Genomic DNA, 70,470 nt, shown 5'->3' with positions numbered 1-70,470 from the left:
CCACCCCTTCCCCTACCCCAGCAGGACGAGAGCTCGTCTTCCCCTGGCTTCCAACGTGGGGCCCGGCCCTGGGCCCCGATTGGGCACTGCCCCAGTCCAGAGCCAATCACAGTGGCCAGGGAGGTGGAACGCACCGATTGGCCAGGGCCAGGTCATGTGACCATGCTCCCCAGGAATCTCAAATATTACCAAGATTCCCTAACAAACCAATGAACAAAATTATCCAGTAAACGCAAACCGTACTTTTTAATGAGGCCAATGTCACAGAAAAAAAAAAAATGCTTCACAATGAACTGCTCAAGGAAGCTACTAAATAAACTTTCAGAAAAGTTAAGTCGTTTTTTTTTTTTTTTTTTCATAGGGTGACGGAGAGCTATACCTTTCCCATCTATGTGAATTTAGGTTTAAACTAGATTTCCCTTGGCTATTATATAAGACAAAAAACCCCACATCACCCCCTTTCACTCCCCCCACCCCCAAAAAGTGTTTTAGTCTATTGAGTTTTTGTGTCCTCAGTTGTGTCTGATTCACGGCAACTCACAAACTCTACACAGCCAGGCTCTTCCGTCCATGGAATTCAGGGCAATTTTTTTCTGTCACAGTAAATGCCCACCCTGGGTGATCCAAAGGCAAGGGCTCAGAGGCTCCTGAGAGAATAACTCCTTTCAGCTGAGCACAGAGCTGGCTCCTCACTGGGATGCCTGTGGCCTGGGGCTCCCAGAGGGGACAGCAGCACTCGCCCCACCGTGTGGTCACTGCTGCAAATGCAGGCTGCTCCTCACTCCCCCTTGACAGTGTCCCTGAGGGCAGAACAGTGTGAATCTACTCAAGGTGGAAATGCAAACTCCGATGCAACCAAACTTCCCACAACGTCTCCAAAACCCCTCAGGAACAGGGAATTGGAAACTGCAGGGCATGACATGAATGGAGATGGAGACTTGACACCTTACACCGAGTTCACTTCCAGTTATCCCTAGACAAAGTTTCCATGAAAACTTGTCACAAATCTAGAAGAACAATGAGCAGAAACCGGACACGTGCTTTGAGTCTTCACACACAAAACTAAAAGGCAGTCCACAAAACAACCCAGAGAATACAGTGGACTTTGCAAAATCAAAGATATCTACCGTGGGAAAGACCTCATTACAAAAGCAAAAGACAGGTCATACATCGCGAGACGAATGAGTGGAAACACAAAGCTTCTCAAGGACGTGTCTCCAAACAGACAAAGAACACCAACACAACAAGCCTGTGAAAACTAGGGAAAGGTCTGAAGGGACGCCAGACTGAGGAAGACACACACAGAGTATCCCGGATGATGTCCAGCACTGAGGGCCTGAAGAAACAACAGTCTAGTTGCACTCCCTCAGGCCTGTGTGACCCTGGATGAGGCCTCTGTTTCCCGGTGGCTCTGAGAGATGGACAGGGAGGAAGGGGAAGAGAAATCACTTGCACTTCTAATACTCACAGCAAAGTCTTCCAATGAGAAGGGAATTATCACCCCCACTGACAATGCCATTCACTGAAGTGATACCCACGAGTCCATCTAACCCAGAAGGGAAGGAAGGACCTGTTCTCACAAAACGGCGAGAGATGGAAGAAAGAAGATCAAGCCCACACCAATCACTGGAAAGAGAAGCTGTGCTCAGGGCTTGAAAGAATTCCTATTGGGAAAATGATGTCACAGCCCCACAAGGCAATCCACAGCTTCGATGCTATTCCTCCCAAAATGCCAATGCATGTTCGCACCGAACAAAGAATTGCAAAAGGGGTTACGGAAACAGAAAAGAGCCTAAATTGTCAATACAATCCGACGAAAAAGCCCCGATACGGACGTCCAAGGTTGTGTGAAAGGAAATTAGACGACCAAACTAGGATCCTCAGGAGAGTATCGGAGAAGGCGATGGCGACCCACTCCAGTACTCTTGCCTGGAAAATGCCCTGGACGGAGGAGCCTGGTAGGCTGCAGGCCATGGGGTTGCGCAGAGTCAGACACGACTGAAGTGACTTAGCCGCAGCGGCAGCAGCAGGACAGTATGCTATTGGGAATACAACAACACACACAGATCCAGATCGATGGAATAAAGTTGAGGGTCCAGAAACAAACCCCGGCATCCAAGGTCAACTCATCTCTGACACAGAAGGGGAGAATATCCAAATGGGAACAAGAAAGCCTCTTCAATCAATGTCCATGGGAAAACCAGACAGCTACATCTGAAGAACGCTATTGGTTTTGATCTCACACCACCTCAATATCGGGGAAAAACCTCACCCTAAAGACTGATGTCATGAGATAGCTAGAAAGAAGCGTAGGTCAAAGGCTCCTTAACATCAGAGTCTCCTTGCCATTTGCTGGGCGGAGGTAGAAATGGGTCTCTTCAAGTAAGGGAAAGAGGGAAACCAAGTACACCAATGGGTTTCCATCCAATGGAACCTCTTCACAACAGAGAAGCTAAGCATTCACAAATGCAAAAGATAGGAAACGGAACATGAGAGACTCCTTGCAAGTGGTGTATCTGAGAAGGGGTTCATATGGAAAGAGACGAAGAATGCACAGCACTCAGATTCCAAGAAACACCACCACCACCCTTGACCCTTCCCCCATGACCAACTCCGACCTAAAGCCTTTCTCTCCCTCTAACCTATCCCTAAAACATAACCCTCATCTAATCATATACATGTGCATTCCTAGCATCCATCCATCCACACACGAGAGAGAAAGAGGAAGACACAGACTGAATCGAGAAAGGAAAAGAGAGGGACACAGCCAGAGAGAGACACGGAACCAAAGAGAGGAAAGGAGTCGATGGTCCAGACTTTTCATCAATCTGTCTCGAAGGTAGAAGCAATGACAGCGCCCATCCACCCCAGAAGGGGGAAACGGACGGAAGGTTTGGAGAGGAAAAGACAAGAACGCAGGGAGCCATTAGAAGCTCAGCCACCCGCAGAAGCCGAGCTGGGACACTTGAACAGAATCTCAATGGAAACAGAGGACCAGAAAGTTGGCTACTCTTTTCTATCAGAGAGGGAGACCTTCGAGACTTCCTTTCGGTCCTCCAACTTGCATGCGGGGTCTCCAAACAGTCAGGAGGGGGAGTGCCTTTTCCTGGGTACCACGGCGCATCCAGGCCTCGTTCTGCCCCATTCTGTGCTGTGTCAGCCCTGGATGGAGTCTTTCTTTCTGAAGTCTCAGCGCACAAGCTCCACGTGATATCAGCCCCAGGTGGAAAGGCATGGAGCTGCTCGTAGGCCGACAGACCTAGGAAACAGATGGGAGAATGACCCCCACTCTGCAGATGGAGAGACCGGGGAAACCCTGAGGGGCATATGCTTGTCCAGGGCCACACCACTTATGAGAAGAAGGAGCCTGGTCTGAGAGCAGCGGGGTCCTCGGAGCTCAGGCCCTGGCTGCACCCAGGCCTCCCCAGGGCTGTGGGCTGGGCTGTGTGGCTGTCACTGTGCCTGCACATGGCCTAAGGGGGGTGGTCGAGCAGTCAGAAACCCAGAGATTCCCTTGCGAAGTTTTGGGGAAGGGACCTCAGCACGAACCCCAGGAAATGATGTCACCTGCCGGCAACAGAACCCAACAGAACCCGCAACCCGGGTATCCAGGCCTCCAGAGCGGAGAGGAGCCCCCAGCCAGATCACTTGCTGCCAGGATGTTCTGCTGTTTGCCCCTGCCCAGAGGCCGGGGCCTCAGGAGAGCTCACAGGCAGTGTGCGTGGGCACCCTGTCGACGTTGGCTCAGGGCACCCCCGAGAGGCCTCTGGCCCTTTGCCCGGAGAAACAGAAAGGTAACACGGGGAGCCCCAGGCGGGGCCAGGCCACCTCTCCCATGCCACCCGGAAACACCGGGTCCTTTGCCTGTGTGTGTGGATGCGGGTTTCTCGGGGTGTGTCTCCCTCAAGGAAGCCCAGGCGGATGTGGGGTCAGAAGCCTGCGGACAAGTTGTGTCCACACCCCAGGGGAGAGCAGGCTGGGTGGGATGGGGAGAGTGCGGGCAGCGCCGGCCGCCCAGGCTGACCTCACACCCTCAGGTGGGTCTCTTTCCTCCCGGGTGGGGATCTGAGCAGACACACGTCTCTGACCCTTCTGGGAAGAGAAGTTCGAGCAGGCAGAAGCAGCGGCTCCACTGGCCAGGCCCAGCTCGGAAAACTCCCAGCACGGCTGGCTGACGGTCACTGTCGTTGCAGAGCTTCCCACGTGATGAGGCCGAGGACGGGGACACCCCGTCCACCTCCCGGAGGGAGGGGTCGGAGCACCACCCCCCCGCCCGTGAGGCCCAGTGCAGGCTCCAGGTGAGCGTGCCCACGGAGGCATCAGCCCCACCGGGGGCGAAGCGGAGGCGGGGAAGGCCTGCTGCCGAGACACCGCCCAGGATACACCCGGCGGCCCAGTCTGAGGCTGCCACGGAGCTCAGCACACCCGGCTCCGACCCAGAGTCCCGAGAACCCTGGCCTCTGAGGCAGCAGGAGGACCTGGAGCCCAGCACGCCAGAGCACAGAGGTGAGGACGCTGGGGCTGGTGCATGGGAGTGTGTGGGGAGGGGGTGCTGAGCTACACACGGACGAGTCCCCGAAAGATGCTGCTGGGCCTGCAGCAAGCGCTGGCCTCACACCCCCACCCCCATCTTGCACACTTCAGTCCCAAAAGACATCCGACCCTGGGTATTCTTTGGGAATCTCTTGGAAGCTTTCTGTCCCGGGATACGCACATGCCAAGGCTGGCCTGTGGGCAAACTTTGCTTCTCCCCCAGCTCTAGCACTGGCCTCCAACTGGAACCAGGCTCTACTTCCCAGACCTGTCCCTACAGAGGTGGTGGCTCCAGGTGCAGGACCCAGGGATCCACCGAGGCCAGATGGAGAACCGAGACTTGTCCTCGCAGAGACACCAGGCCAGCTGGGTACTGGCCAGCACACCGGGCAGATCGGATCTCCGTGCCTGCAGGGCCCCCAGCCCCAGGCACTGATGTCCCACCCCCTCAGCCAGAACCTCCACCTCCACGTGCACCTGTACCTGCTCGGGCTTTGGCAGGAGAACCCGAGGCAGAGGAGGAGTCACCGCCTCGGCAGGGAGAGCCTGCCCTGGCTCCCGCGCAACACCCAGACGCCGACGATGACTCACTCGCCCCTGCAGGAAGAACGAGCCCCCGCTCTGGGCAGAGACCCAGAGCCCTTGCCGGAAACAGCACGTCCAGGGGAGCGGTCGGCTCTGCAGCCTCCATCCCTGTCTGCTCACCGTGGACGCCGGCAACTCGGTCTGCCCCCAGGGGACATGGAGTTCCTTTCCCCTGAACTGCTTTGCATTTGGTTTGTTTCCACCTTTCTGGTGATGTTTTATTTTGTGTATGGTTTCCTGTATTTCTCTTGGTTAAGTTGGGATTAGTAAACTTTTTCATCATTGTTGCAATTTGGGAACACTGTTGTGTAACTCTGGTGATACTGTGTTACCATCCCACTTTGTAGTTTCAGACCCGTTCGATCTTTATGCCCCACCCCCCAACAAAGCCTGGATTCAAGGCAAGCACGCCCTGTTCATCCCTCCCCCCGATCCTGAACACAATTTCATCTTTTCTTTCTGCATTCCTTCCTATATTCTTGGTGTCCCCAATCAATGACTCTCAGTGAAATGACTGAAGGAGTTTTTCTCGGACTCTCCACCTACTGTAAGACTCCATTGGAGAGTTCTCATTTGTATGTCATTTGAACTAGCCTTTGATAGCTGAAAGGACGGTGTACGTCCTTTCAAGATATCATGTGCCAAACGAAGCCCTTTTGGCAAATGCCATCATTATCTCCAGGCAGGCATTGCTGTTTGAAGGGTGACATCTCAGCCAGAAGGCAGAGGCTGAGCTCCTCTTGTTGCACCAGCTCCCAAAAGAAGCCAAGAAAGGGAGCTGGAACAACAAACCACCCCAACGCCCAGGAAAGCGTTCTTCACGACAGAAGGCTAGAAAATGACCCAACAACCTTGTGGCCCAGAACCCCTCTAAAAAATCACTGTTCCATAAAAAAGAGAAACACATGGGAAGTTCCAAGGAGAGGCAATGCCCATGGCCAGTGTACTTTAGAGACGGCCTGACCGCTCCGGGGAAGACACGCACCGACGGAACCCCTTGGGAAACAGCAGTGATAGTCCTCACCGTCGTAAGGGTTTCCTCTGGGGACAACCTGCCCTGGGCACCACATGAGGGAGCAGACCGGCTTCTCTTCCTCTGCCCCCACACCATTCACTCATGAAGGCAGCTCAGGTGTTCTCATGCCCTGCCTGCCTGCCTGCCTGCCTGGCTCATCCGTGAGCTGTGCCCACCTCCAGGGCAGGACTCCACCTTCTCCTCTCTGTGTACCGTGAATCTGCACACAGTGGGCTTTCAGAACCTTAGGAGACTTGAGCCATTCCCACTGGAGCCAGAACCCTCCCCAGGAAGGAAAACAGCTGTGGAGTCATTTTGGCCCCAGCACTGGTTCCCAAACCCTGGCGGCTCCTACAGCCTCTACGGTGTGAAGAGGGAGGTCCCTTTTGACAGAGCTTTCCGGCTGTCAGATCTAAGCTGTTGTTTCCCTGTCAGCTGTGTCTCTTCCGTTGCAGCCAGGTGGGCCACGCTGCTCCAAAGGAGCTCACAAGCTGAGTTGCAAGGGAGGTATTGAGAGGACAGGGATGGCTACAACGTGCTGCAAACTGAGTGAGGGTCCCCACAATCCTCAGCAAAGGTCTGTGGTGTGCAAGTGGGGAGTAGAGGGCCCCCAAGTTCCAAAGGAAGGGAGATACTCGGGAGCTGAAGCCCTTGGCTGCTGTGGTAGCAGCTGCAGATGGCAGCTCGTCCACAGTGCACTTCGAATGAGGTCATATGAGCGGGACTCTGGAAATGGCTCCGAAATCCAGAGAAAGGGGTCAGGGTATGTGGGAATCCGGCGGGGGTGGGGGGTGGATGAAGGAAGGTGTCCTTCCCCTCTCCAGTGCAATTTGGTTTGGTGAGTCTCAAAGCTACCAGATGGCACTTCCCAAGTCAGGCCCCCGCAGGAATCAGGGTGGGCTGCGTGCCTCGGCCCCTGCCACAGGGACAAGCCACACCACTGGCCTCCCTGAGCTCAAATGGCCGGATCTGGGGGTTCTGTCTGGGTGCACACCTCCTTGCTGTGGCCAAGTTCCCCCCTTCTCTGAGCACCAGCTTCATCCTTTCGAAGGAGGACATCGATTGCTACCTTGGCACGTTACTCTCTTCATCCTGTGAAGACTCATTAGGCTTATCCTACAATTACTAGCTGGCCCGAAGAGATATCTCCTGAATCCAGATTAAGCTGGAGTCTCCCAGGCTCATCTGGCATGTCTTCCCTGAAGTCTGCCAAAACCCACACCCTTGCATTTCCAGGGACTCCCCTTAGCCAGCTGGGCAGAAAACCCAGCATGCTTCAAACAAGCTGACAGACAAGCGGGAGAGGACTCACGGGCAGACGGCCTCCCTCAGGTCTCGGGTGGAGCTCTGGGACCACAGCAGCAACGGGCCATCCCAGCCCCTGGGCTCAGCAGCGCCCTCATTCTCAGGCCGGCGGCTCTGCCCTGAGGGGAGCAGGAAGGTCACCAACTGCCGCAGGCGGACCTCAAGCCCCTCCCACTGCTGGAGCCTGACCTCCCCCGGCCCCACCCCTTCCCCTACCCCAGCAGGACGAGAGCTCGTCTTCCCCTGGCTTCCAACGTGGGGCCCGGCCCTGGGCCCCGATTGGGCACTGCCCCAGTCCGGAGCCAATCACAGTGGCCAGGGAGGTGGAACGCACCGATTCGCCAGGTCCAGGTCATGTGACCATGCTCCGCAGGAAACTCAAATATTACCAAGATTCCCTAACAAACCAATGAACAAAATTATCCAGTAAACGCAAACCGTACTTTTTTGAGGCCAATGTCACAGAAAAAAAAAAAAATGCTTCACAATGAACTGCTCAAGGAAGCTACTAAATAAACTTTCAGAAAAGTTAAGTCGTTTTTTTTTTTTTTTTTAATAGGGTGACGGAGAGCTATACCTTTCCCATCTATGTGAATTTAGGTTTAAACTAGATTTCCCTTGGCTATTATATAAGACAAAAAACCCCACATCACCCCCTTTCACTCCCCCCACCCCCAAAAAGTGTTTTAGTCTATTGAGTTTTTGTGTCCTCAGTTGTGTCTGATTCACGGCAACTCACAAACTCTACACAGCCAGGCTCTTCCGTCCATGGAATTCAGGGCAATTTTTTTCTGTCACAGTAAATGCCCACCCTGGGTGATCCAAAGGCAAGGGCTCAGAGGCTCCTGAGAGAATAACTCCTTTCAGCTGAGCACAGAGCTGGCTCCTCACTGGGATGCCTGTGGCCTGGGGCTCCCAGAGGGGACAGCAGCACTCGCCCCACCGTGTGGTCACTGCTGCAAGTGCAGGCTGCTCCTCACTCCCCCTTGACAGTGTCCCTGAGGGCAGAACAGTGTGAATCTACTCAAGGTGGAAATGCAAACTCCGATGCAACCAAACTTCCCACAAGGTCTCCAAAACCACTCAGGAACAGGGAATTGGAAACTGCAGGGCATGACATGAATGGAGATGGAGACTTGACACCTTACACCGAGTTCACTTCCAGTTATCCCTAGACAAAATTTCCATGAAAACTTGTCACAAATCTAGAAGAACAATGAGCAGAAACCGGACACGTGCTTTGAGTCTTCACACACAAAACTAAAAGGCAGTCCACAAAACAACCCAGAGAATACAGTGGACTTTGCAAAATCAAAGATATCTACCGTGGGAAAGACCTCATTACAAAAGCAAAAGACAGGTCATACATCGCGAGACGAATGAGTGGAAACACAAAGCTTCTCAAGGACGTGTCTCCAAACAGACAAAGAACACCAACACAACAAGCCTGTGAAAACTAGGGAAAGGTCAGAAGGGACACCAGACTGAGGAAGACACACACAGAGTATCCCGGATGATGTCCAGCACTGAGGGCCTGAAGAAACAACAGTCTAGTTGCACTCCCTCAGGCCTGTGTGACCCTGGATGAGGCCTCTGTTTCCCGGTGGCTCTGAGAGATGGACAGGGAGGAAGGGGAAGAGAAATCACTTGCACTTCTAATACTCACAGCAAAGTCTTCCAATGAGAAGGGAATTATCACCCCCACTGACAATGCCATTCACTGAAGTGATACCCACGAGTCCATCTAACCCAGAAGGGAAGGAAGGACCTGTTCTCACAAAACGGCGAGAGATGGAAGAAAGAAGATCAAGCCCACACCAATCACTGGAAAGAGAAGCTGTGCTCAGGGCTTGAAAGAATTCCTATTGGGAAAATGATGTCACAGCCCCACAAGGCAATCCACAGCTTCGATGCTATTCCTCCCAAAATGCCAATGCATGTTCGCACCGAACAAAGAATTGCAAAAGGGGTTACGGAAACAGAAAAGAGCCTAAATTGTCAATACAATCCGACGAAAAAGCCCCGATACGGACGTCCAAGGTTGTGTGAAAGGAAATTAGACGACCAAACTAGGATCCTCAGGAGAGTATCGGAGAAGGCGATGGCGACCCACTCCAGTACTCTTGCCTGGAAAATGCCCTGGACGGAGGAGCCTGGTAGGCTGCAGGCCATGGGGTCGCGCAGAGTCAGACACGACTGAAGTGACTTAGCCGCAGCGGCAGCAGCAGGACAGTATGCTATTGGGAATACAACAACACACACAGATCCAGATCGATGGAATAAAGTTGAGGGTCCAGAAACAAACCCCGGCATCCAAGGTCAACTCATCTCTGACACAGAAGGGGAGAATATCCAAATGGGAACAAGAAAGCCTCTTCAATCAATGTCCATGGGAAAACCAGACAGCTACATCTGAAGAACGCTATTGGTTTTGATCTCACACCACCTCAATATCGGGGAAAAACCTCACCCTAAAGACTGATGTCATGAGATAGCTAGAAAGAAGCGTAGGTCAAAGGCTCCTTAACATCAGAGTCTCCTTGCCATTTGCTGGGCGGAGGTAGAAATGGGTCTCTTCAAGTAAGGGAAAGAGGGAAACCAAGTACACCAATGGGTTTCCATCCAATGGAACCTCTTCACAACAGAGAAGCTAAGCATTCACAAATGCAAAAGATAGGAAACGGAACATGAGAGACTCCTTGCAAGTGGTGTATCTGAGAAGGGGTTCATATGGAAAGAGACGAAGAATGCACAGCACTCAGATTCCAAGAAACACCACCACCACCCTTGACCCTTCCCCCATGACCAACTCCGACCTAAAGCCTTTCTCTCCCTCTAACCTATCCCTAAAACATAACCCTCATCTAATCATATACATGTGCATTCCTAGCATCCATCCATCCACACACGAGAGAGAAAGAGGAAGACACAGACTGAATCGAGAAAGGAAAAGAGAGGGACACAGCCAGAGAGAGACACGGAACCAAAGAGAGGAAAGGAGTCGATGGTCCAGACTTTTCATCAATCTGTCTCGAAGGTAGAAGCAATGACAGCGCCCATCCACCCCAGAAGGGGGAAACGGACGGAAGGTTTGGAGAGGAAAAGACAAGAACGCAGGGAGCCATTAGAAGCTCAGCCACCCGCAGAAGCCGAGCTGGGACACTTGAACAGAATCTCAATGGAAACAGAGGACCAGAAAGTTGGCTACTCTTTTCTATCAGAGAGGGAGACCTTCGAGTCTTCCTTTCGGTCCTCCAACTTGCATGCGGGGTCTCAAAACAGTCAGGAGGGGGAGTGCCTTTTCCTGGGTACCACGGTGCATCCAGGCCTCGTTCTGCCCCATTCTGTGCTGTGTCAGCCCTGGATGGAGTCTTTCTTTCTGAAGTCTCAGCGCACAAGCTCCACGTGATATCAGCCCCAGGTGGAAAGGCATGGAGCTGCTCGTAGGCCGACAGACCTAGGAAACAGATGGGAGAATGACCCCCACTCTGCAGATGGAGAGACCGGGGAAACCCTGAGGGGCATATGCTTGTCCAGGGCCACACCACTTATGAGAAGAAGGAGCCTGGTCTGAGAGCAGCGGGGTCCTCGGAGCTCAGGCCCTGGCTGCACCCAGGCCTCCCCAGGGCTGTGGGCTGGGCTGTGTGGCTGTCACTGTGCCTGCACATGGCCTAAGGGGGGTGGTCGAGCAGTCAGAAACCCAGAGATTCCCTTGCGAAGTTTTGGGGAAGGGACCTCAGCACGAACCCCAGGAAATGATGTCACCTGCCGGCAACAGAACCCAACAGAACCCGCAACCCGGGTATCCAGGCCTCCAGAGCGGAGAGGAGCCCCCAGCCAGATCACTTGCTGCCAGGATGTTCTGCTGTTTGCCCCTGCCCAGAGGCCGGGGCCTCAGGAGAGCTCACAGGCAGTGTGCGTGGGCACCCTGTCGACGTTGGCTCAGGGCACCCCCGAGAGGCCTCTGGCCCTTTGCCCGGAGAAACAGAAAGGTAACACGGGGAGCCCCAGGCGGGGCCAGGCCACCTGTCCCATGCCACCCGGAAACACCGGGTCCTTTGCCTGTGTGTGTGGATGCGGGTTTCTCGGGGTGTGTCTCCCTCAAGGAAGCCCAGGCGGATGTGGGGTCAGAAGCCTGCGGACAAGTTGTGTCCACACCCCAGGGGAGAGCAGGCTGGGTGGGATGGGGAGAGTGCGGGCAGCGCCGGCCGCCCAGGCTGACCTCACACCCTCAGGTGGGTCTCTTTCCTCCCGGGTGGGGATCTGAGCAGACACACGTCTCTGACCCTTCTGGGAAGAGAAGTTCGAGCAGGCAGAAGCAGCGGCTCCACTGGCCAGGCCCAGCTCGGAAAACTCCAAGCACGGCTGGCTGACGGTCACTGTCGTTGCAGAGCTTCCCACGTGATGAGGCCGAGGACGGGGACACCCCGTCCACCTCCCGGAGGGAGGGGTCGGAGCACCACCCCCCCGCCCGTGAGGCCCAGTGCAGGCTCCAGGTGAGCGTGCCCACGGAGGCATCAGCCCCACCGGGGGCGAAGCGGAGGCGGGGAAGGCCTGCTGCCGAGACACCGCCCAGGATACACCCGGCGGCCCAGTCTGAGGCTGCCACGGAGCTCAGCACACCCGGCTCCGACCCAGAGTCCCGAGAACCCCGGCCTCTGAGGCAGCAGGAGGACCTGGAGCCCAGCACGCCAGAGCACAGAGGTGAGGACGCTGGGGCTGGTGCACGGGAGTGTGTGGGGAGGGGGTGCTGAGCTACACACGGACGAGTCCCCGAAAGATGCTGCTGGGCCTGCAGCAAGCGCTGGCCTCACACCCCCACCCCCATCTTGCACACTTCAGTCCCAAAAGACATCCGACCCTGGGTATTCTTTGGGAATCTCTTGGAAGCTTTCTGTCCCGGGATACGCACATGCCAAGGCTGGCCTGTGGGCAAACTTTGCTTCTCCCCCAGCTCTAGCACTGGCCTCCAACTGGAACCAGGCTCTACTTCCCAGACCTGTCCCTACAGAGGTGGTGGCTCCAGGTGCAGGACCCAGGGATCCACCGAGGCCAGATGGAGAACCGAGACTTGCCCTCGCAGAGACACCAGGCCAGCTGGGTACTGGCCAGCACACCGGGCAGATCGGATCTCCGTGCCTGCAGGGCCCCCAGCCCCAGGCACTGATGTCCCACCCCCTCAGCCAGAACCTCCACCTCCACGTGCACCTGTACCTGCTCGGGCTTTGGCAGGAGAACCCGAGGCAGAGGAGGAGTCACCGCCTCGGCAGGGAGAGCCTGCCCTGGCTCCCGCGCAACACCCAGACGCCGACGATGACTCACTCGCCCCTGCAGGAAGAACGAGCCCCCGCTCTGGGCAGAGACCCAGAGCCCTTGCCGGAAACACCACGTCCAGGGGAGCGGTCGGCTCTGCAGCCTCCATCCCTGTCTGCTCACCGTGGACGCCGGCAACTCGGTCTGCCCCCAGGGGACATGGAGTTCCTTTCCCCTGAACTGCTTTGCATTTGGTTTGTTTCCACCTTTCTGGTGATGTTTTATTTTGTGTATGGTTTCCTGTATTTCTCTTGGTTAAGTTGGGATTAGTAAACTTTTTCATCATTGTTGCAATTTGGGAACACTGTTGTGTAACTCTGGTGATACTGTGTTACCATCCCACTTTGTAGTTTCAGACCCGTTCGATCTTTATGCCCCACCCCCCAACAAAGCCTGGATTCAAGGCAAGCACGCCCTGTTCATCCCTTCCCCCGATCCTGAACACAATTTCATCTTTTCTTTCTGCATTCCTTCCTATATTCTTGGTGTCCCCAATCAATGACTCTCAGTGAAATGACTGAAGGAGTTTTTTTCGGACTCTCCACCTACTGTAAGACTCCATTGGAGAGTTCTCATTTGTATGTCATTTGAACTAGCCTTTGATAGCTGAAAGGACGGTGTACGTCCTTTCAAGATATCATGTGCCAAACGAAGCCCTTTTGGCAAATGCCATCATTATCTCCAGGCAGGCATTGCTGTTTGAAGGGTGACATCTCAGCCAGAAGGCAGAGGCTGAGCTCCTCTTGTTGCACCAGCTCCCAAAAGAAGCCAAGAAAGGGAGCTGGAGCAACAAACCACCCCAACGCCCAGGAAAGCGTTCTTCACGACAGAAGGCTAGAAAATGACCCAACAACCTTGTGGCCCAGAACCCCTCTAAAAAATCACTGTTCCATAAAAAAGAGAAACACATGGGAAGTTCCAAGGAGAGGCAATGCCCATGGCCAGTGTACTTTAGAGACGGCCTGACCGCTCCGGGGAAGACACGCACCGACGGAACCCCTTGGGAAACAGCAGTGATAGTCCTCACCGTCGTAAGGGTTTCCTCTGGGGACAACCTGCCCTGGGCACCACATGAGGGAGCAGACCGGCTTCTCTTCCTCTGCCCCCACACCATTCACTCATGAAGGCAGCTCAGGTGTTCTCATGCCCTGCCTGCCTGCCTGCCTGCCTGGCTCATCCGTGAGCTGTGCCCACCTCCAGGGCAGGACTCCACCTTCTCCTCTCTGTGTACCGTGAATCTGCACACAGTGGGCTTTCAGAACCTTAGGAGACTTGAGCCATTCCCACTGGAGCCAGAACCCTCCCCAGGAAGGAAAACAGCTGTGGAGTCATTTTGGCCCCAGCACTGGTTCCCAAACCCTGGCGGCTCCTACAGCCTCTACGGTGTGAAGAGGGAGGTCCCTTTTGACAGAGCTTTCCGGCTGTCAGATCTAAGCTGTTGTTTCCCTGTCAGCTGTGTCTCTTCCGTTGCAGCCAGGTGGGCCACGCTGCTCCAAAGGAGCTCACAAGCTGAGTTGCAAGGGAGGTATTGAGAGGACAGGGATGGCTACAACGTGCTGCAAACTGAGTGAGGGTCCCCACAATCCTCAGCAAAGGTCTGTGGTGTGCAAGTGGGGAGTAGAGGGCCCCCAAGTTCCAAAGGAAGGGAGGTACTCGGGAGCTGAAGCCCTTGGCTGCTGTGGTAGCAGCTGCAGATGGCAGCTCGTCCACAGTGCACTTCGAATGAGGTCATATGAGCGGGACTCTGGAAATGGCTCCGAAATCCAGAGAAAGGGGTCAGGGTATGTGGGAATCCGGCGGGGGTGGGGGGTGGATGAAGGAAGGTGTCCTTCCTCTCTCCAGTGCAATTTGGTTTGGTGAGTCTCAAAGCTACCAGATGGCACTTCCCAAGTCAGGCCCCCGCAGGAATCAGGGTGGGCTGCGTGCCTCGGCCCCTGCCACAGGGACAAGCCACACCACTGGCCTCCCTGAGCTCAAATGGCCGGATCTGGGGGTTCTGTCTGGGTGCACACCTCCTTGCTGTGGCCAAGTTCCCCCCTTCTCTGAGCACCAGCTTCATCCTTTCGAAGGAGGACATCGATTGCTACCTTGGCACGTTACTCTCTTCATCCTGTGAAGACTCATTAGGCTTATCCTACAATTACTAGCTGGCCCGAAGAGATATCTCCTGAATCCAGATTAAGCTGGAGTCTCCCAGGCTCATCTGGCATGTCTTCCCTGAAGTCTGCCAAAACCCACACCCTTGCATTTCCAGGGACTCCCCTTAGCCAGCTGGGCAGAAAACCCAGCATGCTTCAAACAAGCTGACAGACAAGCGGGAGAGGACTCACGGGCAGACGGCCTCCCTCAGGTCTCGGGTGGAGCTCTGGGACCACAGCAGCAACGGGCCATCCCAGCCCCTGGGCTCAGCAGCGCCCTCATTCTCAGGCCGGCGGCTCTGCCCTGAGGGGAGCAGGAAGGTCACCAACTGCCGCAGGCGGACCTCAAGCCCCTCCCACTGCTGGAGCCTGACCTCCCCCGGCCCCACCCCTTCCCCTACCCCAGCAGGACGAGAGCTCGTCTTCCCCTGGCTTCCAACGTGAGGCCCGGCCCTGGGCCCCGATTGGGCACTGCCCCAGTCCGGAGCCAATCACAGTGGCCAGGGAGGTGGAACGCACCGATTGGCCAGGGCCAGGTCATGTGACCATGCTCCCCAGGAAACTCAAATATTACCACGATTCCCTAACAAACCAATGAACAAAATTATCCAGTAAACGCAAACCGTACTTTTTAATGAGGCCAATGTCACAGAAAAAAAAAAAATGCTTCACAATGAACTGCTCAAGGAAGCTACTAAATAAACTTTCAGAAAAGTTAAGTCGTTTTTTTTTTTTTTTTTTTAATAGGGTGACGGAGAGCTATACCTTTCCCATCTATGTGAATTTAGGTTTAAACTAGATTTCCCTTGGCTATTATATAAGACAAAAAACCCCACATCACCCCCTTTCACTCCCCCCACCCCCAAAAAGTGTTTTAGTCTATTGAGTTTTTGTGTCCTCAGTTGTGTCTGATTCACGGCAACTCACAAACTCTACACAGCCAGGCTCTTCCGTCCATGGAATTCAGGGCAATTTTTTTCTGTCACAGTAAATGCCCACCCTGGGTGATCCAAAGGCAAGGGCTCAGAGGCTCCTGAGAGAATAACTCCTTTCAGCTGAGCACAGAGCTGGCTCCTCACTGGGATGCCTGTGGCCTGGGGCTCCCAGAGGGGACAGCAGCACTCGCCCCACCGTGTGGTCACTGCTGCAAGTGCAGGCTGCTCCTCACTCCCCCTTGACAGTGTCCCTGAGGGCAGAACAGTGTGAATCTACTCAAGGTGGAAATGCAAACTCCGATGCAACCAAACTTCCCACAAGGTCTCCAAAACCACTCAGGAACAGGGAATTGGAAACTGCAGGGCATGACATGAATGGAGATGGAGACTTGACACCTTACACCGAGTTCACTTCCAGTTATCCCTAGACAAAGTTTCCATGAAAACTTGTCACAAATCTAGAAGAACAATGAGCAGAAACCGGACACGTGCTTTGAGTCTTCACACACAAAACTAAAAGGCAGTCCACAAAACAACCCAGAGAATACAGTGGACTTTGCAAAATCAAAGATATCTACCGTGGGAAAGACCTCATTACAAAAGCAAAAGACAGGTCATACATCGCGAGACGAATGAGTGGAAACACAAAGCTTCTCAAGGACGTGTCTCCAAACAGACAAAGAACACCAACACAACAAGCCTGTGAAAACTAGGGAAAGGTCTGAAGGGACGCCAGACTGAGGAAGACACACACAGAGTATCCCAGATGATGTCCAGCACTGAGGGCCTGAAGAAACAACAGTCTAGTTGCACTCCCTCAGGCCTGTGTGACCCTGGATGAGGCCTCTGTTTCCCGGTGGCTCTGAGAGATGGACAGGGAGGAAGGGGAAGAGAAATCACTTGCACTTCTAATACTCACAGCAAAGTCTTCCAATGAGAAGGGAATTATCACCCCCACTGACAATGCCATTCACTGAAGTGATACCCACGAGTCCATCTAACCCAGAAGGGAAGGAAGGACCTGTTCTCACAAAACGGCGAGAGATGGAAGAAAGAAGATCAAGCCCACACCAATCACTGGAAAGAGAAGCTGTGCTCAGGGCTTGAAAGAATTCCTATTGGGAAAATGATGTCACAGCCCCACAAGGCAATCCACAGCTTCGATGCTATTCCTCCCAAAATGCCAATGCATGTTCGCACCGAACAAATAATTGCAAAAGGGGTTACGGAAACAGAAAAGAGCCTAAATTGTCAATACAATCCGACGAAAAAGCCCCGATACGGACGTCCAAGGTTGTGTGAAAGGAAATTAGACGACCAAACTAGGATCCTCAGGAGAGTATCGGAGAAGGCGATGGTGACCCACTCCAGTACTCTTGCCTGGAAAATGCCCTGGACGGAGGAGCCTGGTAGGCTGCAGGCCATGGGGTCGCGCAGAGTCAGACACGACTGAAGTGACTTAGCCGCAGCGGCAGCAGCAGGACAGTATGCTATTGGGAATACAACAACACACACAGATCCAGATCGATGGAATAAAGTTGAGGGTCCAGAAACAAACCCCGGCATCCAAGGTCAACTCATCTCTGACACAGAAGGGGAGAATATCCAAATGGGAACAAGAAAGCCTCTTCAATCAATGTCCATGGGAAAACCAGACAGCTACATCTGAAGAACGCTATTGGTTTTGATCTCACACCACCTCAATATCGGGGAAAAACCTCACCCTAAAGACTGATGTCATGAGATAGCTAGAAAGAAGCGTAGGTCAAAGGCTCCTTAACATCAGAGTCTCCTTGCCATTTGCTGGGCGGAGGTAGAAATGGGTCTCTTCAAGTAAGGGAAAGAGGGAAACCAAGTACACCAATGGGTATCCATCCAATGGAACCTCTTCACAACAGAGAAGCTAAGCATTCACAAATGCAAAAGATAGGAAACGGAACATGAGAGACTCCTTGCAAGTGGTGTATCTGAGAAGGGGTTCATATGGAAAGAGACGAAGAATGCACAGCACTCAGATTCCAAGAAACACCACCACCACCCTTGACCCTTCCCCCATGACCAACTCCGACCTAAAGCCTTTCTCTCCCTCTAACCTATCCCTAAAACATAACCCTCATCTAATCATATACATGTGCATTCCTAGCATCCATCCATCCACACACGAGAGAGAAAGAGGAAGACACAGACTGAATCGAGAAAGGAAAAGAGAGGGACACAGCCAGAGAGAGACACGGAACCAAAGAGAGGAAAGGAGTCGATGGTCCAGACTTTTCATCAATCTGTCTCGAAGGTAGAAGCAATGACAGCGCCCATCCACCCCAGAAGGGGGAAACGGACGGAAGGTTTGGAGAGGAAAAGACAAGAACGCAGGGAGCCATTAGAAGCTCAGCCACCCGCAGAAGCCGAGCTGGGACACTTGAACAGAATCTCAATGGAAACAGAGGACCAGAAAGTTGGCTACTCTTTTCTATCAGAGAGGGAGACCTTCGAGTCTTCCTTTCGGTCCTCCAACTTGCATGCGGGGTCTCAAAACAGTCAGGAGGGGGAGTGCCTTTTCCTGGGTACCACGGTGCATCCAGGCCTCGTTCTGCCCCATTCTGTGCTGTGTCAGCCCTGGATGGAGTCTTTCTTTCTGAAGTCTCAGCGCACAAGCTCCACGTGATATCAGCCCCAGGTGGAAAGGCATGGAGCTGCTCGTAGGCCGACAGACCTAGGAAACAGATGGGAGAATGACCCCCACTCTGCAGATGGAGAGACCGGGGAAACCCTGAGGGGCATATGCTTGTCCAGGGCCACACCACTTATGAGAAGAAGGAGCCTGGTCTGAGAGCAGCGGGGTCCTCGGAGCTCAGGCCCTGGCTGCACCCAGGCCTCCCCAGGGCTGTGGGCTGGGCTGTGTGGCTGTCACTGTGCCTGCACATGGCCTAAAGGGGGTGGTCGAGCAGTCAGAAACCCAGAGATTCCCTTGCGAAGTTTTGGGGAAGGGACCTCAGCACGAACCCCAGGAAATGATGTCACCTGCCGGCAACAGAACCCAACAGAACCCGCAACCCGGGTATCCAGGCCTCCAGAGCGGAGAGGAGCCCCCAGCCAGATCACTTGCTGCCAGGATGTTCTGCTGTTTGCCCCTGCCCAGAGGCCGGGGCCTCAGGAGAGCTCACAGGCAGTGTGCGTGGGCACCCTGTCGACGTTGGCTCAGGGCACCCCCGAGAGGCCTCTGGCCCTTTGCCCGGAGAAACAGAAAGGTAACACGGGGAGCCCCAGGCGGGGCCAGGCCACCTGTCCCATGCCACCCGGAAACACCGGGTCCTTTGCCTGTGTGTGTGGATGCGGGTTTCTCGGGGTGTGTCTCCCTCAAGGAAGCCCAGGCGGATGTGGGGTCAGAAGCCTGCGGACAAGTTGTGTCCACACCCCAGGGGAGAGCAGGCTGGGTGGGATGGGGAGAGTGCGGGCAGCGCCGGCCGCCCAGGCTGACCTCACACCCTCAGGTGGGTCTCTTTCCTCCCGGGTGGGGATCTGAGCAGACACACGTCTCTGACCCTTCTGGGAAGAGAAGTTCGAGCAGGCAGAAGCAGCGGCTCCACTGGCCAGGCCCAGCTCGGAAAACTCCCAGCACGGCTGGCTGACGGTCACTGTCGTTGCAGAGCTTCCCACGTGATGAGGCCGAGGACGGGGACACCCCGTCCACCTCCCGGAGGGAGGGGTCGGAGCACCACCCCCCCGCCCGTGAGGCCCAGTGCAGGCTCCAGGTGAGCGTGCCCACGGAGGCATCAGCCCCACCGGGGGCGAAGCGGAGGCGGGGAAGGCCTGCTGCCGAGACACCGCCCAGGATACACCCGGCGGCCCAGTCTGAGGCTGCCACGGAGCTCAGCACACCCGGCTCTGACCCAGAGTCCCGAGAACCCCGGCCTCTGAGGCAGCAGGAGGACCTGGAGCCCAGCACGCCAGAGCACAGAGGTGAGGACGCTGGGGCTGGTGCACGGGAGTGTGTGGGGAGGGGGTGCTGAGCTACACACGGACGAGTCCCCGAAAGATGCTGCTGGGCCTGCAGCAAGCGCTGGCCTCACACCCCCACCCCCATCTTGCACACTTCAGTCCCAAAAGACATCCGACCCTGGGTATTCTTTGGGAATCTCTTGGAAGCTTTCTGTCCCGGGATACGCACATGCCAAGGCTGGCCTGTGGGCAAACTTTGCTTCTCCCCCAGCTCTAGCACTGGCCTCCAACTGGAACCAGGCTCTACTTCCCAGACCTGTCCCTACAGAGGTGGTGGCTCCAGGTGCAGGACCCAGGGATCCACCGAGGCCAGATGGAGAACCGAGACTTGCCCTCGCAGAGACACCAGGCCAGCTGGGTACTGGCCAGCACACCGGGCAGATCGGATCTCCGTGCCTGCAGGGCCCCCAGCCCCAGGCACTGATGTCCCACCCCCTCAGCCAGAACCTCCACCTCCACGTGCACCTGTACCTGCTCGGGCTTTGGCAGGAGAACCCGAGGCAGAGGAGGAGTCACCGCCTCGGCAGGGAGAGCCTGCCCTGGCTCCCGCGCAACACCCAGACGCCGACGATGACTCACTCGCCCCTGCAGGAAGAACGAGCCCCCGCTCTGGGCAGAGACCCAGAGCCCTTGCCGGAAACACCACGTCCAGGGGAGCGGTCGGCTCTGCAGCCTCCATCCCTGTCTGCTCACCGTGGACGCCGGCAACTCGGTCTGCCCCCAGGGGACATGGAGTTCCTTTCCCCTGAACTGCTTTGCATTTGGTTTGTTTCCACCTTTCTGGTGATGTTTTATTTTGTGTATGGTTTCCTGTATTTCTCTTGGTTAAGTTGGGATTAGTAAACTTTTTCATCATTGTTGCAATTTGGGAACACTGTTGTGTAACTCTGGTGATACTGTGTTACCATCCCACTTTGTAGTTTCAGACCCGTTCGATCTTTATGCCCCACCCCCCAACAAAGCCTGGATTCAAGGCAAGCACGCCCTGTTCATCCCTCCCCCCGATCCTGAACACAATTTCATCTTTTCTTTCTGCATTCCTTCCTATATTCTTGGTGTCCCCAATCAATGACTCTCAGTGAAATGACTGAAGGAGTTTTTTTCGGACTCTCCACCTACTGTAAGACTCCATTGGAGAGTTCTCATTTGTATGTCATTTGAACTAGCCTTTGATAGCTGAAAGGACGGTGTACGTCCTTTCAAGATATCATGTGCCAAACGAAGCCCTTTTGGCAAATGCCATCATTATCTCCAGGCAGGCATTGCTGTTTGAAGGGTGACATCTCAGCCAGAAGGCAGAGGCTGAGCTCCTCTTGTTGCACCAGCTCCCAAAAGAAGCCAAGAAAGGGAGCTGGAACAACAAACCACCCCAACGCCCAGGAAAGCGTTCTTCACGACAGAAGGCTAGAAAATGACCCAACAACCTTGTGGCCCAGAACCCCTCTAAAAAATCACTGTTCCATAAAAAAGAGAAACACATGGGAAGTTCCAAGGAGAGGCAATGCCCATGGCCAGTGTACTTTAGAGACGGCCTGACTGCTCCGGGGAAGACACGCACCGACGGAACCCCTTGGGAAACAGCAGTGATAGTCCTCACCGTCGTAAGGGTTTCCTCTGGGGACAACCTGCCCTGGGCACCACATGAGGGAGCAGACCGGCTTCTCTTCCTCTGCCCCCACACCATTCACTCATGAAGGCAGCTCAGGTGTTCTCATGCCCTGCCTGCCTGCCTGCCTGCCTGGCTCATCCGTGAGCTGTGCCCACCTCCAGGGCAGGACTCCACCTTCTCCTCTCTGTGTACCGTGAATCTGCACACAGTGGGCTTTCAGAACCTTAGGAGACTTGAGCCATTCCCACTGGAGCCAGAACCCTCCCCAGGAAGGAAAACAGCTGTGGAGTCATTTTGGCCCCAGCACTGGTTCCCAAACCCTGGCGGCTCCTACAGCCTCTACGGTGTGAAGAGGGAGGTCCCTTTTGACAGAGCTTTCCGGCTGTCAGATCTAAGCTGTTGTTTCCCTGTCAGCTGTGTCTCTTCCGTTGCAGCCAGGTGGGCCACGCTGCTCCAAAGGAGCTCACAAGCTGAGTTGCAAGGGAGGTATTGAGAGGACAGGGATGGCTACAACGTGCTGCAAACTGAGTGAGGGTCCCCACAATCCTCAGCAAAGGTCTGTGGTGTGCAAGTGGGGAGTAGAGGGCCCCCAAGTTCCAAAGGAAGGGAGGTACTCGGGAGCTAAAGCCCTTGGCTGCTGTGGTAGCAGCTGCACATGGCAGCTCGTCCACAGTGCACTTCGAATGAGGTCATATGAGCGGGACTCTGGAAATGGCTCCGAAATCCAGAGAAAGGGGTCAGGGTATGTGGGAATCCGGCGGGGGTGGGGGGTGGATGAAGGAAGGTGTCCTTCCTCTCTCCAGTGCAATTTGGTTTGGTGAGTCTCAAAGCTACCAGATGGCACTTCCCAAGTCAGGCCCCCGCAGGAATCAGGGTGGGCTGCGTGCCTCGGCCCCTGCCACAGGGACAAGCCACACCAGTGGCCTCCCTGAGCTCAAATGGCCGGATCTGGGGGTTCTGTCTGGGTGCACACCTCCTTGCTGTGGCCAAGTTCCCCCCTTCTCTGAGCACCAGCTTCATCCTTTCGAAGGAGGACATCGATTGCTACCTTGGCACGTTACTCTCTTCATCCTGTGAAGACTCATTAGGCTTATCCTACAATTACTAGCTGGCCCGAAGAGATATCTCCTGAATCCAGATTAAGCTGGAGTCTCCCAGGCTCATCTGGCATGTCTTCCCTGAAGTCTGCCAAAACCCACACCCTTGCATTTCCAGGGACTCCCCTTAGCCAGCTGGGCAGAAAACCCAGCATGCTTCAAACAAGCTGACAGACAAGCGGGAGAGGACTCACGGGCAGACGGCCTCCCTCAGGTCTCGGGTGGAGCTCTGGGACCACAGCAGCAACGGGCCATCCCAGCCCCTGGGCTCAGCAGCGCCCTCATTCTCAGGCCGGCGGCTCTGCCCTGAGGGGAGCAGGAAGGTCACCAACTGCCGCAGGCGGACCTCAAGCCCCTCCCACTGCTGGAGCCTGACCTCCCCCGGCCCCACCCCTTCCCCTACCCCAGCAGGACGAGAGCTCGTCTTCCCCTGGCTTCCAACGTGAGGCCCGGCCCTGGGCCCCGATTGGGCACTGCCCCAGTCCGGAGCCAATCACAGTGGCCAGGGAGGTGGAACGCACCGATTGGCCAGGGCCAGGTCATGTGACCATGCTCCCCAGGAAACTCAAATATTACCAAGATTCCCTAACAAACCAATGAACAAAATTATCCAGTAAACGCAAACCGTACTTTTTAATGAGGCCAATGTCACAGAAAAAAAAAAAATGCTTCACAATGAACTGCTCAAGGAAGCTACTAAATAAACTTTCAGAAAAGTTAAGTCGTTTTTTTTTTTTTTTTTTTAATAGGGTGACGGAGAGCTATACCTTTCCCATCTATGTGAATTTAGGTTTAAACTAGATTTCCCTTGGCTATTATATAAGACAAAAAACCCCACATCACCCCCTTTCACTCCCCCCACCCCCAAAAAGTGTTTTAGTCTATTGAGTTTTTGTGTCCTCAGTTGTGTCTGATTCACGGCAACTCACAAACTCTACACAGCCAGGCTCTTCCGTCCATGGAATTCAGGGCAATTTTTTTCTGTCACAGTAAATGCCCACCCTGGGTGATCCAAAGGCAAGGGCTCAGAGGCTCCTGAGAGAATAACTCCTTTCAGCTGAGCACAGAGCTGGCTCCTCACTGGGATGCCTGTGGCCTGGGGCTCCCAGAGGGGACAGCAGCACTCGCCCCACCGTGTGGTCACTGCTGCAAGTGCAGGCTGCTCCTCACTCCCCCTTGACAGTGTCCCTGAGGGCAGAACAGTGTGAATCTACTCAAGGTGGAAATGCAAACTCCGATGCAACCAAACTTCCCACAAGGTCTCCAAAACCACTCAGGAACAGGGAATTGGAAACTGCAGGGCATGACATGAATGGAGATGGAGACTTGACACCTTACACCGAGTTCACTTCCAGTTATCCCTAGACAAAGTTCCCATGAAAACTTGTCACAAATCTAGAAGAACAATGAGCAGAAACCGGACACGTGCTTTGAGTCTTCACACACAAAACTAAAAGGCAGTCCACAAAACAACCCAGAGAATACAGTGGACTTTGCAAAATCAAAGATATCTACCGTGGGAAAGACCTCATTACAAAAGCAAAAGACAGGTCATACATCGCGAGACGAATGAGTGGAAACACAAAGCTTCTCAAGGACGTGTCTCCAAACAGACAAAGAACACCAACACAACAAGCCTGTGAAAACTAGGGAAAGGTCTGAAGGGACGCCAGACTGAGGAAGACACACACAGAGTATCCCAGATGATGTCCAGCACTGAGGGCCTGAAGAAACAACAGTCTAGTTGCACTCCCTCAGGCCTGTGTGACCCTGGATGAGGCCTCTGTTTCCCGGTGGCTCTGAGAGATGGACAGGGAGGAAGGGGAAGAGAAATCACTTGCACTTCTAATACTCACAGCAAAGTCTTCCAATGAGAAGGGAATTATCACCCCCACTGACAATGCCATTCACTGAAGTGATACCCACGAGTCCATCTAACCCAGAAGGGAAGGAAGGACCTGTTCTCACAAAACGGCGAGAGATGGAAGAAAGAAGATCAAGCCCACACCAATCACTGGAAAGAGAAGCTGTGCTCAGGGCTTGAAAGAATTCCTATTGGGAAAATGATGTCACAGCCCCACAAGGCAATCCACAGCTTCGATGCTATTCCTCCCAAAATGCCAATGCATGTTCGCACCGAACAAAGAATTGCAAAAGGGGTTACGGAAACAGAAAAGAGCCTAAATTGTCAATACAATCCGACGAAAAAGCCCCGATACGGACGTCCAAGGTTGTGTGAAAGGAAATTAGACGACCAAACTAGGATCCTCAGGAGAGTATCGGAGAAGGCGATGGTGACCCACTCCAGTACTCTTGCCTGGAAAATGCCCTGGACGGAGGAGCCTGGTAGGCTGCAGGCCATGGGGTCGCGCAGAGTCAGACACGACTGAAGTGACTTAGCCGCAGCGGCAGCAGCAGGACAGTATGCTATTGGGAATACAACAACACACACAGATCCAGATCGATGGAATAAAGTTGAGGGTCCAGAAACAAACCCCGGCATCCAAGGTCAACTCATCTCTGACACAGAAGGGGAGAATATCCAAATGGGAACAAGAAAGCCTCTTCAATCAATGTCCATGGGAAAACCAGACAGCTACATCTGAAGAACGCTATTGGTTTTGATCTCACACCACCTCAATATCGGGGAAAAACCTCACCCTAAAGACTGATGTCATGAGATAGCTAGAAAGAAGCGTAGGTCAAAGGCTCCTTAACATCAGAGTCTCCTTGCCATTTGCTGGGCGGAGGTAGAAATGGGTCTCTTCAAGTAAGGGAAAGAGGGAAACCAAGTACACCAATGGGTATCCATCCAATGGAACCTCTTCACAACAGAGAAGCTAAGCATTCACAAATGCAAAAGATAGGAAACGGAACATGAGAGACTCCTTGCAAGTGGTGTATCTGAGAAGGGGTTCATATGGAAAGAGACGAAGAATGCACAGCACTCAGATTCCAAGAAACACCACCACCACCCTTGACCCTTCCCCCATGACCAACTCCGACCTAAAGCCTTTCTCTCCCTCTAACCTATCCCTAAAACATAACCCTCATCTAATCATATACATGTGCATTCCTAGCATCCATCCATCCACACACGAGAAAGAAAGAGGAAGACACAGACTGAATCGAGAAAGGAAAAGAGAGGGACACAGACAGAGAGAGACACGGAACCAAAGAGAGGAAAGGAGTCGATGGTCCAGACTTTTCATCAATCTGTCTCGAAGGTAGAAGCAATGACAGCGCCCATCCACCCCAGAAGGGGGAAACGGACGGAAGGTTTGGAGAGGAAAAGACAAGAACGCAGGGAGCCATTAGAAGCTCAGCCACCCGCAGAAGCCGAGCTGGGACACTTGAACAGAATCTCAATGGAAACAGAGGACCAGAAAGTTGGCTACTCTTTTCTATCAGAGAGGGAGACCTTCGAGTCTTCCTTTCGGTCCTCCAACTTGCATGCGGGGTCTCAAAACAGTCAGGAGGGGGAGTGCCTTTTCCTGGGTACCACGGTGCATCCAGGCCTCGTTCTGCCCCATTCTGTGCTGTGTCAGCCCTGGATGGAGTCTTTCTTTCTGAAGTCTCAGCGCACAAGCTCCACGTGATATCAGCCCCAGGTGGAAAGGCATGGAGCTGCTCGTAGGCCAACAGACCTAGGAAACAGATGGGAGAATGACCCCCACTCTGCAGATGGAGAGACCGGGGAAACCCTGAGGGGCATATGCTTGTCCAGGGCCACACCACTTATGAGAAGAAGGAGCCTGGTCTGAGAGCAGCGGGGTCCTCGGAGCTCAGGCCCTGGCTGCAACCAGGCCTCCCCAGGGCTGTGGGCTGGGCTGTGTGGCTGTCACTGTGCCTGCACATGGCCTAAAGGGGGTGGTCGAGCAGTCAGAAACCCAGAGATTCCCTTGCGAAGTTTTGGGGAAGGGACCTCAGCACGAACCCCAGGAAATGATGTCACCTGCCGGCAACAGAACCCAACAGAACCCGCAACCCGGGTATCCAGGCCTCCAGAGCGGAGAGGAGCCCCCAGCCAGATCACTTGCTGCCAGGATGTTCTGCTGTTTGCCCCTGCCCAGAGGCCGGGGCCTCAGGAGAGCTCACAGGCAGTGTGCGTGGGCACCCTGTCGACGTTGGCTCAGGGCACCCCCGAGAGGCCTCTGGCCCTTTGCCCGGAGAAACAGAAAGGTAACACGGGGAGCCCCAGGCGGGGCCAGGCCACCTGTCCCATGCCACCCGGAAACACCGGGTCCTTTGCCTGTGTGTGTGGATGCGGGTTTCTCGGGGTGTGTCTCCCTCAAGGAAGCCCAGGCGGATGTGGGGTCAGAAGCCTGCGGACAAGTTGTGTCCACACCCCAGGGGAGAGCAGGCTGGGTGGGATGGGGAGAGTGCGGGCAGCGCCGGCCGCCCAGGCTGACCTCACACCCTCAGGTGGGTCTCTTTCCTCCCGGGTGGGGATCTGAGCAGACACACGTCTCTGACCCTTCTGGGAAGAGAAGTTCGAGCAGGCAGAAGCAGCGGCTCCACTGGCCAGGCCCAGCTCGGAAAACTCCCAGCACGGCTGGCTGACGGTCACTGTCGTTGCAGAGCTTCCCACGTGATGAGGCCGAGGACGGGGACACCCCGTCCACCTCCCGGAGGGAGGGGTCGGAGCACCACCCCCCCGCCCGTGAGGCCCAGTGCAGGCTCCAGGTGAGCGTGCCCACGGAGGCATCAGCCCCACCGGGGGCGAAGCGGAGGCGGGGAAGGCCTGCTGCCGAGACACCGCCCAGGATACACCCGGCGGCCCAGTCTGAGGCTGCCACGGAGCTCAGCACACCCGGCTCCGACCCAGAGTCCCGAGAACCCCGGCCTCTGAGGCAGCAGGAGGACCTGGAGCCCAGCACGCCAGAGCACAGAGGTGAGGACGCTGGGGCTGGTGCACGGGAGTGTGTGGGGAGGGGGTGCTGAGCTACACACGGACGAGTCCCCGAAAGATGCTGCTGGGCCTGCAGCAAGCGCTGGCCTCACACCCCCACCCCCATCTTGCACACTTCAGTCCCAAAAGACATCCGACCCTGGGTATTCTTTGGGAATCTCTTGGAAGCTTTCTGTCCCGGGATACGCACATGCCAAGGCTGGCCTGTGGGCAAACTTTGCTTCTCCCCCAGCTCTAGCACTGGCCTCCAACTGGAACCAGGCTCTACTTCCCAGACCTGTCCCTACAGAGGTGGTGGCTCCAGGTGCAGGACCCAGGGATCCACCGAGGCCAGATGGAGAACCGAGACTTGCCCTCGCAGAGACACCAGGCCAGCTGGGTACTGGCCAGCACACCGGGCAGATCGGATCTCCGTGCCTGCAGGGCCCCCAGCCCCAGGCACTGATGTCCCACCCCCTCAGCCAGAACCTCCACCTCCACGTGCACCTGTACCTGCTCGGGCTTTGGCAGGAGAACCCGAGGCAGAGGAGGAGTCACCGCCTCGGCAGGGAGAGCCTGCCCTGGCTCCCGCGCAACACCCAGACGCCGACGATGACTCACTCGCCCCTGCAGGAAGAACGAGCCCCCGCTCTGGGCAGAGACCCAGAGCCCTTGCCGGAAACACCACGTCCAGGGGAGCGGTCGGCTCTGCAGCCTCCATCCCTGTCTGCTCACCGTGGACGCCGGCAACTCGGTCTGCCCCCAGGGGACATGGAGTTCCTTTCCCCTGAACTGCTTTGCATTTGGTTTGTTTCCACCTTTCTGGTGATGTTTTATTTTGTGTATGGTTTCCTGTATTTCTCTTGGTTAAGTTGGGATTAGTAAACTTTTTCATCATTGTTGCAATTTGGGAACACTGTTGTGTAACTCTGGTGATACTGTGTTACCATCCCACTTTGTAGTTTCAGACCCGTTCGATCTTTATGCCCCACCCCCCAACAAAGCCTGGATTCAAGGCAAGCACGCCCTGTTCATCCCTCCCCCCGATCCTGAACACAATTTCATCTTTTCTTTCTGCATTCCTTCCTATATTCTTGGTGTCCCCAATCAATGACTCTCAGTGAAATGACTGAAGGAGTTTTTTTCGGACTCTCCACCTACTGTAAGACTCCATTGGAGAGTTCTCATTTGTATGTCATTTGAACTAGCCTTTGATAGCTGAAAGGACGGTGTACGTCCTTTCAAGATATCATGTGCCAAACGAAGCCCTTTTGGCAAATGCCATCATTATCTCCAGGCAGGCATTGCTGTTTGAAGGGTGACATCTCAGCCAGAAGGCAGAGGCTGAGCTCCTCTTGTTGCACCAGCTCCCAAAAGAAGCCAAGAAAGGGAGCTGGAACAACAAACCACCCCAACGCCCAGGAAAGCGTTCTTCACGACAGAAGGCTAGAAAATGACCCAACAACCTTGTGGCCCAGAACCCCTCTAAAAAATCACTGTTCCATAAAAAAGAGAAACACATGGGAAGTTCCAAGGAGAGGCAATGCCCATGGCCAGTGTACTTTAGAGACGGCCTGACCGCTCCGGGGAAGACACGCACCGACGGAACCCCTTGGGAAACAGCAGTGATAGTCCTCACCGTCGTAAGGGTTTCCTCTGGGGACAACCTGCCCTGGGCACCACATGAGGGAGCAGACCGGCTTCTCTTCCTCTGCCCCCACACCATTCACTCATGAAGGCAGCTCAGGTGTTCTCATGCCCTGCCTGCCTGCCTGCCTGCCTGGCTCATCCGTGAGCTGTGCCCACCTCCAGGGCAGGACTCCACCTTCTCCTCTCTGTGTACCGTGAATCTGCACACAGTGGGCTTTCAGAACCTTAGGAGACTTGAGCCATTCCCACTGGAGCCAGAACCCTCCCCAGGAAGGAAAACAGCTGTGGAGTCATTTTGGCCCCAGCACTGGTTCCCAAACCCTGGCGGCTCCTACAGCCTCTACGGTGTGAAGAGGGAGGTCCCTTTTGACAGAGCTTTCCGGCTGTCAGATCTAAGCTGTTGTTTCCCTGTCAGCTGTGTCTCTTCCGTTGCAGCCAGGTGGGCCACGCTGCTCCAAAGGAGCTCACAAGCTGAGTTGCAAGGGAGGTATTGAGAGGACAGGGATGGCTACAACGTGCTGCAAACTGAGTGAGGGTCCCCACAATCCTCAGCAAAGGTCTGTGGTGTGCAAGTGGGGAGTAGAGGGCCCCCAAGTTCCAAAGGAAGGGAGGTACTCGGGAGCTAAAGCCCTTGGCTGCTGTGGTAGCAGCTGCACATGGCAGCTCGTCCACAGTGCACTTCGAATGAGGTCATATGAGCGGGACTCTGGAAATGGCTCCGAAATCCAGAGAAAGGGGTCAGGGTATGTGGGAATCCGGCGGGGGTGGGGGGTGGATGAAGGAAGGTGTCCTTCCTCTCTCCAGTGCAATTTGGTTTGGTGAGTCTCAAAGCTACCAGATGGCACTTCCCAAGTCAGGCCCCCGCAGGAATCAGGGTGGGCTGCGTGCCTCGGCCCCTGCCACAGGGACAAGCCACACCAGTGGCCTCCCTGAGCTCAAATGGCCGGATCTGGGGGTTCTGTCTGGGTGCACACCTCCTTGCTGTGGCCAAGTTCCCCCCTTCTCTGAGCACCAGCTTCATCCTCTCGAAGGAGGACATCGATTGCTACCTTGGCACGTTACTCTCTTCATCCTGTGAAGACTCATTAGGCTTATCCTACAATTACTAGCTGGCCCGAAGAGATATCTCCTGAATCCAGATTAAGCTGGAGTCTCCCAGGCTCATCTGGCATGTCTTCCCTGAAGTCTGCCAAAACCCACACCCTTGCATTTCCAGGGACTCCCCTTAGCCAGCTGGGCAGAAAACCCAGCATGCTTCAAACAAGCTGACAGACAAGCGGGAGAGGACTCACGGGCAGACGGCCTCCCTCAGGTCTCGGGTGGAGCTCTGGGACCACAGCAGCAACGGGCCATCCCAGCCCCTGGGCTCAGCAGCGCCCTCATTCTCAGGCCGGCGGCTCTGCCCTGAGGGGAGCAGGAAGGTCACCAACTGCCGCAGGCGGACCTCAAGCCCCTCCCACTGCTGGAGCCTGACCTCCCCCGGCCCCACCCCTTCCCCTACCCCAGCAGGACGAGAGCTCGTCTTCCCCTGGCTTCCAACGTGAGGCCCGGCCCTGGGCCCCGATTGGGCACTGCCCCAGTCCGGAGCCAATCAGAGTGGCCAGGGAGGTGGAACGCACCGATTGGCCAGGGCCAGGTCATGTGACCATGCTCCCCAGGAAACTCAAATATTACCAAGATTCCCTAACAAACCAATGAACAAAATTATCCAGTAAACGCAAACCGTACTTTTTAATGAGGCCAATGTCACAGAAAAAAAAAAAAAATGCTTCACAATGAACTGCTCAAGGAAGCTACTAAATAAACTTTCAGAAAAGTTAAGTCGTTGTTTTTTTTTTTTTTTAATAGGGTGACGGAGAGCTATACCTTTCCCATCTATGTGAATTTAGGTTTAAACTAGATTTCCCTTGGCTATTATATAAGACAAAAAACCCCACATCACCCCCTTTCACTCCCCCCACCCCCAAAAAGTGTTTTAGTCTATTGAGTTTTTGTGTCCTCAGTTGTGTCTGATTCACGGCAACTCACGAACTCTACACAGCCAGGCTCTTCCGTCCATGGAATTCAGGGCAATTTTTTTCTGTCACAGTAAATGCCCACCCTGGGTAATCCAAAGGCAAGGGCTCAGAGGCTCCTGAGAGACTAACTCCTTTCAGCTGAGCACAGAGCTGGCTCCTCACTGGGATGCCTGTGGCCTGGGGCTCCCAGAGGGAACAGCAGCACTCGCCCCACCGTGTGGTCACTGCTGCAAGTGCAGGCTGCTCCTCACTCCCCCTTGACAGTGTCCCTGAGGGCAGAACAGTGTGAATCTACTCAAGGTGGAAATGCAAACTCCGATGCAACCAAACTTCCCACAAGGTCTCCAAAACCACTCAGGAACAGGGAATTGGAAACTGCAGGGCATGACATGAATGGAGATGGAGACTTGACACCTTACACCGAGTTCACTTCCAGTTATCCCTAGACAAAGTTTCCATGAAAACTTGTCACAAATCTAGAAGAACAATGAGCAGAAACCGGACACGTGCTTTGAGTCTTCACACACAAAACTAAATGGCAGTCCACAAAACAACCCAGAGAATACACTGGACTTTGCAAAATCAAAGGTATCTACCGTGGGAAAGACCTCATTACAAAAGCAAAAGACAGGTCATACATCGCGAGACGAATGAGTGGAAACACAAAGCTTCTCAAGGACGTGTCTCCAAACAGACAAAGAACACCAACACAACAAGCCTGTGAAAACTAGGGAAAGGTCTGAAGGGACGCCAGACTGAGGAAGACACACACAGAGTATCCCGGATGATGTCCAGCACTGAGGGCCTGAAGAAACAACAGTCTAGTTGCACTCCCTCAGGCCTGTGTGACCCTGGATGAGGCCTCTGTTTCCCGGTGGCTCTGAGAGATGGACAGGGAGGAAGGGGAAGAGAAATCACTTGCACTTCTAATACTCACAGCAAAGTCTTCCAATGAGAAGGGAATTATCACCCCCACTGACAATGCCATTCACTGAAGTGATACCCACGAGTCCATCTAACCCAGAAGGGAAGGAAGGACCTGTTCTCACAAAACGGCGAGAGATGGAAGAAAGAAGATCAAGCCCACACCAATCACTGGAAAGAGAAGCTGTGCTCAGGGCTTGAAAGAATTCCTATTGGGAAAATGATGTCACAGCCCCACAAGGCAATCCACAGCTTCGATGCTATTCCTCCCAAAATGCCAATGCATGTTCGCACCGAACAAAGAATTGCAAAAGGGGTTACGGAAACAGAAAAGAGCCTAAATTGTCAATACAATCCGACGAAAAAGCCCCGATACGGACGTCCAAGGTTGTGTGAAAGGAAATTAGACGACCAAACTAGGATCCTCAGGAGAGTATCGGAGAAGGCGATGGCGACCCACTCCAGTACTCTTGCCTGGAAAATGCCCTGGACGGAGGAGCCTGGTAGGCTGCAGGCCATGGGGTCGCGCAGAGTCAGACACGACTGAAGTGACTTAGCCGCAGCGGCAGCAGCAGGACAGTATGCTATTGGGAATACAACAACACACACAGATCCAGATCGATGGAATAAAGTTGAGGGTCCAGAAACAAACCCCGGCATCCAAGGTCAACTCATCTCTGACACAGAAGGGGAGAATATCCAAATGGGAACAAGAAAGCCTCTTCAATCAATGTCCATGGGAAAACCAGACAGCTACATCTGAAGAACGCTATTGGTTTTGATCTCACACCACCTCAATATCGGGGAAAAACCTCACCCTAAAGACTGATGTCATGAGATAGCTAGAAAGAAGCGTAGGTCAAAGGCTCCTGATCATCAGAGTCTCCTTGCCATTTGCTGGGCGGAGGTAGAAATGGGTCTCTTCAAGTAAGGGAAAGAGGGAAACCAAGTACACCAATGGGTTTCCATCCAATGGAACCTCTTCACAACAGAGAAGCTAAGCATTCACAAATGCAAAAGATAGGAAACGGAACATGAGAGACTCCTTGCAAGTGGTGTATCTGAGAAGGGGTTCATATGGAAAGAGACGAAGAATGCACAGCACTCAGATTCCAAGAAACACCACCACCACCCTTGACCCTTCCCCCATGACCAACTCCGACCTAAAGCCTTTCTCTCCCTCTAACCTATCCCTAAAACATAACCCTCATCTAATCATATACATGTGCATTCCTAGCATCCATCCATCCACACACGAGAGAGAAAGAGGAAGACACAGACTGAATCGAGAAAGGAAAAGAGAGGGACACAGCCAGAGAGAGACACGGAACCAAAGAGAGGAAAGGAGTCGATGGTCCAGACTTTTCATCAATCTGTCTCGATGGTAGAAGCAATGACAGCGCCCATCCACCCCAGAAGGGGGAAACGGACGGAAGGTTTGGAGAGGAAAAGACAAGAACGCAGGGAGCCATTAGAAGCTCAGCCACCCGCAGAAGCCGAGCTGGGACACTTGAACAGAATCTCAATGGAAACAGAGGACCAGAAAGTTGGCTACTCTTTTCTATCAGAGAGGGAGACCTTCGAGTCTTCCTTTCGGTCCTCCAACTTGCATGCGGGGTCTCAAAACAGTCAGGAGGGGGAGTGCCTTTTCCTGGGTACCACGGTGCATCCAGGCCTCGTTCTGCCCCATTCTGTGCTGTGTCAGCCCTGGATGGAGTCTTTCTTTCTGAAGTCTCAGCACACAAGCTCCACGTGATATCAGCCCCAGGTGGAAAGGCATGGAGCTGCTCGTAGGCCGACAGACCTAGGAAACAGATGGGAGAATGACCCCCACTCTGCAGATGGAGAGACCGGGGAAACCCTGAGGGGCATATGCTTGTCCAGGGCCACACCACTTATGAGAAGAAGGAGCCTGGTCTGAGAGCAGCGGGGTCCTCGGAGCTCAGGCCCTGGCTGCACCCAGGCCTCCCCAGGGCTGTGGGCTGGGCTGTGTGGCTGTCACTGTGCCTGCACATGGCCTAAAGGGGGTGGTCGAGCAGTCAGAAACCCAGAGATTCCCTTGCGAAGTTTTGGGGAAGGGACCTCAGCACGAACCCCAGGAAATGATGTCACCTGCCGGCAACAGAACCCAACAGAACCCGCAACCCGGGTATCCAGGCCTCCAGAGCGGAGAGGAGCCCCCAGCCAGATCACTTGCTGCCAGGATGTTCTGCTGTTTGCCCCTGCCCAGAGGCCGGGGCCTCAGGAGAGCTCACAGGCAGTGTGCGTGGGCACCCTGTCGACGTTGGCTCAGGGCACCCCCGAGAGGCCTCTGGCCCTTTGCCCGGAGAAACAGAAAGGTAACACGGGGAGCCCCAGGCGGGGCCAGGCCACCTCTCCCATGCCACCCGGAAACACCGGGTCCTTTGCCTGTGTGTGTGGATGCGGGTTTCTCGGGGTGTGTCTCCCTCAAGGAAGCCCAGGCGGATGTGGGGTCAGAAGCCTGCGGACAAGTTGTGTCCACACCCCAGGGGAGAGCAGGCTGGGTGGGATGGGGAGAGTGCGGGCAGCGCCGGCCGCCCAGGCTGACCTCACACCCTCAGGTGGGTCTCTTTCCTCCCGGGTGGGGATCTGAGCAGACACACGTCTCTGACCCTTCTGGGAAGAGAAGTTCGAGCAGGCAGAAGCAGCGGCTCCACTGGCCAGGCCCAGCTCGGAAAACTCCCAGCACGGCTGGCAGACGGTCACTGTCGTTGCAGAGCTTCCCACGTGATGAGGCCGAGGACGGGGACACCCCGTCCACCTCCCGGAGGGAGGGGTCGGAGCACCACCCCCCCGCCCGTGAGGCCCAGTGCAGGCTCCAGGTGAGCGTGCCCACGGAGGCATCAGCCCCACCGGGGGCGAAGCGGAGGCGGGGAAGGCCTGCTGCCGAGACACCGCCCAGGATACACCCGGCGGCCCAGTCTGAGGCTGCCACGGAGCTCAGCACACCCGGCTCCGACCCAGAGTCCCGAGAACCCCGGCCTCTGAGGCAGCAGGAGGACCTGGAGCCCAGCACGCCAGAGCACAGAGGTGAGGACGCTGGGGCTGGTGCACGGGAGTGTGTGGGGAGGGGGTGCTGAGCTACACACGGACGAGTCCCCGAAAGATGCTGCTGGGCCTGCAGCAAGCGCTGGCCTCACACCCCCACCCCCATCTTGCACACTTCAGTCACAAAAGACATCCGACCCTGGGTATTCTTTGGGAATCTCTTGGAAGCTTTCTGTCCCGGGATACGCACATGCCAAGGCTGGCCTGTGGGCAAACTTTGCTTCTCCCCCAGCTCTAGCACTGGCCTCCAACTGGAACCAGGCTCTACTTCCCAGACCTGTCCCTACAGAGGTGGTGGCTCCAGGTGCAGGACCCAGGGATCCACCGAGGCCAGATGGAGAACCGAGACTTGTCCTCGCAGAGACACCAGGCCAGCTGGGTACTGGCCAGCACACCGGGCAGATCGGATCTCCGTGCCTGCAGGGCCCCCAGCCCCAGGCACTGATGTCCCACCCCCTCAGCCAGAACCTCCACCTCCACGTGCACCTGTACCTGCTCGGGCTTTGGCAGGAGAACCCGAGGCAGAGGAGGAGTCACCGCCTCGGCAGGGAGAGCCTGCCCTGGCTCCCGCGCAACACCCAGACGCCGACGATGACTCACTCGCCCCTGCAGGAAGAACGAGCCCCCGCTCTGGGCAGAGACCCAGAGCCCTTGCCGGAAACACCACGTCCAGGGGAGCGGTCGGCTCTGCAGCCTCCATCCCTGTCTGCTCACCGTGGACGCCGGCAACTCGGTCTGCCCCCAGGGGACATGGAGTTCCTTTCCCCTGAACTGCTTTGCATTTGGTTTGTTTCCACCTTTCTGGTGATGTTTTATTTTGTGTATGGTTTCCTGTATTTCTCTTGGTTAAGTTGGGATTAGTAAACTTTTTCATCATTGTTGCAATTTGGGAACACTGTTGTGTAACTCTGGTGATACTGTGTTACCATCCCACTTTGTAGTTTCAGACCCGTTCGATCTTTATGCCCCACCCCCCAACAAAGCCTGGATTCAAGGCAAGCACGCCCTGTTCATCCCTCCCCCCGATCCTGAACACAATTTCATCTTTTCTTTCTGCATTCCTTCCTATATTCTTGGTGTCCCCAATCAATGACTCTCAGTGAAATGACTGAAGGAGTTTTTTTCGGACTCTCCACCTACTGTAAGACTCCATTGGAGAGTTCTCATTTGTATGTCATTTGAACTAGCCTTTGATAGCTGAAAGGACGGTGTACGTCCTTTCAAGATATCATGTGCCAAACGAAGCCCTTTTGGCAAATGCCATCATTATCTCCAGGCAGGCATTGCTGTTTGAAGGGTGACATCTCAGCCAGAAGGCAGAGGCTGAGCTCCTCTTGTTGCACCAGCTCCCAAAAGAAGCCAAGAAAGGGAGCTGGAACAACAAACCACCCCAACACCCAGGAAAGCGTTCTTCACGACAGAAGGCTAGAAAATGACCCAACAACCTTGTGGCCCAGAACCCCTCTAAAAAATCACTGTTCCATAAAAAAGAGAAACACATGGGAAGTTCCAAGGAGAGGCAATGCCCATGGCCAGTGTACTTTAGAGACGGCCTGACCGCTCCGGGGAAGACACGCACCGACGGAACCCCTTGGGAAACAGCAGTGATAGTCCTCACCGTCGTAAGGGTTTCCTCTGGGGACAACCTGCCCTGGGCACCACATGAGGGAGCAGACCGGCTTCTCTTCCTCTGCCCCCACACCATTCACTCATGAAGGCAGCTCAGGTGTTCTCATGCCCTGCCTGCCTGCCTGCCTGCCTGGCTCATCCGTGAGCTGTGCCCACCTCCAGGGCAGGACTCCACCTTCTCCTCTCTGTGTACCGTGAATCTGCACACAGTGGGCTTTCAGAACCTTAGGAGACTTGAGCCATTCCCACTGGAGCCAGAACCCTCCCCAGGAAGGAAAACAGCTGTGGAGTCATTTTGGCCCCAGCACTGGTTCCCAAACCCTGGCGGCTCCTACAGCCTCTACGGTGTGAAGAGGGAGGTCCCTTTTGACAGAGCTTTCCGGCTGTCAGATCTAAGCTGTTGTTTCCCTGTCAGCTGTGTCTCTTCCGTTGCAGCCAGGTGGGCCACGCTGCTCCAAAGGAGCTCACAAGCTGAGTTGCAAGGGAGGTATTGAGAGGACAGGGATGGCTACAACGTGCTGCAAACTGAGTGAGGGTCCCCACAATCCTCAGCAAAGGTCTGTGGTGTGCAAGTGGGGAGTAGAGGGCCCCCAAGTTCCAAAGGAAGGGAGGTACTCGGGAGCTAAAGCCCTTGGCTGCTGTGGTAGCAGCTGCACATGGCAGCTCGTCCACAGTGCACTTCGAATGAGGTCATATGAGCGGGACTCTGGAAATGGCTCCGAAATCCAGAGAAAGGGGTCAGGGTATGTGGGAATCCGGCGGGGGTGGGGGGTGGATGAAGGAAGGTGTCCTTCCTCTCTCCAGTGCAATTTGGTTTGGTGAGTCTCAAAGCTACCAGATGGCACTTCCCAAGTCAGGCCCCCGCAGGAATCAGGGTGGGCTGCGTGCCTCGGCCCCTGCCACAGGGACAAGCCACACCACTGGCCTCCCTGAGCTCAAATGGCCGGATCTGGGGGTTCTGTCTGGGTGCACACCTCCTTGCTGTGGCCAAGTTCCCCCCTTCTCTGAGCACCAGCTTCATCCTCTCGAAGGAGGACATCGATTGCTACCTTGGCACGTTACTCTCTTCATCCTGTGAAGACTCATTAGGCTTATCCTACAATTACTAGCTGGCCCGAAGAGATATCTCCTGAATCCAGATTAAGCTGGAGTCTCCCAGGCTCATCTGGCATGTCTTCCCTGAAGTCTGCCAAAATCCACACCCTTGCATTTCCAGGGACTCCCCTTAGCCAGCTGGGCAGAAAACCCAGCATGCTTCAAACAAGCTGACAGACAAGCGGGAGAGGACTCACGGGCAGACGGCCTCCCTCAGGTCTCGGGTGGAGCTCTGGGACCACAGCAGCAACGGGCCATCCCAGCCCCTGGGCTCAGCAGCGCCCTCATTCTCAGGCCGGCGGCTCTGCCCTGAGGGGAGCAGGAAGGTCACCAACTGCCGCAGGCGGACCTCAAGCCCCTCCCACTGCTGGAGCCTGACCTCCCCCGGCCCCACCCCTTCCCCTACCCCAGCAGGACGAGAGCTCGTCTTCCCCTGGCTTCCAACGTGAGGCCCGGCCCTGGGCCCCGATTGGGCACTGCCCCAGTCCGGAGCCAATCACAGTGGCCAGGGAGGTGGAACGCACCAATTGGCCAGGGCCAGGTCGTGTGACCATGCTCCCCAGGAAACTCAAATATTACCAAGATTCCCTAACAAACCAATGAACAAAATTATCCAGTAAACGCAAACCGTACTTTTTAATGAGGCCAATGTCACAGGAAAAAAAAAAAAATGCTTCACAATGAACTGCTCAAGGAAGCTACTAAATAAACTTTCAGAAAAGTTAAGTCGTTGTTTTTTTTTTTTTTAATAGGGTGACGGAGAGCTATACCTTTCCCATCTATGTGAATTTAGGTTTAAACTAGATTTCCCTTGGCTATTATATAAGACAAAAAACCCCACATCACCCCCTTTCACTCCCCCCACCCCCAAAAAGTGTTTTAGTCTATTGAGTTTTTGTGTCCTCAGTTGTGTCTGATTCACGGCAACTCACGAACTCTACACAGCCAGGCTCTTCCGTCCATGGAATTCAGGGCAATTTTTTTCTGTCACAGTAAATGCCCACCCTGGGTGATCCAAAGGCAAGGGCTCAGAGGCTCCTGAGAGACTAACTCCTTTCAGCTGAGCACAGAGCTGGCTCCTCACTGGGATGCCTGTGGCCTGGGGCTCCCAGAGGGAACAGCAGCACTCGCCCCACCGTGTGGTCACTGCTGCAAGTGCAGGCTGCTCCTCACTCCCCCTTGACAGTGTCCCTGAGGGCAGAACAGTGTGAATCTACTCAAGGTGGAAATGCAAACTCCGATGCAACCAAACTTCCCACAAGGTCTCCAAAACCACTCAGGAACAGGGAATTGGAAACTGCAGGGCATGACATGAATGGAGATGGAGACTTGACACCTTACACCGAGTTCACTTCCAGTTATCCCTAGACAAAGTTTCCATGAAAACTTGTCACAAATCTAGAAGAACAATGAGCAGAAACCGGACACGTGCTTTGAGTCTTCACACACAAAACTAAAAGGCAGTCCACAAAACAACCCAGAGAATACACTGGACTTTGCAAAATCAAAGGTATCTACCGTGGGAAAGACCTCATTACAAAAGCAAAAGACAGGTCATACATCGCGAGACGAATGAGTGGAAACACAAAGCTTCTCAAGGACGTGTCTCCAAACAGACAAAGAACACCAACACAACAAGCCTGTGAAAACTAGGGAAAGGTCTGAAGGGACGCCAGACTGAGGAAGACACACACAGAGTATCCCGGATGATGTCCAGCACTGAGGGCCTGAAGAAACAACAGTCTAGTTGCACTCCCTCAGGCCTGTGTGACCCTGGATGAGGCCTCTGTTTCCCGGTGGCTCTGAGAGATGGACAGGGAGGAAGGGGAAGAGAAATCACTTGCACTTCTAATACTCACAGCAAAGTCTTCCAATGAGAAGGGAATTATCACCCCCACTGACAATGCCATTCACTGAAGTGATACCCACGAGTCCATCTAACCCAGAAGGGAAGGAAGGACCTGTTCTCACAAAACGGCGAGAGATGGAAGAAAGAAGATCAAGCCCACACCAATCACTGGAAAGAGAAGCTGTGCTCAGGGCTTGAAAGAATTCCTATTGGGAAAATGATGTCACAGCCCCACAAGGCAATCCACAGCTTCGATGCTATTCCTCCCAAAATGCCAATGCATGTTCGCACCGAACAAAGAATTGCAAAAGGGGTTACGGAAACAGAAAAGAGCCTAAATTGTCAATACAATCCGACGAAAAAGCCCCGATACGGACGTCCAAGGTTGTGTGAAAGGAAATTAGACGACCAAACTAGGATCCTCAGGAGAGTATCGGAGAAGGCGATGGCGACCCACTCCAGTACTCTTGCCTGGAAAATGCCCTGGACGGAGGAGCCTGGTAGGCTGCAGGCCATGGGGTCGCGCAGAGTCAGACACGACTGAAGTGACTTAGCCGCAGCGGCAGCAGCAGGACAGTATGCTATTGGGAATACAACAACACACACAGATCCAGATCGATGGAATAAAGTTGAGGGTCCAGAAACAAACCCCGGCATCCAAGGTCAACTCATCTCTGACACAGAAGGGGAGAATATCCAAATGGGAACAAGAAAGCCTCTTCAATCAATGTCCATGGGAAAACCAGACAGCTACATCTGAAGAACGCTATTGGTTTTGATCTCACACCACCTCAATATCGGGGAAAAACCTCACCCTAAAGACTGATGTCATGAGATAGCTAGAAAGAAGCGTAGGTCAAAGGCTCCTGATCATCAGAGTCTCCTTGCCATTTGCTGGGCGGAGGTAGAAATGGGTCTCTTGAAGTAAGGGAAAGAGGGAAACCAAGTACACCAATGGGTTTCCATCCAATGGAACCTCTTCACAACAGAGAAGCTAAGCATTCACAAATGCAAAAGATAGGAAACGGAACATGAGAGACTCCTTGCAAGTGGTGTATCTGAGAAGGGGTTCATATGGAAAGAGACGAAGAATGCACAGCACTCAGATTCCAAGAAACACCACCACCACCCTTGACCCTTCCCCCATGACCAACTCCGACCTAAAGCCTTTCTCTCCCTCTAACCTATCCCTAAAACATAACCCTCATCTAATCATATACATGTGCATTCCTAGCATCCATCCATCCACACACGAGAGAGAAAGAGGAAGACACAGACTGAATCGAGAAAGGAAAAGAGAGGGACACAGCCAGAGAGAGACACGGAACCAAAGAGAGGAAAGGAGTCGATGGTCCAGACTTTTCATCAATCTGTCTCGAAGGTAGAAGCAATGACAGTGCCCATCCACCCCAGAAGGGGGAAACGGACGGAAGGTTTGGAGAGGAAAAGACAAGAACGCAGGGAGCCATTAGAAGCTCAGCCACCCGCAGAAGCCGAGCTGGGACACTTGAACAGAATCTCAATGGAAACAGAGGACCAGAAAGTTGGCTACTCTTTTCTATCAGAGAGGGAGACCTTCGAGTCTTCCTTTCGGTCCTCCAACTTGCATGCGGGGTCTCAAAACAGTCAGGAGGGGGAGTGCCTTTTCCTGGGTACCACGGCGCATCCAGGCCTCGTTCTGCCCCATTCTGTGCTGTGTCAGCCCTGGATGGAGTCTTTCTTTCTGAAGTCTCAGCGCACAAGCTCCACGTGATATCAGCCCCAGGTGGAAAGGCATGGAGCTGCTCGTAGGCCGACAGACCTAGGAAACAGATGGGGGAATGACCCCCACTCTGCAGATGGAGAGACCGGGGAAACCCTGAGGGGCATATGCTTGTCCAGGGCCACACCACTTATGAGAAGAAGGAGCCTGGTCTGAGAGCAGCGGGGTCCTCGGAGCTCAGGCCCTGGCTGCACCCAGGCCTCCCCAGGGCTGTGGGCTGGGCTGTGTGGCTGTCACTGTGCCTGCACATGGCCTAAGGGGGGTGGTCGAGCAGTCAGAAACCCAGAGATTCCCTTGCGAAGTTTTGGGGAAGGGACCTCAGCACGAACCCCAGGAAATGATGTCACCTGCCGGCAACATAACCCAACAGAACCCGCAACCCGGGTATCCAGGCCTCCAGAGCGGAGAGGAGCCCCCAGCCAGATCACTTGCTGCCAGGATGTTCTGCTGTTTGCCCCTGCCCAGAGGCCGGGGCCTCAGGAGAGCTCACAGGCAGTGTGCGTGGGCACCCTGTCGACGTTGGCTCAGGGCACCCCCGAGAGGCCTCTGGCCCTTTGCCCGGAGAAACAGAAAGGTAACACGGGGAGCCCCAGGCGGGGCCAGGCCACCTCTCCCATGCCACCCGGAAACACCGGGTCCTTTGCCTGTGTGTGTGGATGCGGGTTTCTCGGGGTGTGTCTCCCTCAAGGAAGCCCAGGCGGATGTGGGGTCAGAAGCCTGCGGACAAGTTGTGTCCACACCCCAGGGGAGAGCAGGCTGGGTGGGATGGGGAGAGTGCGGGCAGCGCCGGCCGCCCAGGCTGACCTCACACCCTCAGGTGGGTCTCTTTCCTCCCGGGTGGGGATCTGAGCAGACACACGTCTCTGACCCTTCTGGGAAGAGAAGTTCGAGCAGGCAGAAGCAGCGGCTCCACTGGCCAGGCCCAGCTCGGAAAACTCCCAGCACGGCTGGCTGACGGTCACTGTCGTTGCAGAGCTTCCCACGTGATGAGGCCGAGGACGGGGACACCCCGTCCACCTCCCGGAGGGAGGGGTCGGAGCACCACCCCCCCGCCCGTGAGGCCCAGTGCAGGCTCCAGGTGAGCGTGCCCACGGAGGCATCAGCCCCACCGGGGGCGAAGCGGAGGCGGGGAAGGCCTGCTGCCGAGACACCGCCCAGGATACACCCGGCGGCCCAGTCTGAGGCTGCCACGGAGCTCAGCACACCCGGCTCCGACCCAGAGTCCCGAGAACCCCGGCCTCTGAGGCAGCAGGAGGACCTGGAGCCCAGCACGCCAGAGCACAGAGGTGAGGACGCTGGGGCTGGTGCACGGGAGTGTGTGGGGAGGGGGTGCTGAGCTACACACGGACGAGTCCCCGAAAGATGCTGCTGGGCCTGCAGCAAGCGCTGGCCTCACACCCCCACCCCCATCTTGCACACTTCAGTCCCAAAAGACATCCGACCCTGGGTATTCTTTGGGAATCTCTTGGAAGCTTTCTGTCCCGGGATACGCACATGCCAAGGCTGGCCTGTGGGCAAACTTTGCTTCTCCCCCAGCTCTAGCACTGGCCTCCAACTGGAACCAGGCTCTACTTCCCAGACCTGTCGCTACAGAGGTGGTGGCTCCAGGTGCAGGACCCAGGGATCCACCGAGGCCAGATGGAGAACCGAGACTTGTCCTCGCAGAGACACCAGGCCAGCTGGGTACTGGCCAGCACACCGGGCAGATCGGATCTCCGTGCCTGCAGGGCCCCCAGCCCCAGGCACTGATGTCCCACCCCCTCAGCCAGAACCTCCACCTCCACGTGCACCTGTACCTGCTCGGGCTTTGGCAGGAGAACCCGAGGCAGAGGAGGAGTCACCGCCTCGGCAGGGAGAGCCTGCCCTGGCTCCCGCGCAACACCCAGACGCCGACGATGACTCACTCGCCCCTGCAGGAAGAACGAGCCCCCGCTCTGCGCAGAGACCCAGAGCCCTTGCCGGAAACACCACGTCCAGGGGAGCGGTCGGCTCTGCAGCCTCCATCCCTGTCTGCTCACCGTGGACGCCGGCAACTCGGTCTGCCCCCAGGGGACATGGAGTTCCTTTCCCCTGAACTGCTTTGCATTTGGTTTGTTTCCACCTTTCTGGTGATGTTTTATTTTGTGTATGGTTTCCTGTATTTCTCTTGGTTAAGTTGGGATTAGTAAACTTTTTCATCATTGTTGCAATTTGGGAACACTGTTGTGTAACTCTGGTGATACTGTGTTACCATCCCACTTTGTAGTTTCAGACCCGTTCGATCTTTATGCCCCACCCGCCACCAAAGCCTGGATTCAAGGCAAGCACGCCCTGTTCATCCCTCCCCCCGATCCTGAACACAATTTCATCTTTTCTTTCTGCATTCCTTCCTATATTCTTGGTGTCCCCAATCAATGACTCTCAGTGAAATGACTGAAGGAGTTTTTTTCGGACTCTCCACCTACTGTAAGACTCCATTGGAGAGTTCTCATTTGTATGTCATTTGAACTAGCCTTTGATAGCTGAAAGGACGGTGTACGTCCTTTCAAGATATCATGTGCCAAACGAAGCCCTTTTGGCAAATGCCATCATTATCTCCAGGCAGGCATTGCTGTTTGAAGGGTGACATCTCAGCCAGAAGGCAGAGGCTGAGCTCCTCTTGTTGCACCAGCTCCCAAAAGAAGCCAAGAAAGGGAGCTGGAACAACAAACCACCCCAACGCCCAGGAAAGCGTTCTTCACGACAGAAGGCTAGAAAATGACCCAACAACCTTGTGGCCCAGAACCCCTCTAAAAAATCACTGTTCCATAAAAAAGAGAAACACATGGGAAGTTCCAAGGAGAGGCAATGCCCATGGCCAGTGTACTTTAGAGACGGCCTGACCGCTCCGGGGAAGACACGCACCGACGGAACCCCTTGGGAAACAGCAGTGATAGTCCTCACCGTCGTAAGGGTTTCCTCTGGGGACAACCTGCCCTGGGCACCACATGAGGGAGCAGACCGGCTTCTCTTCCTCTGCCCCCACACCATTCACTCATGAAGGCAGCTCAGGTGTTCTCATGCCCTGCCTGCCTGCCTGCCTGCCTGGCTCATCCGTGAGCTGTGCCCACCTCCAGGGCAGGACTCCACCTTCTCCTCTCTGTGTACCGTGAATCTGCACACAGTGGGCTTTCAGAACCTTAGGAGACTTGAGCCATTCCCACTGGAGCCAGAACCCTCCCCAGGAAGGAAAACAGCTGTGGAGTCATTTTGGCCCCAGCACTGGTTCCCAAACCCTGGCGGCTCCTACAGCCTCTACGGTGTGAAGAGGGAGGTCCCTTTTGACAGAGCTTTCCGGCTGTCAGATCTAAGCTGTTGTTTCCCTGTCAGCTGTGTCTCTTCCGTTGCAGCCAGGTGGGCCACGCTGCTCCAAAGGAGCTCACAAGCTGAGTTGCAAGGGAGGTATTGAGAGGACAGGGATGGCTACAACGTGCTGCAAACTGAGTGAGGGTCCCCACAATCCTCAGCAAAGGTCTGTGGTGTGCAAGTGGGGAGTAGAGGGCCCCCAAGTTCCAAAGGAAGGGAGGTACTCGGGAGCTAAAGCCCTTGGCTGCTGTGGTAGCAGCTGCACATGGCAGCTCGTCCACAGTGCACTTCGAATGAGGTCATATGAGCGGGACTCTGGAAATGGCTCCGAAATCCAGAGAAAGGGGTCAGGGTATGTGGGAATCCGGCGGGGGTGGGGGGTGGATGAAGGAAGGTGTCCTTCCTCTCTCCAGTGCAATTTGGTTTGGTGAGTCTCAAAGCTACCAGATGGCACTTCCCAAGTCAGGCCCCCGCAGGAATCAGGGTGGGCTGCGTGCCTCGGCCCCTGCCACAGGGACAAGCCACACCACTGGCCTCCCTGAGCTCAAATGGCCGGATCTGGGGGTTCTGTCTGGGTGCACACCTCCTTGCTGTGGCCAAGTTCCCCCCTTCTCTGAGCACCAGCTTCATCCTCTCGAAGGAGGACATCGATTGCTACCTTGGCACGTTACTCTCTTCATCCTGTGAAGACTCATTAGGCTTATCCTACAATTACTAGCTGGCCCGAAGAGATATCTCCTGAATCCAGATTAAGCTGGAGTCTCCCAGGCTCATCTGGCATGTCTTCCCTGAAGTCTGCCAAAACCCACACCCTTGCATTTCCAGGGACTCCCCTTAGCCAGCTGGGCAGAAAACCCAGCATGCTTCAAACAAGCTGACAGACAAGCGGGAGAGGACTCACGGGCAGACGGCCTCCCTCAGGTCTCGGGTGGAGCTCTGGGACCACAGCAGCAACGGGCCATCCCAGCCCCTGGGCTCAGCAGCGCCCTCATTCTCAGGCCGGCGGCTCTGCCCTGAGGGGAGCAGGAAGGTCACCAACTGCCGCAGGCGGACCTCAAGCCCCTCCCACTGCTGGAGCCTGACCTCCCCCGGCCCCACCCCTTCCCCTACCCCAGCAGGACGAGAGCTCGTCTTCCCCTGGCTTCCAACGTGAGGCCCGGCCCTGGGCCCCGATTGGGCACTGCCCCAGTCCGGAGCCAATCACAGTGGCCAGGGAGGTGGAACGCACCAATTGGCCAGGGCCAGGTCGTGTGACCATGCTCCCCAGGAAACTCAAATATTACCAAGATTCCCTAACAAACCAATGAACAAAATTATCCAGTAAACGCAAACCGTACTTTTTAATGAGGCCAATGTCACAGGAAAAAAAAAAAAATGCTTCACAATGAACTGCTCAAGGAAGCTACTAAATAAACTTTCAGAAAAGTTAAGTCGTTGTTTTTTTTTTTTTTAATAGGGTGACGGAGAGCTATACCTTTCCCATCTATGTGAATTTAGGTTTAAACTAGATTTCCCTTGGCTATTATATAAGACAAAAAACCCCACATCACCCCCTTTCACTCCCCCCACCCCCAAAAAGTGTTTTAGTCTATTGAGTTTTTGTGTCCTCAGTTGTGTCTGATTCACGGCAACTCACGAACTCTACACAGCCAGGCTCTTCCGTCCATGGAATTCAGGGCAATTTTTTTCTGTCACAGTAAATGCCCACCCTGGGTGATCCAAAGGCAAGGGCTCAGAGGCTCCTGAGAGACTAACTCCTTTCAGCTGAGCACAGAGCTGGCTCCTCACTGGGATGCCTGTGGCCTGGGGCTCCCAGAGGGAACAGCAGCACTCGCCCCACCGTGTGGTCACTGCTGCAAGTGCAGGCTGCTCCTCACTCCCCCTTGACAGTGTCCCTGAGGGCAGAACAGTGTGAATCTACTCAAGGTGGAAATGCAAACTCCGATGCAACCAAACTTCCCACAAGGTCTCCAAAACCACTCAGGAACAGGGAATTGGAAACTGCAGGGCATGACATGAATGGAGATGGAGACTTGACACCTTACACCGAGTTCACTTCCAGTTATCCCTAGACAAAGTTTCCATGAAAACTTGTCACAAATCTAGAAGAACAATGAGCAGAAACCGGACACGTGCTTTGAGTCTTCACACACAAAACTAAAAGGCAGTCCACAAAACAACCCAGAGAATACACTGGACTTTGCAAAATCAAAGGTATCTACCGTGGGAAAGACCTCATTACAAAAGCAAAAGACAGGTCATACATCGCGAGACGAATGAGTGGAAACACAAAGCTTCTCAAGGACGTGTCTCCAAACAGACAAAGAACACCAACACAACAAGCCTGTGAAAACTAGGGAAAGGTCTGAAGGGACGCCAGACTGAGGAAGACACACACAGAGTATCCCGGATGATGTCCAGCACTGAGGGCCTGAAGAAACAACAGTCTAGTTGCACTCCCTCAGGCCTGTGTGACCCTGGATGAGGCCTCTGTTTCCCGGTGGCTCTGAGAGATGGACAGGGAGGAAGGGGAAGAGAAATCACTTGCACTTCTAATACTCACAGCAAAGTCTTCCAATGAGAAGGGAATTATCACCCCCACTGACAATGCCATTCACTGAAGTGATACCCACGAGTCCATCTAACCCAGAAGGGAAGGAAGGACCTGTTCTCACAAAACGGCGAGAGATGGAAGAAAGAAGATCAAGCCCACACCAATCACTGGAAAGAGAAGCTGTGCTCAGGGCTTGAAAGAATTCCTATTGGGAAAATGATGTCACAGCCCCACAAGGCAATCCACAGCTTCGATGCTATTCCTCCCAAAATGCCAATGCATGTTCGCACCGAACAAAGAATTGCAAAAGGGGTTACGGAAACAGAAAAGAGCCTAAATTGTCAATACAATCCGACGAAAAAGCCCCGATACGGACGTCCAAGGTTGTGTGAAAGGAAATTAGACGACCAAACTAGGATCCTCAGGAGAGTATCGGAGAAGGCGATGGCGACCCACTCCAGTACTCTTGCCTGGAAAATGCCCTGGACGGAGGAGCCTGGTAGGCTGCAGGCCATGGGGTCGCGCAGAGTCAGACACGACTGAAGTGACTTAGCCGCAGCGGCAGCAGCAGGACAGTATGCTATTGGGAATACAACAACACACACAGATCCAGATCGATGGAATAAAGTTGAGGGTCCAGAAACAAACCCCGGCATCCAAGGTCAACTCATCTCTGACACAGAAGGGGAGAATATCCAAATGGGAACAAGAAAGCCTCTTCAATCAATGTCCATGGGAAAACCAGACAGCTACATCTGAAGAACGCTATTGGTTTTGATCTCACACCACCTCAATATCGGGGAAAAACCTCACCCTAAAGACTGATGTCATGAGATAGCTAGAAAGAAGCGTAGGTCAAAGGCTCCTGATCATCAGAGTCTCCTTGCCATTTGCTGGGCGGAGGTAGAAATGGGTCTCTTGAAGTAAGGGAAAGAGGGAAACCAAGTACACCAATGGGTTTCCATCCAATGGAACCTCTTCACAACAGAGAAGCTAAGCATTCACAAATGCAAAAGATAGGAAACGGAACATGAGAGACTCCTTGCAAGTGGTGTATCTGAGAAGGGGTTCATATGGAAAGAGACGAAGAATGCACAGCACTCAGATTCCAAGAAACACCACCACCACCCTTGACCCTTCCCCCATGACCAACTCCGACCTAAAGCCTTTCTCTCCCTCTAACCTATCCCTAAAACATAACCCTCATCTAATCATATACATGTGCATTCCTAGCATCCATCCATCCACACACGAGAGAGAAAGAGGAAGACACAGACTGAATCGAGAAAGGAAAAGAGAGGGACACAGCCAGAGAGAGACACGGAACCAAAGAGAGGAAAGGAGTCGATGGTCCAGACTTTTCATCAATCTGTCTCGAAGGTAGAAGCAATGACAGTGCCCATCCACCCCAGAAGGGGGAAACGGACGGAAGGTTTGGAGAGGAAAAGACAAGAACGCAGGGAGCCATTAGAAGCTCAGCCACCCGCAGAAGCCGAGCTGGGACACTTGAACAGAATCTCAATGGAAACAGAGGACCAGAAAGTTGGCTACTCTTTTCTATCAGAGAGGGAGACCTTCGAGTCTTCCTTTCGGTCCTCCAACTTGCATGCGGGGTCTCAAAACAGTCAGGAGGGGGAGTGCCTTTTCCTGGGTACCACGGCGCATCCAGGCCTCGTTCTGCCCCATTCTGTGCTGTGTCAGCCCTGGATGGAGTCTTTCTTTCTGAAGTCTCAGCGCACAAGCTCCACGTGATATCAGCCCCAGGTGGAAAGGCATGGAGCTGCTCGTAGGCCGACAGACCTAGGAAACAGATGGGGGAATGACCCCCACTCTGCAGATGGAGAGACCGGGGAAACCCTGAGGGGCATATGCTGTCCAGGGCCACACCACTTATGAGAAGAAGGAGCCTGGTCTGAGAGCAGCGGGGTCCTCGGAGCTCAGGCCCTGGCTGCACCCAGGCCTCCCCAGGGCTGTGGGCTGGGCTGTGTGGCTGTCACTGTGCCTGCACATGGCCTAAGGGGGGTGGTCGAGCAGTCAGAAACCCAGAGATTCCCTTGCGAAGTTTTGGGGAAGGGACCTCAGCACGAACCCCAGGAAATGATGTCACCTGCCGGCAACAGAACCCAACAGAACCCGCAACCCGGGTATCCAGGCCTCCAGAGCGGAGAGGAGCCCCCAGCCAGATCACTTGCTGCCAGGATGTTCTGCTGTTTGCCCCTGCCCAGAGGCCGGGGCCTCAGGAGAGCTCACAGGCAGTGTGCGTGGGCACCCTGTCGACGTTGGCTCAGGGCACCCCCGAGAGGCCTCTGGCCCTTTGCCCGGAGAAACAGAAAGGTAACACGGGGAGCCCCAGGCGGGGCCAGGCCACCTCTCCCATGCCACCCGGAAACACCGGGTCCTTTGCCTGTGTGTGTGGATGCGGGTTTCTCGGGGTGTGTCTCCCTCAAGGAAGCCCAGGCGGATGTGGGGTCAGAAGCCTGCGGACAAGTTGTGTCCACACCCCAGGGGAGAGCAGGCTGGGTGGGATGGGGAGAGTGCGGGCAGCGCCGGCCGCCCAGGCTGACCTCACACCCTCAGGTGGGTCTCTTTCCTCCCGGGTGGGGATCTGAGCAGACACACGTCTCTGACCCTTCTGGGAAGAGAAGTTCGAGCAGGCAGAAGCAGCGGCTCCACTGGCCAGGCCCAGCTCGGAAAACTCCCAGCACGGCTGGCTGACGGTCACTGTCGTTGCAGAGCTTCCCACGTGATGAGGCCGAGGACGGGGACACCCCGTCCACCTCCCGGAGGGAGGGGTCGGAGCACCACCCCCCCGCCCGTGAGGCCCAGTGCAGGCTCCAGGTGAGCGTGCCCACGGAGGCATCAGCCCCACCGGGGGCGAAGCGGAGGCGGGGAAGGCCTGCTGCCGAGACACCGCCCAGGATACACCCGGCGGCCCAGTCTGAGGCTGCCACGGAGCTCAGCACACCCGGCTCCGACCCAGAGTCCCGAGAACCCCGGCCTCTGAGGCAGCAGGAGGACCTGGAGCCCAGCACGCCAGAGCACAGAGGTGAGGACGCTGGGGCTGGTGCACGGGAGTGTGTGGGGAGGGGGTGCTGAGCTACACACGGACGAGTCCCCGAAAGATGCTGCTGGGCCTGCAGCAAGCGCTGGCCTCACACCCCCACCCCCATCTTGCACACTTCAGTCCCAAAAGACATCCGACCCTGGGTATTCTTTGGGAATCTCTTGGAAGCTTTCTGTCCCGGGATACGCACATGCCAAGGCTGGCCTGTGGGCAAACTTTGCTTCTCCCCCAGCTCTAGCACTGGCCTCCAACTGGAACCAGGCTCTACTTCCCAGACCTGTCGCTACAGAGGTGGTGGCTCCAGGTGCAGGACCCAGGGATCCACCGAGGCCAGATGGAGAACCGAGACTTGTCCTCGCAGAGACACCAGGCCAGCTGGGTACTGGCCAGCACACCGGGCAGATCGGATCTCCGTGCCTGCAGGGCCCCCAGCCCCAGGCACTGATGTCCCACCCCCTCAGCCAGAACCTCCACCTCCACGTGCACCTGTACCTGCTCGGGCTTTGGCAGGAGAACCCGAGGCAGAGGAGGAGTCACCGCCTCGGCAGGGAGAGCCTGCCCTGGCTCCCGCGCAACACCCAGACGCCGACGATGACTCACTCGCCCCTGCAGGAAGAACGAGCCCCCGCTCTGGGCAGAGACCCAGAGCCCTTGCCGGAAACACCACGTCCAGGGGAGCGGTCGGCTCTGCAGCCTCCATCCCTGTCTGCTCACCGTGGACGCCGGCAACTCGGTCTGCCCCCAGGGGACATGGAGTTCCTTTCCCCTGAACTGCTTTGCATTTGGTTTGTTTCCACCTTTCTGGTGATGTTTTATTTTGTGTATGGTTTCCTGTATTTCTCTTGGTTAAGTTGGGATTAGTAAACTTTTTCATCATTGTTGCAATTTGGGAACACTGTTGTGTAACTCTGGTGATACTGTGTTACCATCCCACTTTGTAGTTTCAGACCCGTTCGATCTTTATGCCCCACCCCCCAACAAAGCCTGGATTCAAGGCAAGCACGCCCTGTTCATCCCTCCCCCCGATCCTGAACACAATTTCATCTTTTCTTTCTGCATTCCTTCCTATATTCTTGGTGTCCCCAATCAATGACTCTCAGTGAAATGACTGAAGGAGTTTTTTTCGGACTCTCCACCTACTGTAAGACTCCATTGGAGAGTTCTCATTTGTATGTCATTTGAACTAGCCTTTGATAGCTGAAAGGACGGTGTACGTCCTTTCAAGATATCATGTGCCAAACGAAGCCCTTTTGGCAAATGCCATCATTATCTCCAGGCAGGCATTGCTGTTTGAAGGGTGACATCTCAGCCAGAAGGCAGAGGCTGAGCTCCTCTTGTTGCACCAGCTCCCAAAAGAAGCCAAGAAAGGGAGCTGGAACAACAAACCACCCCAACGCCCAGGAAAGCGTTCTTCACGACAGAAGGCTAGAAAATGACCCAACAACCTTGTGGCCCAGAACCCCTCTAAAAAATCACTGTTCCATAAAAAAGAGAAACACATGGGAAGTTCCAAGGAGAGGCAATGCCCATGGCCAGTGTACTTTAGAGACGGCCTGACCGCTCCGGGGAAGACACGCACCGACGGAACCCCTTGGGAAACAGCAGTGATAGTCCTCACCGTCGTAAGGGTTTCCTCTGGGGACAACCTGCCCTGGGCACCACATGAGGGAGCAGACCGGCTTCTCTTCCTCTGCCCCCACACCATTCACTCATGAAGGCAGCTCAGGTGTTCTCATGCCCTGCCTGCCTGCCTGCCTGCCTGGCTCATCCGTGAGCTGTGCCCACCTCCAGGGCAGGACTCCACCTTCTCCTCTCTGTGTACCGTGAATCTGCACACAGTGGGCTTTCAGAACCTTAGGAGACTTGAGCCATTCCCACTGGAGCCAGAACCCTCCCCAGGAAGGAAAACAGCTGTGGAGTCATTTTGGCCCCAGCACTGGTTCCCAAACCCTGGCGGCTCCTACAGCCTCTACGGTGTGAAGAGGGAGGTCCCTTTTGACAGAGCTTTCCGGCTGTCAGATCTAAGCTGTTGTTTCCCTGTCAGCTGTGTCTCTTCCGTTGCAGCCAGGTGGGCCACGCTGCTCCAAAGGAGCTCACAAGCTGAGTTGCAAGGGAGGTATTGAGAGGACAGGGATGGCTACAACGTGCTGCAAACTGAGTGAGGGTCCCCACAATCCTCAGCAAAGGTCTGTGGTGTGCAAGTGGGGAGTAGAGGGCCCCCAAGTTCCAAAGGAAGGGAGGTACTCGGGAGCTAAAGCCCTTGGCTGCTGTGGTAGCAGCTGCAGATGGCAGCTCGTCCACAGTGCACTTCGAATGAGGTCATATGAGCGGGACTCTGGAAATGGCTCCGAAATCCAGAGAAAGGGGTCAGGGTATGTGGGAATCCGGCGGGGGTGGGGGGTGGATGAAGGAACGTGTCCTTCCTCTCTCCAGTGCAATTTGGTTTGGTGAGTCTCAAAGCTACCAGATGGCACTTCCCAAGTCAGGCCCCCGCAGGAATCAGGGTGGGCTGCGTGCCTCGGCCCCTGCCACAGGGACAAGCCACACCAGTGGCCTCCCTGAGCTCAAATGGCCGGATCTGGGGGTTCTGTCTGGGTGCACACCTCCTTGCTGTGGCCAGGTTCCCCCCTTCTCTGAGCACCAGCTTCATCCTCTCGAAGGAGGACATCGATTGCTACCTTGGCACGTTACTCTCTTCATCCTGTGAAGACTCATTAGGCTTATCCTACAATTACTAGCTGGCCCGAAGAGATATCTCCTGAATCCAGATTAAGCTGGAGTCTCCCAGGCTCATCTGGCATGTCTTCCCTGAAGTCTGCCAAAACCCACACCCTTGCATTTCCAGGGACTCCCCTTAGCCAGCTGGGCAGAAAACCCAGCATGCTTCAAACAAGCTGACAGACAAGCGGGAGAGGACTCACGGGCAGACGGCCTCCCTCAGGTCTCGGGTGGAGCTCTGGGACCACAGCAGCAACGGGCCATCCCAGGCCCTGGGCTCAGCAGCGCCCTCATTCTCAGGCCGGCGGCTCTGCCCTGAGGGGAGCAGGAAGGTCACCAACTGCCGCAGGCGGACCTCAAGCCCCTCCCACTGCTGGAGCCTGACCTCCCCCGGCCCCACCCCTTCCCCTACCCCAGCAGGACGAGAGCTCGTCTTCCCCTGGCTTCCAACGTGAGGCCCGGCCCTGGGCCCCGATTGGGCACTGCCCCAGTCCGGAGCCAATCACAGTGGCCAGGGAGGTGGAACGCACCGATTGGCCAGGGCCAGGTCATGTGACCATGCTCCCCAGGAAACTCAAATATTACCAAGATTCCCTAACAAACCAATGAACAAAATTATCCAGTAAACGCAAACCGTACTTTTTAATGAGGCCAATGTCACAGAAAAAAAAAAAATGCTTCACAATGAACTGCTCAAGGAAGCTACTAAATAAACTTTCAGAAAAGTTAAGTCGTTTTTTTTTTTTTTTTAATAGGGTGACGGAGAGCTATACCTTTCCCATCTATGTGAATTTAGGTTTAAACTAGATTTCCCTTGGCTATTATATAAGACAAAAAACCCCACATCACCCCCTTTCACTCCCCCCACCCCCAAAAAGTGTTTTAGTCTATTGAGTTTTTGTGTCCTCAGTTGTGTCTGATTCACGGCAACTCACGAACTCTACACAGCCAGGCTCTTCCGTCCATGGAATTCAGGGCAATTTTTTTCTGTCACAGTAAATGCCCACCCTGGGTGATCCAAAGGCAAGGGCTCAGAGGCTCCTGAGAAACTAACTCCTTTCAGCTGAGCACAGAGCTGGCTCCTCACTGGGATGCCTGTGGCCTGGGGCTCCCAGAGGGGACAGCAGCACTCGCCCCACCGTGTGGTCACTGCTGCAAGTGCAGGCTGCTCCTCACTCCCCCTTGACAGTGTCCCTGAGGGCAGAACAGTGTGAATCTACTCAAGGTGGAAATGCAAACTCCGATGCAACCAAACTTCCCACAAGGTCTCCAAAACCACTCAGGAACAGGGAATTGGAAACTGCAGGGCATGACATGAATGGAGATGGAGACTTGACACCTTACACCGAGTTCACTTCCAGTTATCCCTAGACAAAGTTTCCATGAAAACTTGTCACAAATCTAGAAGAACAATGAGCAGAAACCGGACACGTGCTTTGAGTCTTCACACACAAAACTAAAAGGCAGTCCACAAAACAACCCAGAGAATACACTGGACTTTGCAAAATCAAAGGTATCTACCGTGGGAAAGACCTCATTACAAAAGCAAAAGACAGGTCATACATCGCGAGACGAATGAGTGGAAACACAAAGCTTCTCAAGGACGTGTCTCCAAACAGACAAAGAACACCAACACAACAAGCCTGTGAAAACTAGGGAAAGGTCTGAAGGGACGCCAGACTGAGGAAGACACACACAGAGTATCCCGGATGATGTCCAGCACTGAGGGCCTGAAGAAACAACAGTCTAGTTGCACTCCCTCAGGCCTGTGTGACCCTGGATGAGGCCTCTGTTTCCCGGTGGCTCTGAGAGATGGACAGGGAGGAAGGGGAAGAGAAATCACTTGCACTTCTGATACTCACAGCAAAGTCTTCCAATGAGAAGGGAATTATCACCCCCACTGACAATGCCATTCACTGAAGTGATACCCATGAGTCCATCTAACCCAGAAGGGAAGGAAGGACCTGTTCTCACAAAACGGCGAGAGATGGAAGAAAGAAGATCAAGCCCACACCAATCACTGGAAAGAGAAGCTGTGCTCAGGGCTTGAAAGAATTCCTATTGGGAAAATGATGTCACAGCCCCACAAGGCAATCCACAGCTTCGATGCTATTCCTCCCAAAATGCCAATGCATGTTCGCACCGAACAAAGAATTGCAAAAGGGGTTACGGAAACAGAAAAGAGCCTAAATTGTCAATACAATCCGACGAAAAAGCCCCGATACGGACGTCCAAGGTTGTGTGAAAGGAAATTAGACGACCAAACTAGGATCCTCAGGAGAGTATCGGAGAAGGCGATGGCGACCCACTCCAGTACTCTTGCCTGGAAAATGCCCTGGACGGAGGAGCCTGGTAGGCTGCAGGCCATGGGGTCGCGCAGAGTCAGACACGACTGAAGTGACTTAGCCGCAGCGGCAGCAGCAGGACAGTATGCTATTGGGAATACAACAACACACACAGATCCAGATCGATGGAATAAAGTTGAGGGTCCAGAAACAAACCCCGGCATCCAAGGTCAACTCATCTCTGACACAGAAGGGGAGAATATCCAAATGGGAACAAGAAAGCCTCTTCAATCAATGTCCATGGGAAAACCAGACAGCTACATCTGAAGAACGCTATTGGTTTTGATCTCACACCACCTCAATATCGGGGAAAAACCTCACCCTAAAGACTGATGTCATGAGATAGCTAGAAAGAAGCGTAGGTCAAAGGCTCCTGATCATCAGAGTCTCCTTGCCATTTGCTGGGCGGAGGTAGAAATGGGTCTCTTGAAGTAAGGGAAAGAGGGAAACCAAGTACACCAATGGGTTTCCATCCAATGGAACCTCTTCACAACAGAGAAGCTAAGCATTCACAAATGCAAAAGATAGGAAACGGAACATGAGAGACTCCTTGCAAGTGGTGTATCTGAGAAGGGGTTCATATGGAAAGAGACGAAGAATGCACAGCACTCAGATTCCAAGAAACACCACCACCACCCTTGACCCTTCCCCCATGACCAACTCCGACCTAAAGCCTTTCTCTCCCTCTAACCTATCCCTAAAACATAACCCTCATCTAATCATATACATGTGCATTCCTAGCATCCATCCATCCACACACGAGAGAGAAAGAGGAAGACACAGACTGAATCGAGAAAGGAAAAGAGAGGGACACAGCCAGAGAGAGACACGGAACCAAAGAGAGGAAAGGAGTCGATGGTCCAGACTTTTCATCAATCTGTCTCGAAGGTAGAAGCAATGACAGCGCCCATCCACCCCAGAAGGGGGAAACGGACGGAAGGTTTGGAGAGGAAAAGACAAGAACGCAGGGAGCCATTAGAAGCTCAGCCACCCGCAGAAGCCGAGCTGGGACACTTGAACAGAATCTCAATGGAAACAGAGGACCAGAAAGTTGGCTACTCTTTTCTATCAGAGAGGGAGACCTTCGAGTCTTCCTTTCGGTCCTCCAACTTGCATGCGGGGTCTCAAAACAGTCAGGAGGGGGAGTGCCTTTTCCTGGGTACCACGGCGCATCCAGGCCTCGTTCTGCCCCATTCTGTGCTGTGTCAGCCCTGGATGGAGTCTTTCTTTCTGAAGTCTCAGCGCACAAGCTCCACGTGATATCAGCCCCAGGTGGAAAGGCATGGAGCTGCTCGTAGGCCGACAGACCTAGGAAACAGATGGGGGAATGACCCCCACTCTGCAGATGGAGAGACCGGGGAAACCCTGAGGGGCATATGCTTGTCCAGGGCCACACCACTTATGAGAAGAAGGAGCCTGGTCTGAGAGCAGCGGGGTCCTCGGAGCTCAGGCCCTGGCTGCACCCAGGCCTCCCCAGGGCTGTGGGCTGGGCTGTGTGGCTGTCACTGTGCCTGCACATGGCCTAAAGGGGGTGGTCGAGCAGTCAGAAACCCAGAGATTCCCTTGCGAAGTTTTGGGGAAGGGACCTCAGCACGAACCCCAGGAAATGATGTCACCTGCCGGCAACAGAACCCAACAGAACCCGCAACCCGGGTATCCAGGCCTCCAGAGCGGAGAGGAGCCCCCAGCCAGATCACTTGCTGCCAGGATGTTCTGCTGTTTGCCCCTGCCCAGAGGCCGGGGCCTCAGGAGAGCTCACAGGCAGTGTGCGTGGGCACCCTGTCGACGTTGGCTCAGGGCACCCCCGAGAGGCCTCTGGCCCTTTGCCCGGAGAAACAGAAAGGTAACACGGGGAGCCCCAGGCGGGGCCAGGCCACCTCTCCCATGCCACCCGGAAACACCGGGTCCTTTGCCTGTGTGTGTGGATGCGGGTTTCTCGGGGTGTGTCTCCCTCAAGGAAGCCCAGGCGGATGTGGGGTCAGAAGCCTGCGGACAAGTTGTGTCCACACCCCAGGGGAGAGCAGGCTGGGTGGGATGGGGAGAGTGCGGGCAGCGCCGGCCGCCCAGGCTGACCTCACACCCTCAGGTGGGTCTCTTTCCTCCCGGGTGGGGATCTGAGCAGACACACGTCTCTGACCCTTCTGGGAAGAGAAGTTCGAGCAGGCAGAAGCAGCGGCTCCACTGGCCAGGCCCAGCTCGGAAAACTCCCAGCACGGCTGGCTGACGGTCACTGTCGTTGCAGAGCTTCCCACGTGATGAGGCCGAGGACGGGGACACCCCGTCCACCTCCCGGAGGGAGGGGTCGGAGCACCACCCCCCCGCCCGTGAGGCCCAGTGCAGGCTCCAGGTGAGCGTGCCCACGGAGGCATCAGCCCCACCGGGGGCGAAGCGGAGGCGGGGAAGGCCTGCTGCCGAGACACCGCCCAGGATACACCCGGCGGCCCAGTCTGAGGCTGCCACGGAGCTCAGCACACCCGGCTCCAACCCAGAGTCCCGAGAACCCCGGCCTCTGAGGCAGCAGGAGGACCTGGAGCCCAGCACGCCAGAGCACAGAGGTGAGGACGCTGGGGCTGGTGCACGGGAGTGTGTGGGGAGGGGGTGCTGAGCTACACACGGACGAGTCCCCGAAAGATGCTGCTGGGCCTGCAGCAAGCGCTGGCCTCACACCCCCACCCCCATCTTGCACACTTCAGTCCCAAAAGACATCCGACCCTGGGTATTCTTTGGGAATCTCTTGGAAGCTTTCTGTCCCGGGATACGCACATGCCAAGGCTGGCCTGTGGGCAAACTTTGCTTCTCCCCCAGCTCTAGCACTGGCCTCCAACTGGAACCAGGCTCTACTTCCCAGACCTGTCCCTACAGAGGTGGTGGCTCCAGGTGCAGGACCCAGGGATCCACCGAGGCCAGATGGAGAACCGAGACTTGCCCTCGCAGAGACACCAGGCCAGCTGGGTACTGGCCAGCACACCGGGCAGATCGGATCTCCGTGCCTGCAGGGCCCCCAGCCCCAGGCACTGATGTCCCACCCCCTCAGCCAGAACCTCCACCTCCACGTGCACCTGTACCTGCTCGGGCTTTGGCAGGAGAACCCGAGGCAGAGGAGGAGTCACCGCCTCGGCAGGGAGAGCCTGCCCTGGCTCCCGCGCAACACCCAGACGCCGACGATGACTCACTCGCCCCTGCAGGAAGAACGAGCCCCCGCTCTGGGCAGAGACCCAGAGCCCTTGCCGGAAACACCACGTCCAGGGGAGCGGTCGGCTCTGCAGCCTCCATCCCTGTCTGCTCACCGTGGACGCCGGCAACTCGGTCTGCCCCCAGGGGACATGGAGTTCCTTTCCCCTGAACTGCTTTGCATTTGGTTTGTTTCCACCTTTCTGGTGATGTTTTATTTTGTGTATGGTTTCCTGTATTTCTCTTGGTTAAGTTGGGATTAGTAAACTTTTTCATCATTGTTGCAATTTGGGAACACTGTTGTGTAACTCTGGTGATACTGTGTTACCATCCCACTTTGTAGTTTCAGACCCGTTCGATCTTTATGCCCCACCCGCCAACAAAGCCTGGATTCAAGGCAAGCACGCCCTGTTCATCCCTCCCCCCGATCCTGAACACAATTTCATCTTTTCTTTCTGCATTCCTTCCTATATTCTTGGTGTCCCCAATCAATGACTCTCAGTGAAATGACTGAAGGAGTTTTTTTCGGACTCTCCACCTACTGTAAGACTCCATTGGAGAGTTCTCATTTGTATGTCATTTGAACTAGCCTTTGATAGCTGAAAGGACGGTGTACGTCCTTTCAAGATATCATGTGCCAAACGAAGCCCTTTTGGCAAATGCCATCATTATCTCCAGGCAGGCATTGCTGTTTGAAGGGTGACATCTCAGCCAGAAGGCAGAGGCTGAGCTCCTCTTGTTGCACCAGCTCCCAAAAGAAGCCAAGAAAGGGAGCTGGAACAACAAACCACCCCAACGCCCAGGAAAGCGTTCTTCACGACAGAAGGCTAGAAAATGACCCAACAACCTTGTGGCCCAGAACCCCTCTAAAAAATCACTGTTCCATAAAAAAGAGAAACACATGGGAAGTTCCAAGGAGAGGCAATGCCCATGGCCAGTGTACTTTAGAGACGGCCTGACCGCTCCGGGGAAGACACGCACCGACGGAACCCCTTGGGAAACAGCAGTGATAGTCCTCACCGTCGTAAGGGTTTCCTCTGGGGACAACCTGCCCTGGGCACCACATGAGGGAGCAGACCGGCTTCTCTTCCTCTGCCCCCACACCATTCACTCATGAAGGCAGCTCAGGTGTTCTCATGCCCTGCCTGCCTGCCTGCCTGCCTGGCTCATCCGTGAGCTGTGCCCACCTCCAGGGCAGGACTCCACCTTCTCCTCTCTGTGTACCGTGAATCTGCACACAGTGGGCTTTCAGAACCTTAGGAGACTTGAGCCATTCCCACTGGAGCCAGAACCCTCCCCAGGAAGGAAAACAGCTGTGGAGTCATTTTGGCCCCAGCACTGGTTCCCAAACCCTGGCGGCTCCTACAGCCTCTACGGTGTGAAGAGGGAGGTCCCTTTTGACAGAGCTTTCCGGCTGTCAGATCTAAGCTGTTGTTTCCCTGTCAGCTGTGTCTCTTCCGTTGCAGCCAGGTGGGCCACGCTGCTCCAAAGGAGCTCACAAGCTGAGTTGCAAGGGAGGTATTGAGAGGACAGGGATGGCTACAACGTGCTGCAAACTGAGTGAGGGTCCCCACAATCCTCAGCAAAGGTCTGTGGTGTGCAAGTGGGGAGTAGAGGGCCCCCAAGTTCCAAAGGAAGGGAGGTACTCGGGAGCTAAAGCCCTTGGCTGCTGTGGTAGCAGCTGCACATGGCAGCTCGTCCACAGTGCACTTCGAATGAGGTCATATGAGCGGGACTCTGGAAATGGCTCCGAAATCCAGAGAAAGGGGTCAGGGTATGTGGGAATCCGGCGGGGGTGGGGGGTGGATGAAGGAAGGTGTCCTTCCTCTCTCCAGTGCAATTTGGTTTGGTGAGTCTCAAAGCTACCAGATGGCACTTCCCAAGTCAGGCCCCCGCAGGAATCAGGGTGGGCTGCGTGCCTCGGCCCCTGCCACAGGGACAAGCCACACCAGTGGCCTCCCTGAGCTCAAATGGCCGGATCTGGGGGTTCTGTCTGGGTGCACACCTCCTTGCTGTGGCCAAGTTCCCCCCTTCTCTGAGCACCAGCTTCATCCTCTCGAAGGAGGACATCGATTGCTACCTTGGCACGTTACTCTCTTCATCCTGTGAAGACTCATTAGGCTTATCCTACAATTACTAGCTGGCCCGAAGAGATATCTCCTGAATCCAGATTAAGCTGGAGTCTCCCAGGCTCATCTGGCATGTCTTCCCTGAAGTCTGCCAAAACCCACACCCTTGCATTTCCAGGGACTCCCCTTAGCCAGCTGGGCAGAAAACCCAGCATGCTTCAAACAAGCTGACAGACAAGCGGGAGAGGACTCACGGGCAGACGGCCTCCCTCAGGTCTCGGGTGGAGCTCTGGGACCACAGCAGCAACGGGCCATCCCAGCCCCTGGGCTCAGCAGCGCCCTCATTCTCAGGCCGGCGGCTCTGCCCTGAGGGGAGCAGGAAGGTCACCAACTGCCGCAGGCGGACCTCAAGCCCCTCCCACTGCTGGAGCCTGACCTCCCCCGGCCCCACCCCTTCCCCTACCCCAGCAGGACGAGAGCTCGTCTTCCCCTGGCTTCCAACGTGGGGCCCGGCCCTGGGCCCCGATTGGGCACTGCCCCAGTCCGGAGCCAATCACAGTGGCCAGGGAGGTGGAACGCACCGATTGGCCAGGGCCAGGTCATGTGACCATGCTCCCCAGGAAACTCAGATATTACCAAGATTCCCTAACAAACCAATGAACAAAATTATCCAGTAAACGCATACCGTACTTTTTAATGAGGCCAATGTCACAGAAAAAAAAAAAAAAAGCTTCACAATGAACTGCTCAAGGAAGCTACTAAATAAACTTTCAGAAAAGTTAAGTCGTTTTTTTTTTTTTTTTTTTTTAATAGGGTGACGGAGAGCTATACCTTTCCCATCTATGTGAATTTAGTTTTAAACTAGATTTCCCTTGGCTATTATATAAGACAAAAAACCCCACATCACCCCCTTTCACTCCCCCAACCCCCAAAAAGTGTTTTAGTCTATTGAGTTTTTGTGTCCTCAGTTGTGTCTGATTCACGGCAACTCACGAACTCTACACAGCCAGGCTCTTCCGTCCATGGAATTCAGGGCAATTTTTTTCTGTCACAGTAAATGCCCACCCTGGGTGATCCAAAGGCAAGGGCTCAGAGGCTCCTGAGAGAATAACTCCTTTCAGCTGAGCACAGAGCTGGCTCCTCACTGGGATGCCTGTGGCCTGGGGCTCCCAGAGGGAACAGCAGCACTCGCCCCACCGTGTGGTCACTGCTGCAAGTGCAGGCTGCTCCTCACTCCCCCTTGACAGTGTCCCTGAGGGCAGAACAGTGTGAATCTACTCAAGGTGGAAATGCAAACTCCGATGCAACCAAACTTCCCACAAGGTCTCCAAAACCACTCAGGAACAGGGAATTGGAAACTGCAGGGCATGACATGAATGGAGATGGAGACTTGACACCTTACACCGAGTTCACTTCCAGTTATCCCTAGACAAAGTTTCCATGAAAACTTGTCACAAATCTAGAAGAACAATGAGCAGAAACCGGACACGTGCTTTGAGTCTTCACACACAAAACTAAAAGGCAGTCCACAAAACAACCCAGAGAATACACTGGACTTTGCAAAATCAAAGATATCTACCGTGGGAAAGACCTCATTACAAAAGCAAAAGACAGGTCATACATCGCGAGACGAATGAGTGGAAACACAAAGCTTCTCAAGGACGTGTCTCCAAACAGACAAAGAACACCAACACAACAAGCCTGTGAAAACTAGGGAAAGGTCTGAAGGGACGCCAGACTGAGGAAGACACACACAGAGTATCCCGGATGATGTCCAGCACTGAGGGCCTGAAGAAACAACAGTCTAGTTGCACTCCCTCAGGCCTGTGTGACCCTGGATGAGGCCTCTGTTTCCCGGTGGCTCTGAGAGATGGACAGGGAGGAAGGGGAAGAGAAATCACTTGCACTTCTAATACTCACCGCAAAGTCTTCCAATGAGAAGGGAATTATCACCCCCACTGACAATGCCATTCACTGAAGTGATACCCACGAGTCCATCTAACCCAGAAGGGAAGGAAGGACCTGTTCTCACAAAACGGCGAGAGATGGAAGAAAGAAGATCAAGCCCACACCAATCACTGGAAAGAGAAGCTGTGCTCAGGGCTTGAAAGAATTCCTATTGGGAAAATGATGTCACAGCCCCACAAGGCAATCCACAGCTTCGATGCTATTCCTCCCAAAATGCCAATGCATGTTCGCACCGAACAAAGAATTGCAAAAGGGGTTACGGAAACAGAAAAGAGCCTAAATTGTCAATACAATCCGACGAAAAAGCCCCGATACGGACGTCCAAGGTTGTGTGAAAGGAAATTAGACGACCAAACTAGGATCCTCAGGAGAGTATCGGAGAAGGCGATGGCGACCCACTCCAGTACTCTTGCCTGGAAAATGCCCTGGACGGAGGAGCCTGGTAGGCTGCAGGCCATGGGGTCGCGCAGAGTCAGACACGACTGAAGTGACTTAGCCGCAGCGGCAGCAGCAGGACAGTATGCTATTGGGAATACAACAACACACACAGATCCAGATCGATGGAATAAAGTTGAGGGTCCAGAAACAAACCCCGGCATCCAAGGTCAACTCATCTCTGACACAGAAGGGGAGAATATCCAAATGGGAACAAGAAAGCCTCTTCAATCAATGTCCATGGGAAAACCAGACAGCTACATCTGAAGAACGCTATTGGTTTTGATCTCACACCACCTCAATATCGGGGAAAAACCTCACCCTAAAGACTGATGTCATGAGATAGCTAGAAAGAAGCGTAGGTCAAAGGCTCCTGATCATCAGAGTCTCCTTGCCATTTGCTGGGCGGAGGTAGAAATGGGTCTCTTCAAGTAAGGGAAAGAGGGAAACCAAGTACACCAATGGGTTTCCATCCAATGGAACCTCTTCACAACAGAGAAGCTAAGCATTCACAAATGCAAAAGATAGGAAACGGAACATGAGAGACTCCTTGCAAGTGGTGTATCTGAGAAGGGGTTCATATGGAAAGAGACGAAGAATGCACAGCACTCAGATTCCAAGAAACACCACCACCACCCTTGACCCTTCCCCCATGACCAACTCCGACCTAAAGCCTTTCTCTCCCTCTAACCTATCCCTAAAACATAACCCTCATCTAATCATATACATGTGCATTCCTAGCATCCATCCATCCACACACGAGAGAGAAAGAGGAAGACACAGACTGAATCGAGAAAGGAAAAGAGAGGGACACAGCCAGAGAGAGACACGGAACCAAAGAGAGGAAAGGAGTCGATGGTCCAGACTTTTCATCAATCTGTCTCGAAGGTAGAAGCAATGACAGCGCCCATCCACCCCAGAAGGGGGAAACGGACGGAAGGTTTGGAGAGGAAAAGACAAGAACGCAGGGAGCCATTAGAAGCTCAGCCACCCGCAGAAGCCGAGCTGGGACACTTGAACAGAATCTCAATGGAAACAGAGGACCAGAAAGTTGGCTACTCTTTTCTATCAGAGAGGGAGACCTTCGAGTCTTCCTTTCGGTCCTCCAACTTGCATGCGGGGTCTCAAAACAGTCAGGAGGGGGAGTGCCTTTTCCTGGGTACCACGGCGCATCCAGGCCTCGTTCTGCCCCATTCTGTGCTGTGTCAGCCCTGGATGGAGTCTTTCTTTCTGAAGTCTCAGCGCACAAGCTCCACGTGATATCAGCCCCAGGTGGAAAGGCATGGAGCTGCTCGTAGGCCGACAGACCTAGGAAACAGATGGGAGAATGACCCCCACTCTGCAGATGGAGAGACCGGGGAAACCCTGAGGGGCATATGCTTGTCCAGGGCCACACCACTTATGAGAAGAAGGAGCCTGGTCTGAGAGCAGCGGGGTCCTCGGAGCTCAGGCCCTGGCTGCACCCAGGCCTCCCCAGGGCTGTGGGCTGGGCTGTGTGGCTGTCACTGTGCCTGCACATGGCCTAAGGGGGGTGGTCGAGCAGTCAGAAACCCAGAGATTCCCTTGCGAAGTTTTGGGGAAGGGACCTCAGCACGAACCCCAGGAAATGATGTCACCTGCCGGCAACAGAACCCAACAGAACCCGCAACCCGGGTATCCAGGCCTCCAGAGCGGAGAGGAGCCCCCAGCCAGATCACTTGCTGCCAGGATGTTCTGCTGTTTGCCCCTGCCCAGAGGCCGGGGCCTCAGGAGAGCTCACAGGCAGTGTGCGTGGGCACCCTGTCGACGTTGGCTCAGGGCACCCCCGAGAGGCCTCTGGCCCTTTGCCCGGAGAAACAGAAAGGTAACACGGGGAGCCCCAGGCGGGGCCAGGCCACCTCTCCCATGCCACCCGGAAACACCGGGTCCTTTGCCTGTGTGTGTGGATGCGGGTTTCTCGGGGTGTGTCTCCCTCAAGGAAGCCCAGGCGGATGTGGGGTCAGAAGCCTGCGGACAAGTTGTGTCCACACCCCAGGGGAGAGCAGGCTGGGTGGGATGGGGAGAGTGCGGGCAGCGCCGGCCGCCCAGGCTGACCTCACACCCTCAGGTGGGTCTCTTTCCTCCCGGGTGGGGATCTGAGCAGACACGCGTCTCTGACCCTTCTGGGAAGAGAAGTTCGAGCAGGCAGAAGCAGCGGCTCCACTGGCCAGGCCCAGCTCGGAAAACTCCCAGCACGGCTGGCTGACGGTCACTGTCGTTGCAGAGCTTCCCACGTGATGAGGCCGAGGACGGGGACACCCCGTCCACCTCCCGGAGGGAGGGGTCGGAGCACCACCCCCCCGCCCGTGAGGCCCAGTGCAGGCTCCAGGTGAGCGTGCCCACGGAGGCATCAGCCCCACCGGGGGCGAAGCGGAGGCGGGGAAGGCCTGCTGCCGAGACACCGCCCAGGATACACCCGGCGGCCCAGTCTGAGGCTGCCACGGAGCTCAGCACACCCGGCTCCGACCCAGAGTCCCGAGAACCCCGGCCTCTGAGGCAGCAGGAGGACCTGGAGCCCAGCACGCCAGAGCACAGAGGTGAGGACGCTGGGGCTGGTGCACGGGAGTGTGTGGGGAGGGGGTGCTGAGCTACACACGGACGAGTCCCCGAAAGATGCTGCTGGGCCTGCAGCAAGCGCTGGCCTCACACCCCCACCCCCATCTTGCACACTTCAGTCCCAAAAGACATCCGACCCTGGGTATTCTTTGGGAATCTCTTGGAAGCTTTCTGTCCCGGGATACGCACATGCCAAGGCTGGCCTGTGGGCAAACTTTGCTTCTCCCCCAGCTCTAGCACTGGCCTCCAACTGGAACCAGGCTCTACTTCCCAGACCTGTCCCTACAGAGGTGGTGGCTCCAGGTGCAGGACCCAGGGATCCACCGAGGCCAGATGGAGAACCGAGACTTGCCCTCGCAGAGACACCAGGCCAGCTGGGTACTGGCCAGCACACCGGGCAGATCGGATCTCCGTGCCTGCAGGGCCCCCAGCCCCAGGCACTGATGTCCCACCCCCTCAGCCAGAACCTCCACCTCCACGTGCACCTGTACCTGCTCGGGCTTTGGCAGGAGAACCCGAGGCAGAGGAGGAGTCACCGCCTCGGCAGGGAGAGCCTGCCCTGGCTCCCGCGCAACACCCAGACGCCGACGATGACTCACTCGCCCCTGCAGGAAGAACGAGCCCCCGCTCTGCGCAGAGACCCAGAGCCCTTGCCGGAAACACCACGTCCAGGGGAGCGGTCGGCTCTGCAGCCTCCATCCCTGTCTGCTCACCGTGGACGCCGGCAACTCGGTCTGCCCCCAGGGGACATGGAGTTCCTTTCCCCTGAACTGCTTTGCATTTGGTTTGTTTCCACCTTTCTGGTGATGTTTTATTTTGTGTATGGTTTCCTGTATTTCTCTTGGTTAAGTTGGGATTAGTAAACTTTTTCATCATTGTTGCAATTTGGGAACACTGTTGTGTAACTCTGGTGATACTGTGTTACCATCCCACTTTGTAGTTTCAGACCCGTTCGATCTTTATGCCCCACCCCCCAACAAAGCCTGGATTCAAGGCAAGCACGCCCTGTTCATCCCTCCCCCCGATCCTGAACACAATTTCATCTTTTCTTTCTGCATTCCTTCCTATATTCTTGGTGTCCCCAATCAATGACTCTCAGTGAAATGACTGAAGGAGTTTTTTTCGGACTCTCCACCTACTGTAAGACTCCATTGGAGAGTTCTCATTTGTATGTCATTTGAACTAGCCTTTGATAGCTGAAAGGACGGTGTACGTCCTTTCAAGATATCATGTGCCAAACGAAGCCCTTTTGGCAAATGCCATCATTATCTCCAGGCAGGCATTGCTGTTTGAAGGGTGACATCTCAGCCAGAAGGCAGAGGCTGAGCTCCTCTTGTTGCACCAGCTCCCAAAAGAAGCCAAGAAAGGGAGCTGGAACAACAAACCACCCCAACGCCCAGGAAAGCGTTCTTCACGACAGAAGGCTAGAAAATGACCCAACAACCTTGTGGCCCAGAACCCCTCTAAAAAATCACTGTTCCATAAAAAAGAGAAACACATGGGAAGTTCCAAGGAGAGGCAATGCCCATGGCCAGTGTACTTTAGAGACGGCCTGACCGCTCCGGGGAAGACACGCACCGACGGAACCCCTTGGGAAACAGCAGTGATAGTCCTCACCGTCGTAAGGGTTTCCTCTGGGGACAACCTGCCCTGGGCACCACATGAGGGAGCAGACCGGCTTCTCTTCCTCTGCCCCCACACCATTCACTCATGAAGGCAGCTCAGGTGTTCTCATGCCCTGCCTGCCTGCCTGCCTGCCTGGCTCATCCGTGAGCTGTGCCCACCTCCAGGGCAGGACTCCACCTTCTCCTCTCTGTGTACCGTGAATCTGCACACAGTGGGCTTTCAGAACCTTAGGAGACTTGAGCCATTCCCACTGGAGCCAGAACCCTCCCCAGGAAGGAAAACAGCTGTGGAGTCATTTTGGCCCCAGCACTGGTTCCCAAACCCTGGCGGCTCCTACAGCCTCTACGGTGTGAAGAGGGAGGTCCCTTTTGACAGAGCTTTCCGGCTGTCAGATCTAAGCTGTTGTTTCCCTGTCAGCTGTGTCTCTTCCGTTGCAGCCAGGTGGGCCACGCTGCTCCAAAGGAGCTCACAAGCTGAGTTGCAAGGGAGGTATTGAGAGGACAGGGATGGCTACAACGTGCTGCAAACTGAGTGAGGGTCCCCACAATCCTCAGCAAAGGTCTGTGGTGTGCAAGTGGGGAGTAGAGGGCCCCCAAGTTCCAAAGGAAGGGAGGTACTCGGGAGCTAAAGCCCTTGGCTGCTGTGGTAGCAGCTGCACATGGCAGCTCGTCCACAGTGCACTTCGAATGAGGTCATATGAGCGGGACTCTGGAAATGGCTCCGAAATCCAGAGAAAGGGGTCAGGGTATGTGGGAATCCGGCGGGGGTGGGGGGTGGATGAAGGAAGGTGTCCTTCCTCTCTCCAGTGCAATTTGGTTTGGTGAGTCTCAAAGCTACCAGATGGCACTTCCCAAGTCAGGCCCCCGCAGGAATCAGGGTGGGCTGCGTGCCTCGGCCCCTGCCACAGGGACAAGCCACACCAGTGGCCTCCCTGAGCTCAAATGGCCGGATCTGGGGGTTCTGTCTGGGTGCACACCTCCTTGCTGTGGCCAAGTTCCCCCCTTCTCTGAGCACCAGCTTCATCCTCTCGAAGGAGGACATCGATTGCTACCTTGGCACGTTACTCTCTTCATCCTGTGAAGACTCATTAGGCTTATCCTACAATTACTAGCTGGCCCGAAGAGATATCTCCTGAATCCAGATTAAGCTGGAGTCTCCCAGGCTCATCTGGCATGTCTTCCCTGAAGTCTGCCAAAACCCACACCCTTGCATTTCCAGGGACTCCCCTTAGCCAGCTGGGCAGAAAACCCAGCATGCTTCAAACAAGCTGACAGACAAGCGGGAGAGGACTCACGGGCAGACGGCCTCCCTCAGGTCTCGGGTGGAGCTCTGGGACCACAGCAGCAACGGGCCATCCCAGCCCCTGGGCTCAGCAGCGCCCTCATTCTCAGGCCGGCGGCTCTGCCCTGAGGGGAGCAGGAAGGTCACCAACTGCCGCAGGCGGACCTCAAGCCCCTCCCACTGCTGGAGCCTGACCTCCCCCGGCCCCACCCCTTCCCCTACCCCAGCAGGACGAGAGCTCGTCTTCCCCTGGCTTCCAACGTGAGGCCCGGCCCTGGGCCCCGATTGGGCACTGCCCCAGTCCGGAGCCAATCACAGTGGCCAGGGAGGTGGAACGCACCGATTGGCCAGGGCCAGGTCATGTGACCATGCTCCCCAGGAAACTCAAATATTACCAAGATTCCCTAACAAACCAATGAACAAAATTATCCAGTAAACGCAAACCGTACTTTTTAATGAGGCCAATGTCACAGAAAAAAAAAAAAAAATGCTTCACAATGAACTGCTCAAGGAAGCTACTAAATAAACTTTCAGAAAAGTTAAGTCGTTTTTTTTTTTTTTTTTTTAATAGGGTGACGGAGAGCTATACCTTTCCCATCTATGTGAATTTAGGTTTAAACTAGATTTCCCTTGGCTATTATATAAGACAAAAAACCCCACATCACCCCCTTTCACTCCCCCCACCCCCAAAAAGTGTTTTAGTCTATTGAGTTTTTGTGTCCTCAGTTGTGTCTGATTCACGGCAACTCACGAACTCTACACAGCCAGGCTCTTCCGTCCATGGAATTCAGGGCAATTTTTTTCTGTCACAGTAAATGCCCACCCTGGGTGATCCAAAGGCAAGGGCTCAGAGGCTCCTGAGAAACTAACTCCTTTCAGCTGAGCACAGAGCTGGCTCCTCACTGGGATGCCTGTGGCCTGGGGCTCCCAGAGGGGACAGCAGCACTCGCCCCACCGTGTGGTCACTGCTGCAAGTGCAGGCTGCTCCTCACTCCCCCTTGACAGTGTCCCTGAGGGCAGAACAGTGTGAATCTACTCAAGGTGGAAATGCAAACTCCGATGCAACCAAACTTCCCACAAGGTCTCCAAAACCACTCAGGAACAGGGAATTGGAAACTGCAGGGCATGACATGAATGGAGATGGAGACTTGACACCTTACACCGAGTTCACTTCCAGTTATCCCTAGACAAAGTTTCCATGAAAACTTGTCACAAATCTAGAAGAACAATGAGCAGAAACCGGACACGTGCTTTGAGTCTTCACACACAAAACTAAAAGGCAGTCCACAAAACAACCCAGAGAATACACTGGACTTTGCAAAATCAAAGGTATCTACCGTGGGAAAGACCTCATTACAAAAGCAAAAGACAGGTCATACATCGCGAGACGAATGAGTGGAAACACAAAGCTTCTCAAGGACGTGTCTCCAAACAGACAAAGAACACCAACACAACAAGCCTGTGAAAACTAGGGAAAGGTCTGAAGGGACGCCAGACTGAGGAAGACACACACAGAGTATCCCGGATGATGTCCAGCACTGAGGGCCTGAAGAAACAACAGTCTAGTTGCACTCCCTCAGGCCTGTGTGACCCTGGATGAGGCCTCTGTTTCCCGGTGGCTCTGAGAGATGGACAGGGAGGAAGGGGAAGAGAAATCACTTGCACTTCTGATACTCACAGCAAAGTCTTCCAATGAGAAGGGAATTATCACCCCCACTGACAATACCATTCACTGAAGTGATACCCACGAGTCCATCTAACCCAGAAGGGAAGGAAGGACCTGTTCTCACAAAACGGCGAGAGATGGAAGAAAGAAGATCAAGCCCACACCAATCACTGGAAAGAGAAGCTGTGCTCAGGGCTTGAAAGAATTCCTATTGGGAAAATGATGTCACAGCCCCACAAGGCAATCCACAGCTTCGATGCTA

At 54.8% G+C, this 70,470-nt stretch overlaps 1 protein-coding gene and 2 long non-coding RNA genes across 3 annotated transcripts; 2 read left to right on the top strand and 1 right to left on the bottom strand.

The window, feature by feature from the left end:
* Positions 1–11,231: 11,231 nt before the first annotated feature.
* LOC145514035 (uncharacterized) lies at positions 11,232–13,683 on the top strand. The gene is made up of 3 exons (XM_081511119.1): positions 11,232–11,430; positions 11,830–12,142; positions 12,393–13,683. Exons 1-3 carry the CDS (start codon positions 11,296–11,298, stop codon positions 13,019–13,021), a joined length of 1,077 nt encoding a protein of 358 aa, XP_081367245.1. The 5' UTR covers positions 11,232–11,295; the 3' UTR covers positions 13,022–13,683.
* A 9,459-nt stretch (positions 13,684–23,142) lies between these two features.
* LOC145514049 (uncharacterized) lies at positions 23,143–61,094 on the bottom strand. Its single transcript, XR_014059821.1, has 5 exons — positions 60,913–61,094; positions 53,277–53,388; positions 38,000–38,111; positions 30,360–30,471; positions 23,143–26,173 (listed from the first exon to the last, which is right to left on the bottom strand). It is a non-coding gene; the product is annotated as an uncharacterized LOC145514049 (long non-coding RNA).
* Positions 57,079–58,874, top strand: LOC145514055 (uncharacterized). The gene is made up of 2 exons (XR_014059827.1): positions 57,079–57,973; positions 58,224–58,874. It is a non-coding gene; the product is annotated as an uncharacterized LOC145514055 (long non-coding RNA).
* Positions 61,095–70,470: the final 9,376 nt, after the last annotated feature.

The sequence above is a fragment of the Giraffa tippelskirchi genome, chromosome 7 (assembly GCF_054371585.1).
Source record: "Giraffa tippelskirchi isolate mGirTip1 chromosome 7, T2T-mGirTip1v1.2.pri, whole genome shotgun sequence".
In the NCBI taxonomy this organism is placed as follows: domain Eukaryota; kingdom Metazoa; phylum Chordata; class Mammalia; order Artiodactyla; family Giraffidae; genus Giraffa; species Giraffa tippelskirchi.
Note: the sequence above shows the minus strand (reverse complement) of the source record. Positions and strands in the feature narration are given on the sequence as shown.

Coding starts and splice junctions, on each gene's coding strand:
- LOC145514035 (XM_081511119.1), top strand. CDS start 11,296: ATGTTCTGCTGTTTGCCCCTGCCCAGAGGCCGGGGCCTCAGGAGAGCT. Junction 11,431..11,829: donor TTGCCCGGAGAAACAGAAAG/GTAACACGGGGA, acceptor CTGTCGTTGCAG/AGCTTCCCACGTGATGAGGC. Junction 12,143..12,392: donor CAGCACGCCAGAGCACAGAG/GTGAGGACGCTG, acceptor CTTCTCCCCCAG/CTCTAGCACTGGCCTCCAAC.